Source organism: Ornithorhynchus anatinus, chromosome X5 (genome assembly GCF_004115215.2).
Source record: "Ornithorhynchus anatinus isolate Pmale09 chromosome X5, mOrnAna1.pri.v4, whole genome shotgun sequence".
Lineage (NCBI taxonomy): Eukaryota > Metazoa > Chordata > Mammalia > Monotremata > Ornithorhynchidae > Ornithorhynchus > Ornithorhynchus anatinus.
In genome coordinates, this window is record NC_041753.1 from 14,107,497 (window position 1) to 14,179,585 (window position 72,089).

The 72,089-nt window shown below is 44.9% G+C and overlaps 1 non-coding gene across 1 annotated transcript; it reads right to left on the reverse strand.

Moving 5' to 3' along the window:
- Positions 1 to 37,674: 37,674 nt before the first annotated feature.
- On the reverse strand, positions 37,675 to 37,812 carry LOC114808502. The gene has a single exon (XR_003756350.1). It is a non-coding gene; the product is annotated as a small nucleolar RNA SNORA7 (small nucleolar RNA).
- Between the last annotated feature and the right edge of the window lie 34,277 nt (positions 37,813 to 72,089).

Genomic DNA, 72,089 nt, shown 5'->3' on the forward strand with positions numbered 1-72,089 from the left:
TGCATTATACTCTCCCAAGGGCTCAGTACAGTGCTCTGCACACAATAAGTGCTCAGTAAATTTCACTGATTGATTGAATCTCTCTGGGCCATCTCCTTAAATCCATTTAAATAATAATAATAATGATCACAGTACTTGTTAAGCACTTACTATGTGTCAAGCACTGTTTTAAGCGCTGGGGTAGATACGAGTTAATTTGGTTGGACACAGTCCCTTTTCCCACGTGGAGCTCACACCCTTATCCCCATTTTACCGATGACGTAGCTGAGGCAAAGAGAAATGAAGTGACTTGCGCTGGGTTGCACAGCAGACGAGTGGCAGAGCTGGGATTAGAGCACAGGTCCATCTGACTCCCAGGCCCGTGTTCTATCCACTAAGCGACGTTTAGGACGTTGGAGAAGAGTTTACGAGTGTTGGTGCAAGAGGGTTCTGGCGATGGATTGGTTCTTCTTATGAAGCAGGCATATGTTTGCGTGGAAAGAGAATGAGAGAGGTTGCTTTCCTCTCCACTGCTCCTGAGAATGTGCTTTTGCAAGTTCAGTAGCTCTGGAGAGAGGGATTGAGCAGAGTATCTGCTTCTGTGAAATTCAAAGTACTTCCTGGGCATTCTCTAAATAACCCCCTAAGTGAGCATTTAAAGGTGATAATTTAATCGGCAAGCAGCATGGCCTAGTGGACAGAACACGGGCCTGGGAGTCGAAAGGACCTGGGCTCTGATCCCACTTTTCAGCTGTGTGACCTCGGGCAAGTCACTTCACTTCTCTGTGCCTAAATTACTTCATCTGTAAAATGGGGATCAAGACTGTGAGCCCCATATCGGACAGGGACTGCGACCAACCTGATTAATTTGTATCTACCCCGGCGCTTAGAACGGTGCTTGACACAAAGTAAGCGCTGAGCAAATGCCATCATTATTATTACTATTATTATTATTTATGCACTCAGTCGTATTTATGGAGCACTTACTGTGTGCAGAGTACTGTACTACGCACTTGGGAGAGTACAATGCCACAGTAAACAGTTACATTCCCTCCCCACCACAGATTTACAGTCCTAATCCACATATGGGGAAACTGGAACCAGGATTACCGTTTCAGCTTGGTGACCATGGGGCTCTTCCCGTCAGATTCCTTGTTTTCCCGCAAATCCATCAGCTCACATAGTCACTAGGCTACAGTCCCTCCAGCATTTGATGGATAAAGTAAATTCGTCACATCTTGAACTGAGCAAAAAGTACTGGGCCCGAGTAGGTTTTTCCTGGATGAATTTTCCAATTTCAAGTCCCGCCTTAGCAACGATGCCAAATAGGGAGAGCCTGGCGTGCAGCACCGAATGAGCACTTGAAGCGGGTGCCTCTAGCCCATGTAATGAGCACGAGTAGGCACGTAACAGTAGTCCTACCTCGAAACCCATTCCAGGAACTCTGACATTAACATGGGGAAGCAGCGTGGCTCAGTGGAAAGAGCATGGGCTTTGGAGTCAGAGGTCATGAGTTCGAATCCCAGCTCTGCCACTTGACAGCTGTGTGACTGTGGGCAAGTCACTTCACTTCTCGGTGCCTCAGTTCCCTCATCTGTAAAATGGGGATGAAGACTGTGAGCCCCACGTGGGACAACCTGATTCCCCTGTGTCTACCCCAGCGCTTAGAACAGCGCTCTGCACATAGTAAGCGCTTAACAAATAGTTAGTATTATTATTATGGCGGCCTGATTAACAGGGAGCGTTTTAGACTTTACTACTTCTGCCCGCTTACTCCGCTGGTAAGTTCCCAGAATCCAGAAAGGTTAGCGGGGGTACAGAGGGACGACAGCGTCTGTAGCGTTAGCTGCCAATTATGCTTTCGCCAATCTGGAAAGTTATACAAGAAAGCGATTCGACTGATTGGCTGCCTTTTTTCAATAAACTCAACGTACGACTGCTGTTGGCCCAGTGGAACGACCGCTGCTTTGGGAATCTCTGAGCCCGTGGTCGGGCAGGGACTGTCTCTATCTGTTGCCGAATTGTACATTCCAAGCGCTTAGTACAGTGCACTGCACACAGTAAGCGCTCAATAAATACGACTGAATGAATGATTGAATGAATCAGGAGCCATGAATTCTAATTCCCGTTCTGCATATAGCCGGCTAATGAGGGTGGAGGTGGTAAATTAAAGAGAAGCAGCGTGGCCTAGTAGATAGAGCACGGGCCTGGGAGACAGAAGGGCCTGGGATCTAATCCCGGCTCCACCACTTGTTTGCTGCGTGACCTTGGACAAATGACTTCACTTCTCTGAGACTGAAGTCTCAGAAGCAAGGGCACATCTGTTCTTCCTGATAGGGGATCCCATCTACAAGGATCGCATTCTCATGGTACGCGGGTTTAAATTGTTACAATTAATACCAATTCATTATCAATTTGTAATTATTACAAATTACCAGTCAATCAAAGGTATCTATTGAGCGCTTACTGTGCGTACTAAGTATTTGGGAGAGTGCAGGAGAGGGGGTAGGCGCCATCCCTGCCCGCAAGGATATTATAGTTTTACCAATCGCCCTTCTCCTTAGATTAAATATGAAGCTGAAAATACTGAGGCCATAAAACAGCAGGCAGAATCCACTTGGGTTATTTTTATGTTTGTCAAAAGGCCGGGCAATTTGCCTGTCATGAATATGCTAAAAGAATGAATTAACTTTAGAAGATAAGTATTATTGCCTTTGAATAATACCAACAGGAAAACATGGTGACCTGTCCATCTTTGGAACTGAATTTATACCCCATGCAGTCTGTCACTTAAACTCTTACGAGGAAACTTTTCTGTACAAAGATGCCATTCCTAATTTGCTCTATCTCATAGTCCCGGGAGGCGGCTATGGCCCTGTTGCATCACAAATACTGTGAGAACATACGTTTCTAGATTAAATACTTATTTACTCTGGAATCAGGACTGTGATATATCTACCCCAGCACTTGATTCTTTCAATCCTATTTATTGAGCGCTTACTGAGTGCAGAGCAATGTACTAAGCGCTTGGAATGTACAAATCAGCAATAAGCAGCGTGGCGTAGTGGAAAGAGCACGGGCTTGGGAGGCAGAGGTCGTGGGTTCTAATCCCGGCTCCGCCACTGATCAGCTGTGTGACTTTGGGCCAGTCGCTCGACTTCTTTGTGCCTCAGTTACCTCATCTGTAAAATGGGGATTAAGACTGTGAGCCCCATGGGGGACAATCTGATTACCTTGTATCTATCCCAGCGCTTAGAACAGTGCTCAGCACATAGTAAGCGTTTAACAAATGCCATCATCATCATCATCATCATCAATAAAGAGAGACAATCCCTGCCCACACTGGGCTTACAATTTAGAAGGGGGGAGACGGACATCAAAGCAAGTAAATAGGCATCAATATAAAGATATAGAATTATAGATATATATATACACATCAAAACAAGTAAACAGGCACTAATATAAATAAATAGAATTATGGCTATGTACATACACAAGTGCTGTGGGGCGGGTAGAGGGGAGTAGAGCAAAGGGACCGAGTCGGGGCAATGTGGACCGACTGAAGGGGAGGAGAGGGGATCTGAGGAAGAGGGGGGCTTAGTCTGGGAAGGCCTCTTGGAGGAGATGAGCCTTCAGTAGGGCTTTGAAGGGGGGAAGTGTGATTGTTTGGAGGATTTGAGGAGGGAGGGCGTTGCAGGCCGGAGGTAGGATGTGGGTCAGGGGTCGACAGCGGGGTGGGCAAGAACGAGGCCCAGTGAGAAAGTTAGCGCAGGACGAGCGGAGTGTGCGGGCTGGGATGTAGAAGGAGAGAAGGGAGGTAAGAAGGGGCAAGGTGATGGAGAGCTTTGAAGCCAATAGTGAGGAGTTTTTGTTTGATGCCAAAGTTGATAGGCAACAACTGGAGATTTTTGAGGATCGAGGTGGCATGCCCAGAACGTTTCTGTAGAAAGATAATCCGGACATCAGAGTGAAGTATGGACTGGAGAAGGGAGATGCAGGGGGCTGGGAGGTCAAAAAGGAGGCTGATGCAGTAATCCAGTCAGGATGGGACAAGTGATTGTACTAACGTGGTGGCGATTTGGATGGAGGGGAGAGGGCGGATCTTGGCGATGTCGTGAAGGCGAGACCGGCAGGCTTTCGTGACGGATTGGATATGTGGGGTGAATAAGAGAGCTGAGTCAAGGATGACACCGAGGTTACGGACTTGTGAGACGGGAAGAATGGTCATGCCGTCCACAGTGACGGGAGAGTCAGGGAGAGGACAGGGTTTGGGAGGGAAGATAAGGAGCTCTGACCTGGACATATTAAGTGGCAGGAAGACATCCAAGTAGAGATGTCCTGAAGGCAGGAGGAGATGCGAACCCGGAGAGAGGGAGAGAGAACAGGGGAGGAGATATAGATTTGGGTATGGCCGGGAGACGGGACACACAGGTGCTGCTAGTGGCGGCGACGGGACCGAAGGAGCTGGGGGCAGGTCCGGGGAAGCCGGGGAGAGTTAGGGTGAGAACTCTGCTGGGGATGGGACGCCCAGGTCCCCAGAGGTGAGCAGGTCAAGGATGGGAAGCTGGAGCGGGGTGTGGGTTTGAGAGGATCAGGATCCCCGGTTGGGAACCTGCCTTGTGCCGGGGGAAAAAATGCTATCATTCTTATTCTTCTTATCATTAGTAGTATTATCGTGTCTTCTCTATGTTCTGTACGGTATCTCAAGCATTGGGAATCCAGGAAATGGTAATCAGAGGAGAGGGTAATTTTTATCCGTTGTTGTTTCTTCAAACTTAATACTGCCCTTCATGTTTTCCGAACTTGCATTTGTCTCGTATACATTGAGAAATGTATAGAAAAACCTTCAGAGGGATCAAAGGAGAAAGCTAGGGGTGGGGGTGGGGCTAAGAAAAGAGAAAAGTGTAAGTAGGAAAGAAAGGACCGTTTTCCTTATAGCAACTGAATTTGGCAAACATTCAATTCGTCGTTCCCTGCAGGCTCCAGTGCAGTCAGAGTGTCAGTCACTGGTGCGTGTACTCCCCATGTTTACACTCTCACGCTTCACAAGAATTTACTGCTACTAGACCAGGAACCCTTGTTTGAAAGAAGCTGAGTTCTCTCCTGTTGCGTTTGCACTGGAGGTATGGTAATATTTCCTTTTACGCCCCAAAACACTGCCAGTTCATTCAGTCGTATTTATTGAGCACTTACTGTGTGCAGAGCACTGTACTAAGCCCTTGGAAAGTACAGTTTGGCAACAGATAGACACAATCCCCGCCCACAACGGGCTCACAGTCCTAGAAGGGGGGAGACAGACATCAGAACAAGTAAACGGGTATCGGTAGCATCGATATAAAGAAATAGAATTATAGATATATACATGGCACTAATATAAATAAGTAGAATTATAAATATGTACAGATATACTCAAATGCTGTGGGGGCGGGGAGAGGATAGAGCGAAGGGAGCGAGTCGGGGTGATGGGGAGGGGAGGAGGAGCGGAAGAAAAGGGGGGCTTAGTTTAGGAGGAAAAGGGGGGCTTGATTCATTAGGGCCTCAGATTCCTCTTTTGTAGAATAGTGAACGCATAAACAAGGTGGGATGAGGAATTGTTAGGGAGCAGATAGTTGTTCATCTCCTCGGGGAAGGGCAAGAGAGACATAAGCAGAGAAGGACCATGGCTTAGTGTAAAGAGCACGGGCTTGGGAGTCAGAGGTCATGGGTACTAATCCCGGCTCCACCACTTGTCAGCTGTGTGACTTTGGGCAGGTCACTTGACTTCTCTGTGCCTCAGTTACCTTATCTGTAAAATGTGGATTAAGACTGTGAGCCTCACGGGGGACAACCTGATTACCCCATCTCTATCCCAGTGCTTAGAACAGTGTTTGGCATATAGTAAGTGCTTAACAAATACCGTTATTATTATTTTTTCATAAGAAAGGAAAGTCCTGAAACTTGCAAATATCCAGCAGTGGTTGTGGTGTTTATTGGGATGGATTAGGAAAAGCAAAACAGAAACCAGTCTGGGAACCAAAATGTTTGTTTTTCTACAATCAGGAAAGCTGTGGAGAAAATTAGAGCATTTTACAAAGGGCTTTACAATCATAACAAGTTCTTCCAGCCTTTAATTTTGTCATACCCAAGAAGAATGAGGGGAAAAAGTGGAAGAGATCGGTGATACAGAATATCAGCTGACTCTGGAGCTCTCTCTGACTGTACTTTCAGACCACTGCGTCTCCCATCTCCCCACTAAATCAAAAGTATAACATCCTGAAGGAGAAAAAAAATATTTGTAGTACGATTTTCTTAAACAACAGTGTAACCCTTGTCCAATTTATTTAGATGCCTTGAAACCATTTTGTTGATACAAGGAGACAGCCTTTATTTCTGCTTTAAAGTGACAGGAGTTCCAGTTTCATTTTCAGAATCACTGGGAAGAAGGGGAGCCAAAGGGAACAGGAAGAGGAGTGAAGAAAAGAATCTCATTACAGAGTTACTCTTAAACTAAAAATTTAAAGAGAGTAAGAAAAAACACCCAGTTTGAAAGTGACTGAACTCCTACCCAAGGCCAAGTTTGGGAGCAGATTCAGGGTTCAGGGTTCAGATCAGTAGCTGGTGAGGCCAGTTTTTCTTCCTTGTGTAGAAGTCATTTTCAATTAGTTGAAAGGTTGGCTCATTCTGGTTATCACAACAATTTTTTCTTTTTTTTCTTCTTTTTTTTTTCTTTTCTGCCAAGAGTTTGACCCTGACTAGGGTGCGCCTAGACCGTTCAGCCTTATATGAAGTATAGGGCAAGGAGGGTAAACTCAAGGCTTGGATGACATTATCACAAGGACAGGGTAGGCCTGGGGGGAAAAATTCCTGGTAAAAATGTGACAGCAAAGGGCTTCCAGATTGGAGGAAAGTCAACCCAGAAAAGGTGGCTTATGGGTCATTTTTACACTACAGGAGGGGGTCTCTGCCCCATGACTGGAGCTCCAGCTTTGAACTCATAAAATCCTTTAGTCAGCCCCTAGCATTCCCAGGTGGCCTCCCATTCAAGTGCTAGCAAGGCATGGGCTTAGTTTCCGAGATCCCGCAAGCTGAGCTCGCTCAGGTAGTGAAGCTCTCCTCTCTCTGATTACACCTCCTCCTCCTCTGCTCTCTCCTCTAAATCCTTCCTCCTGCCTGTCTGCCATCATTTCCTTCTCCTAGGTGTGTGTGTCTCGGGGGGGGGGGGCATTTCTCAGGACTCTGGAGACCAGTCAGTAAAGGAGGTTAGGTCCGTCTCTAGAGTAGGGCCAATCAGGGTAACGGACCCTGGTCCTGCGCCCTGGGGAATTTTGCCGTTCCCAGCCGGTGTGAACATGGAGAGCTGCTGCCCAGCAAGGGGAGACAAATATTCTCCTTTTCCCACTTCTCTGTTTGGTGGCTGCTCTCCAGAGTCTCGCTGCTTTGGAGGGGTGGAGGCTCACAGAGTCAGCAGCTAAAGGCTTCGTACATCAGGTCAGTTGCCCTTCACCTCCCAGACATGGCTTTGGAAAGAGAATCAATCAATCCACTCCCTCACCCCTTATAAAAATGGTATTTGTTAAGCACTTACTTTGTGCTGGGGTTGATAGAAGATAATCAGGTTGGACACAGTCCCTGTCCCAATCAATCCATCCGTCATATTTATTGAATATTTACTGTGTGTACTAAGCACCTGGTAGAGTAAAATGTGGCAGAGTCGGTGTACACGTTCCTTGCCCTCAGTGAGCTTACAGTCCAGAGAAGGGACGACAGGGCAAGGAAAGGAGTGGTAATGGGAACAGTCCAGGTGGCGAAGGGAGCTACTGAAAGAAGGGTTGGGTGAGGAATCCCCCAAAGAGAATGGAGACCCAGGAGTGGATTGGAACAACTAGATGTGGGGGAACAGGAAGTGGGGGTGAAGGACTCAATTTATGACAGGCTGATTTTCATTTTTGAAACGTTAATGATGGGGCTTCAAGCATTCATTTTTTTATGTAATTTGTCTCAGTGCTTGTGCTTTAAGATACCAATATGTCAAAGAACCAGAGTTTGAATCAGTCAGACAATCAATCGATCAGTAGTGTTTATTGAGTGCTTACCGTGAGCAGAGACTATACTAAGCACTTAGGAGAGTCCAATGCAACAGAGGTGGTAGATACATTATATGCCCTCCAGGAGCTTACTGTCCAGTGGGGGAGACAGACGTTAAACTACGGATATGTATACAAGGGCTGTGGGGCTGAGGGTGTGATGAATATACAAAAAATAAAATAAATGATGGTATTTGTTAAGCGCTTACTCTGTGCAGAGCACTGTTCTAAGCGCTGGGGGAGATAGAGGGTAATCAGGTTGTCCCACGTGAGGCTCACAGTCTTAATCCCCATTTTACAGATGAGGCAACTGAGGCCCAGAGAGGTGAAGTGACTTGCCCACAGTCACACAGCTGACAAGTGGCAGATGCGGGATTCGAACCCATGACCATAACAAATACCAACATCATTATTATTATCACTTCTCCGATTTAATTGGTTTTAATCCAGAGTCCCTCAGGGCTCTGTTTTGGGTCTCCTTCTATCCTAAATCTATAGCCAGTGTTTTGGAGAACTCATTCTCTCCCATGGCTTCAACTACTATCTCTCTACAGATGATTTCCAAATCTACATCTCCAGCCCCTATCTTTCTCCTTCTCTGTACTCTCCTATTCACTCTTGCCTTCAGGACATCTCTACTTTCATGGACCACTGACACCTCAAGCTTAACATGGCCAGAATAAGAACTCCTCATCTTCTCACCAACCCTGTCCTCCCTGTGACTTTCCCATCACTGTGGACAGCAGCACCATCCTCCCTGTCTCACAATTCCATAACCTTGGCATTATCCTTGGCTCATCTCTCTCATTTAACACGCGTACTCAGCGTCATCACTTCCTCTCAGTTCAACCTTCAGATCATCGCTAAAATCCTCCCTTTCCTCTCTCTCCAAACTGCGATGAGGTTAATCCAAGCACTTATCCTCTCCCGCCTTTATTACTGCAACGGCCTCCTTGCTGACCTCCCTAACTCCTGTCTCTCTCCACTCGAGTTCATACTTCACTCTGCTGCCCGGATCATTTTTCTACAAAACCGTTCAGTCCACGTCTCCCCACTCCTCAAGCACTTCCATCGGTTGCCCATCCACCTCTGCGTCAAGCAGAAACTCCTTACCGTTGGCTTTAAAACACTCGATCACCGTGTCCTTTCCTCCCTTACCTCTCTGATTTCCCACTACAACTCAGCACGCTCGATCGGTTCCTTGATCTTGTCTATCTCACCACCGGCCCCTCGCCCACATCCTGCCCTTCGCCCACATCCTGCCCCTGGCCTGGAACTCTCTCCACCCCTCTTCGTATCCGACAGATGATCACTCTCCCCGCCTTCAAAGTCTCATTAAAATCACATCTCCTCCACGAGGCCTTTCCCAGCTAAGCCCTCATTTCTTCTTCTCCCACTCCCTCCTATGGCGCTCTTGCACTTAGATGTGCTCCCTTTATTCACCCCACCCTCAGACCCACAGCACTTACATTCTGTCGTATTTATTGAGCGCTTACTGTGGGCAAAGCACTGTACCGAACACTTGGGAGAGTACAGTGCAACACATGTCCATATCTGTAATTTATTTATATTAATGTCCGTTTCCCCTTCTAGACTGTGAGCTCGGTGTGGGCAGGGAACGTGTCTACCAACTCTGTTATATCGTACTCTCCCAAGTGCTTAGTACAGTCCTCTGCCCAGAGTAACAAATAAAATGTATGGATTGTCCTGTGAGCTAAACTCACGCTTACATTTCTATCATTTGGACAGGGACAAAAATGGATGTCTTCACTGCTTAAAACTAGAATTGCACTCAAAAATATTAACATTTGTCTGGCTGTTTTAAGTGATGCTTTACTTCTCTGAAGGAACGAAAACCCTGTTGTGATTATCCATAACGGGATTTTAATGGTGGATGTTAACTTTTAGTCTCCCCCCCGGCCCAGTGATTATCGGTGTATCTGTCTGATTTCCACCCTAAACCCTCAATCACTTTTTTCAACCCGAATTAATGATAAAAGAGAAGGAAATCATGTCATGTAGGGATTGTTAGATATCTACATTTATAAGAGAGAGGTGTGAATATCTTTAAATGCGCATAGATGTATTTGTGCTGTTCAGTCTTTGTCGCTCATTGATGTTAAAAACATTATTTTTATTAGGACTGGAAACATGCTTTCTATTTATTTCTCTAATTTTACGTGAAATATAATGATGATAAATACATATGGGCAGGTATACACATTGAACCGAATGCAGTTACGTATCTGATCAGAAGAGCACTGAGCTACAGGCTACGGGAATTACAGGGAGACCTTGCTCTGTCACCATTATGGAATGTCAATAGAACAGTACAAAAGAATAATTCAAGACCTTCTGTGTTACCTACTGTGCTGAGGAGAGCTGAAGGCATAATTAAAAGTGCAGTTCTGTTTGCGTTAACAAATGTCAGGTTTTTTTTCCATAGAGCAAAGATTTTTCTTATCAAAAAATCTATTCACTAAAATGCTAATGATAGTCAGTGATTAGAAACTGCTGCTCAAGTTTTGAAAGTTCCCAGTGGGCCTCTCAGACATGGCTTGTAACTTGTCAGTTCAAGAAATGCTCTCAACAAATCAAACTTTGCAGTATGTATTTAAAAAAAATATATTTCATTTCCTTAACGCTTCACTGTGTTAAAGTCAGTAGGGATTTTTGAGTTAAGTGACAGAGACCACATTATTAGTTGCAAAGTCAGTTTTAATAGAAATCTCTCAAGGCAAGATGTTCTCATATAGGCATAGAAAACTGCTAACAAGAGCATGCAATGCTTATCTTAATTAAAATGAATAATTATTTCACCAAAATGAGTGAGGGCAAGCTTCGTGTCCTTCATCATTTTCGTCTTCTTCGGGAGAAGTGCCCTCCTGGGTGGAAGGGTGGGAAGGGAAGCGCACTTGATTTCGTGATCTGGGTGAGCCACAAGTGGCCAGAGATCCCAAGTGGCTTTAGCCTTCGACTTCAGGTGTGTTCCCTGGCAAAAACAAAACAAAAACACCGGGGTGTTCCACGTGATGACAGTCACTGTTGGTTCCCTTGGCTGGTGCACGAAACGAGCCCGCCCTCTTTCATTTGACACCCAAGCAGTTAACTCCCGTTAGACGGAATGGGGAAGCGACATCAAGAGAGCAAGCAAGGAAGTCTCTCTCTGGGGAAGCCACTCTGAGCTTTCCACAGCTTGCAGTTGTTTTCACACAGACCGCAGGGATGGTTAACAGACGCTTAGAACCACAGAGCCTCCTTCCTCCTATAACTGTGGAGGAAAGGGGCCACCCTCTGTCCATTTGGAAATGTGTCCTTTATCCATTCAGGGTCTTACTGCTGAAACCTTGATCCAAGTGGGCGGATGTTTCCCTGACTATTCTGATTTCCATCCAGCTCCCAGCTCAGTGTTTTACAAGCACGTCCTGCTGTTTGGCCGGGACCAGAAACTGGAAATGAAAAAAGAAAACAATAACAACAACAAAAAAACTAATGGCCTATGTGCTTTGCCAAGATACAGGACCTTTCCTATTCTGAAATTTGGAATCTCTGAAATAAAAGGCAAATAGTTACACTCCTATTTAAGGCGGGGATAATGACATATTTTGTACTTCGGAGATTATATTGCTCATTAAACAACTTAAGGAGCGGACCGTAGTCGAAGTACGACAGCTAGTGGAAATACAGAAAAAGAAATGTGAAACACTAATGAGAGGCAAAAGAGAAACAACATAATGGGTACAGTGTGCGTCTGCGTCCTTAACCTTTGTATTCTAAGATGCCGCCGCTGGGACATTATGATAAATATAAGGCCAACCTTCCTAAGTTGCCCACGGGCAACCTCTGGCTCGTACCCTCCCTCCCTGTTCACATTTGGTTTCCCACTGCTCTCCCCAGCTTCAAGGCCCTACGGAAAGCACATCTCCTCCAGGAGGCCTTCCTGATCAATCTCTCATCTCCCCACCCTATTTTCCCTTAACTGCTACTTTAGTACTTTTGCATCATCTAAGCACCTGGGTATTCCCTCCACGTTGGGCATACGTACATCGATATTGCCTCCTCCTACTTGTAATTCATTGTAGTGTCTGTCGCCCCTACTAGACTGTAAGATCCTGAGGGGCGGAGATCATGTCTACTAACTCTCGTATTCTTTCAAACGCTCAGAGAAGCAGCGTGGCTTAGTGGAAGGAGCACGGGCTTGGGAGTCAGAGGTCGTGAGTTCTAATCTCCGCTCCGCCACTTATTCATTCAATAGTGTTTATTGAGTGCTTACTATGTGCAGAGCACTGTACTAAGCGCTTGGAATGTACAATTCGGCAACAGATAGAGACAATCCCTGCCCAGTGACGGGCTTACGGTCTAATCAACTTATCAGCCGTGTGACTTTGGGCAAGTCACTTAACTTCTCTGTGCCTCAGTTACCTCCTCTGTAAAATGGGGATTATGACTGTGAGCCCCACGAGGGACACCCTGTTTACCTTGTATCTACCCCAGCGCTTAGAACAGTGCTTGGCACATCGTAAACGCTTAACAGATTCCCACCGTTAGTGCAGTACTCTGCGCAGCGAAGTGGCGTGGGCCTAGTGGATAGAGCCTGGGTCTGGGAGTCAGAAGAACCTGCATTTTCATCCTGCTCTGCCACTTGTCTGCTGTGTGACCTTGGGCAAGTCATGTAACTTCTCTGTGACTCGGTTACCAGATTGGCAAAATGGGGATTAAGACTGTGAGCCCCATGTGGGACATGGACTGTGTCCAGCCTGACTAGCTTATACCTACTCCAGCGCTTAGTACAGTGCCTGGCACCTAGTAAACGCTGAGCAAATACCATAAAAAGGTAAGAGCTCAATTAATGTGATTGATTATTTTGTCAACACTGCAGTTAATACAATGCCCTCCAAATCTGATGCTTTATGAGAAGAGAGGCAGTGTGACCTTGTGGAAAGAGCATGAGCCTGGGAGTCAGGGGACCAGAGTTCTAATCATGGCTCTGCCACTTGCCTGCTGTGTGACCTTGGGCAAGTCACTTTAAATGTTCTGTGACTCAGTTTCCTCATCCATAAATGGGGGTGAAATACCTGTTCTTCCTCCTGCTTCTGTCCTGATTAACAGATGCTTAATACAGTGCTTGGCACATAGTAAGTGCTTAACATATAACACAGTTATTATTATTACTAAAAATAATAAATCATCTTTCCATTTATCATTGGATTGCATAGGCTTAAAGGGCAGGGACCACATATTTTATTTTATTTATAAGTTCCCAAGCACCTCTTGCAGTTCTCTCTATAAAAAGCGCCAAGTGCAGTAAGACCTAGTTGGAAACAATGTGACATAACAATAAACTGGTGGGAGGCCACAGCAGCAATAAATGCTGTTGTTGACGGTCATAATGATCAACACGTCCCTGTAGGTCTTTCACTTATCTTCTGCCTTAAATCAATCAGTCATTCAAGGATGTTCACTGAGCACTTGCTGTGGGCAGAGCACTGTACTAAACACTTAGGAAAGAGCAATTCAGTTGGTAGGCATGATCCTTGCCATCCAGACTCTCTTAATCAATCGTATTTATTTATAGAGTGTTTACCATGTGCAGAGCACTGTACGAAGGGCTTGGGAGAGTACATTTTAACAGACATTCCCCGCCACCGATGAGCTTAGGGTCTAGAAGGGGAGACTGTCATTATAAATAAACTACGGATATGTACATGAATGCTCTGGGGCTGAGCGGAGGATGTAAATAAAAGGAGCCGGTCAGGATGATGCAGAAGAGAGTGAGAGGTGAGGAAGTGAGGACTTAGTCGGGGAAGGCCTCTTGGAGGAAATATGCCTTCAGTAAGGCTTTAAAGGTGGGGAGAGTGATTGTCAGTTGGCTATGAAGAGGGAGAGCGTTCCAGAACAGAAGCAGAATGTAGGCGAGAGGTGAGAGACAAGATAGATGAGATGGAGGTACAATCGGTAGTTTGGAATTAGAGGAGTAAAGTGTGTGTGCTGGGTTGTAGTAGGAGAACAGCGAGGTAGCTAGGAAGGGGCAAAGTGATTGAGTGATTTAAAGCGGATGGCAAGGAGTTTCTGTTTGATGAGGAAGTGATTGGGCAACCACTGGAGGTTCTTGAGAAGGTAGAAGATGTAACTGAACTTTTTTTGTAGAAAAATGATCCGGGTGGCCGAATGAAATATGGACTGGAGTGCGGAGAGACGGGATGCAGAGGTCAGCAGGGAGGCTGATAGAGTAATCAAGGCGGGATCGGATAAGTGCTTGGATTAGCTTGGATTAGGATGGAGAGGAAAGAGCAGATTTTAGCAATGTAATGAAGGTGGTACCGACGGGATTTGATGACAGTTTGAGTATGTGGGTTAAATGAGAAAGGTGAGTTGAGGATGATGCCAAGGTTATGGGCTTTTGAGACAGGGAGGGTGGTGGCGTTGTCCACACTGATGGGAAAGACAGGGGAGGACAGGGTTTGGGTGAGAAGATGAGTCGCTCTGTTTTGGACATGTGAAGTGTGAAGTGTTGGTGGGACATCCAGATAGCGATGTCCCGAAGACAGGAAGAAGTGCGAGACTGCAGAAAAGGAGAGCCGTCAAAGCCGGAAAAGTAGATTTGGGAATCATCCCCAGAGAGGTGGTAGTTGAAGCCAGGGGAGTGAATGAGTTCTCCAAGGGAGTGGGTGTAGACGGAGAAGAGAAGGGGACCCAGAATGGAGCCCCGGGGGCCTTCCACAGTTAAAGGGTGGGAGGCGGACAAGGAGCCAGTGAAAGGCATTGAGAAGGAGTGGCCAGAGAGAGAACCAGGAAAGGACACTGTCAGTGAAGCCAAAGTTAGATGTTTCCAGAAGAAGAGGGTGCTCCACAGTGTTGAAGGCGGCTGAGAGATAGAAGAGGATTAGGATGGAGTCGAAGTTGTTGGCTTTGGTAAGCAAAAGGACATTGGTGACCTCAGAGAAGGCAGTTTCCGTGGAGCGAAGAGGGTGGGAGTCAGATTGGCGGGACTCGAGGAGAGAGGAAGGAAGAGAGGAAGTGGAGGCTGCAGGTGTAGACAACTCAGTGAGTTCAGAGAGGAATGGTAGGAAGGAGATGAGGTGATAACTGGAAGGAGTCGTGGGATCAAGGAAGGGTGTTTTTAAGATAAGGGATACAAGAGCATGTTTGTAAGCAGTGGGGAAGAAGCCACTGGAAAGTGAACGGTTGAAGATGGCGATCGGGGAGGGAAGAAGGGAGGGGGCCAGTGCAAAGAGATAGGGTCAGAGGCACAGATGGAGGGGGCAGATTTTGAGAGGAGGTGGGAGATCATTAGAGATACTGCTGGGAAAGATAGAAAAGTCAAAAAAGGAACAGGGCTGAAAAGATAGGAGGCTTCTAAGAGGCTGGGTTTGCATAACTATTCTTTGAATTTACCAACTTCCTTTCTAGGTGGAAGGCAGAAGAGAGAATCTGTACAAGAAGTTGGGGAAAACAGCAAGGCGTAGTGGATAGAGCACGGTCTATCCGCAGGTCATGGATTCTAATCCCGACTCCGCCCCTTGTCCGCTGTGTGATCTTGGCCAAGTCACTTCACTCCTCTGTGCCCCAGTTACCTTATCTGTAAAAGGGGGATTGAGACTGTGAGCCCCACGTGGGACAGGGACTGTGACCAGCCCGATTGGCTTGAGTCCACCCCAGCACTTAGTACAGTTCCTGACACGTAGTAAGCACTTAAATTCCATAACGATGATGATGATGATTACTATTAGAAGAATCAAGAAGGCGATCCCATGGGCCTTCAGTCTCATCGGACCTACTTTGAACGCCATTTTCCTCTATATCCTCCCCTCTTTTCAATTTCAGGCAGCAGAAACCTGCTCGAACCAAAGTTTCTCGTTCTAGGCAGTTTCTGCCTGTGTTGCCTCTTGCTTTGATCTTAATCATTGTCCTTCTCTGGGGTTTGCTGAACTGATATCAAAAGGGGATGCTGAGAAGTGGTGATAAAAGTGATCCAGAACCCCCCCCCTCAAAGTAGGGCCTTCCTCCCTGCTCCTGGCCACACCTCTGAAAAACGCTGTGGCCAGCCTTACACTTTGGCGTCTTTGTAAAGATCTCACAACAGGTATTTGCACTGTGCTCCAGGGATGAGGCTGCATTCTCTTCCCGCGAAGTCTGCATAAGCATTCCCATTCGACTCACAACAATTCATTCTTCCCCTAACCAGGGAACAGAATTGGCCTCAATGTACTTAACTTTTGAGTGGCTCTTGAATCCCTCATTAGATATGGACGTAATTCAAATTTTTTTTAAATAAAGATTAGGTATGTGCAAAGAGAACTGCTTTAATTACCAAGGTATTCCAGAAGCATTTCCACTTGAGGTAATCGACAGTGTCTCAGGCAAAACGTCCTCCCTAGGCGTGGAGCTTAACAATGTTGAATGTAAACTGGTACAGGAATGAAAGTCATATTTTCATAGAAAACACAATGATGTATTTAAAAAATGAATATTTTCTTCTTTCATCATGCCCTGGCAGGAACAATGCATTTTTCTTCCTCGGAATGAAATGGAAGAAAGAGCAGAAGATCGCAAAGATACGAAATCGAATTGCCAGGGAAAAGCAGAGATGAAGGAAGGATTTTACCAAGACCTGCATGCCCAGAAGGAACACCGCTGCTTAAACATTTACCCAAGTTATTCCTCTGCGTGTGAAACACTGAGGAGGTGCCGTGGGATCTCAAAGCATCCACCATGGTTACCATCCTCAAGAATAAAGGTGATATATCAGATTGTGGTAATCACTGTGCTATCTCACTCCTCTCTATTGCTGGCATGATCCAAAGCCAGAATCTTTTCCGACCGGCTACTGAAGAATCAACTGCGGACTCCCAGGAACTTAATGTAGCATCAGACTAGGCATGACCTTGCAGGATATTGGCTATAGGAAAAGTGGAACAGCATCAGGCTCTCTATTCACTTCTTCATAGACCGCCCTTAAATGCAAAATAATTGCATCTGCTTTATATCGGCCTTACAAAAAATCAGCATATTTGGGTTCAGTAAATTGTACCAGTTTGACCCAGATTCAATGAGGTCCTGAAATTGTTCCAAGAATGCAAGATTGGATGTGTCAGAGATGGAAATGCCCTGTATGATTCATTCTTTATCTTTATTTGGTTCCTCTTCCAATAACCCTGATAGACCAGTGATTGCAGTCCTCTGGCTTGGAATTATGATCTGAGCTACTTTAAAAAAACTCTGAGTCCAATAACCCCCTCACCATTTTTAAGGCATGGTGGGGCCACACAGAGTAGGAACACTTCCTGCCACCAAAGAGTTGGTGCCCTGGGGGACCCCTCAATGATTAGCGGGACCCCCTGAAGCCCCTCCCCCCTCCCAAGAGGGCCCCACAAGCAGGGTTCTAATAGAAGAGGATTTTCCATGCAACCTCGAAGTAGGTCAAGGGAGAGAGGAAAGAAGAGCAGAATTGGAAGGCTGGGTGAGTGAAAAAAAACACCCAGTGTTCAGAACTTTAATTTTGAAATTCCAAAGTTCTGGGAGTGTTCTGCCTGTAGTAAGTGATCAATTCAAACCATTGATTGATTACGGAGGTAGAAGAGCCTGCTACGGCCCAGAGTCAGTGTGGTCTAGAAGAGAGAAACAAGAATTGAAGTGAGGAGATGAAAGACAAGAGGTGTGCGATTGCTATTTCGATTTTGTATTGTGGAAGGGACCAAATTGAAGTTCTGTCCTTCTGAGAAACTCCAGCCAGTGGCTTGGCATTCTGAAGAATGTAGTGAAAAAGAATGTAAAAAAGTCATCTTTTGTTCGGTTCAACAAGAGCGAAGTGAAACAAACAAAAGCAAAGCCAACGTGTAATTCTTCTGAACCCACAGACATGTTCTCCCTTGGCACAGTGGTTTAGAACATAGCCTAATAAAATATCATCTGCTTTCTCACTCATGGACAATCCATCATTTTCAGTGTTCCTTGTCCCCAGTGGGGGCTGGAGCACCAGTACACAGTCAGTTAAACACTGAGGAGAATATGGAGCTATTGAGAAAGGACTCGCTTAGCCTGTCATCTTCAACTAAGCATACATGCTGAGAGTATTTTTCTTTTAAAGCAGATTCAGCTTAATTCCGTCCTCTGCCCTCTTACCATATGGAGAGACCGGGTGCTGGAGCGACACCTCAGTTATCATTCTGTGACTTGACGTAGGGTGGACAGGGCCACCTGAATGATTGGGACGATTGGGTAATTTCCCTGGACCCGCCATGTCGGGAAGGAGGGCCACCAGGACTCTCTTGCTCTCCCCCTTCCTTTTTCCATGATAGTACTAGGAAGGGTAGCTCATGATGACGGGGATGATGATGACGGGGGGGACTGTGGGGCCCACCTATTCTTGGACACTGCTGTGACTGCATAATTCAAAATGTGTCCGTCTTGGAAGTCCCACGGAAGAAGTCGGAAATCACTTCTGAATGAGTGGCAATTCTGCACTTAGGGAGTGAATAATCAGTGTTACGCTGTTTGACAATGGTGAAGGACATGGTGCCCTGGTCATTCGAGAGAGTTAACACACCACCATAGCTACTTCACTTATTTCTAGGAAAAAAGCCCATTCTCTATTATGAGAGCCTTACATAATGAAGGAGCAGTTTATTCCACCCAGGACCGTATAAGTCTAACCCAGGACATTAGGGAAAAGGGCTTGTACATTTTCTCTACTGTTCTCTCATCTATTTATTGCTTTCCTCCTACCCCAATCGTTAAGATATGGGTCTGTACCCTTTGAGTGCTTAGAAATTCACCCCACCCTTAGTCCCGCAGCATTTATGTACATTTCTTTATATTCTGCCACCTCTTCTATCTGTAATTTTAGTGTCTGTCACCCCCATTCGATTGTAAACTTGAAGGCAGGGATCATGTCTATCAACCTTATTGTATTGAACTCTCCCAAGTACTTAGTACAGTGCTCTGCACACAGTAAGCGCTCAATAAATACGACTGAATGCATGAATAAATACCACCAATTGATTGATTGGATGTCACATCTCTTAAATCCAACCCTTTCTTATTTCTCCCCACAGCTTTCTCGGGCGTATTTAAACTAAAAGCCCACAGGACAAGGACTGTGGGTTCCTCTGTATTGCATGCGTGGTATACATTGCATCGAGAAGCAGTGTGGCTTAGTGGCACGATCCTGGACCTGGGTTCTAATCCCAGATCGCCACTTTCTCTGCTGTGTGACTTTGGGCAAGTCACTTAACTTCTCTGGCCCTCAGTTTCCTCATCTGCAAAATGGGGCTCCCCTACCTGTTCTCCCTCCTACTTAGCCTTTGAGCCCCATGAGGGACCTGATGATCTCGTGTCTACCCCAGTGCTTGGCACATAGTAAGTGCTTAATAAATACCATTATTATTATTATTACACTAAATAGTATTCTAATTGACAGTGATCTATGCAAGCTTATTGCTATCATTAGTTTTAACTTACAGAATATAGCTTCAAAAGTCCTTCACAGATCTGTAGCAAAGAGCATTTCCCAATATTGTTTTTTAGTGTACACACTGGTCAGGAATCTTCTGTAAACTAACTATTTCAATGCAGAAATTTACACACAGGTGGGCTATAGATATATATATATATATATATATATATATATATACCAACGTATGTTGGGCTGTGGTTTCGATAGCTGTCAACATGTGGCCGAGCACATCCACCGAACAGAATTTGTCTGCTAGTTTGCCAGCCCAGTTTCTCTTTCTACCCTCTGAAATTGGAAAATTTAAGCAAATGCCAATAATTCCATTTCATCCTTAAATCTTTTTTGTCACTGAACTCGATTCGCTAACGATTTCTTAGTGTTTCAGCCTGAATGGGCATCCATAGATTTTCTTTCCTTTTGGGTTAAAGTTTGAGTTATCGCTGGGTAAGTTTCTGTCAACTCTCGGGTACTCTTTTCACCTGCTTGTGGCCCAGCAATTGAATAAATCTGAGGCTACATAAGGCATTCATTACCAAGGAGAGAGAGCGAGGGTCCTATATCAAGGCCGTTTCTTCGTATGCACTGTGCTATAACAACCTGGCCCTTCATCAAGTTCTAATTATATCTGGTTGATAAATGTCTTTACCTTCCAACAGATGATAGAGAATCTCTGACTGAGCCATTAAGGCATGCAGCTCTTGATAGTGGGCATTGTGAAGTGACTACTACCCTATCTGAATTCTTCTTCCTCTAACTAACAGTGTGATTGTAATTCTGGCTTCATTTCCTTTACATTCATGGGTCCCCGCAGAAGGAAAATTGGGAGAGAGAGGAAAGGGAATAAAATTATTCTGGGCTTTTTAGTTTGGAACGGACACTAAATGATCTTTTTGCCCATCAGAATAATATTTAAATGGAGGTGGGATTCGGGTGGCGGGAAGGAGCATTGTTAACAAATTGACTCGGTGTGACAGCAGGAGTGGTGAATAATAGGCTTTTTGACTGTTTTCCAGATTGTGTTGAGGTGATGAAAAACAGTTCCACATAAAATTGAGGTAATGGCAAACAAAACCTCGCCACGGGCCCTTTGGGTGGGAGAGAATATTTAGCCTCCGTTCCTTTTCTAACATGGTGGAATTAATTCAGGGACCATATCAAGACTTCTACTCCCGTCTCTATTACAGCCAGACCTAGTTATTCCGTAACTCATTAAATGATATGTCTGCAGGGGATCCAAATGATTTTAATGCTGGCCAAATTGTCCTCGTGCATCTTGTTCTGAGTAATACAGAGGTGTTGAGTTTGGGGCAGAATTGCCCTGAAGGTTTGGCACCTCACGTGAAATGAGTAAATTTGCTTCTTTTGAAAAAGATTGGGGGGTTAATGTTGGGGGGCGAGGATGGGAAATGAGAGGTGAGGGGTGATTTTCACTGCTCAGAAAATCAAATGGCTCAGTACCTATAGGATAATAAAACTTGCATGACTGGAGAGTCAAGCTGCAAATGAAAAAGGAAATGTCATTTGAGGCCAACAAGTTTCCTCAGCTCAAGGTCGGGAGAGGTTTGGTGTCACAGAGTGAGGAAATCAGCGACCAAACACTGGATGTGAAAAGCCCCGCCGGCAGGTTTAGCAGTGAAGCCCTTGTAGAGCAGGGGGAGTATCAAGCAATCAATCAATGGTATCTACTGAGCGCTTGCTACGTGCAGAGCACTGTACTAAGTGCTAGGGAGAGTACAGTTCAACACCGACGGCAGACACGTTCCCAACCCCACCCCTTACAGACTAGAAAGGGATGGGAGATATGAATATAAATAGATCATTTATAATACGGAGTTTAAGGATACGTACGGAAGTGCTGTGGGGTTGAGGGTGGGAGCAGATACCAAATGTCCCCAGTAGTAATAGTTATACTAGTGGCAACAGTAAGGGTTCTTATTGAGCACCTACTGAACGCCACGCAGAAGCAGAAGGTGCATTTTCTGCCCACAAGGAGCTTATTGATTGAGCACTTACTGTATGCAGGACGAGGTACTAAGCGCTTTGGGAAAATACGATTAGACTGTGAGCCCGTCACTGGGCAGGGATCGTCTCTATCTGTTGCCGAACTGTACATTCCAAGCGCTTGGTACGTGCTCTGCACATAGTAAGCGCTCAATAAATACTATTGAATGAATGAATACAATACAATATAATGGGTAGCTAAAATCCTTTCCCACGAGAAACTTACAGTCTAGAAGGGGAGACAGGTATTTAAATCATTTACAGATAGGAGAATTAGGAGAGTATAAATACTATGGTATTTGTGAAGAGCTCACTATATGCCGGACACCTTACTAAGCGCTGGGGTGGATACGAGCAAATGGGGTTGGACTCAGTCCCTGTCCCACGTGGGGCTCACAGTCTCAATCCCCATTATGCAGATGAGGTAACTGAGGCGCGGAGAAGTCCAGTGACTTGCCCAAGGTCACACTGCAGACAAGTGGCGGAGCCGGGATTAGAGCCCAAGGCCTTCTGACTCCCAGGCACGTGCTCTATCCACTACACCGTGCTGCTTCGTATGCGGATAAGCACGGTGGGGTGAATATCAAGTGCTTAAGGAGAATAGATCCAAGTGCCGAGTTGTACTTTCCAAGAGTTTAGGACAGTGCTCTGCACACAGTAAGCGCTCAGTAAATCCGATTGAATGAATGACCGCAGGAGAGTGAAGTGGGGAAATGAGAGCTTAGTCAGGGAAGGCCTCTTGGAGGAGATGGGATTTCAAGAGGGCTTTGAAGGTGGGGAGATCAGTGATCTGTTGTATATGAAGGAGGAAGGAGTTTCCAGCCAGAGGGAGGACATGGGTTTACATAGAATATAAGCTCGTTGTGGCCAGGGAATGTGTCCGTTTATTGTTGCGTTGTACTGTCTCAAGCACTACTAAGTACTGACAGTGCTTTGCACACAGTAAGTGCTCGATAAATATGATTGAATCCAACTGAATTGGGTCAGCAGAGAGACAGATGAGGTTGAGGTACAGTGAGTAGATTGGTGTTAGATGAATGATGATGATGGTATTTGGTAAGCGTTTGCTACGTACCAGGCACTGTTCTAAACACTGGGGTAGATACAAGCCAATCGGGTTGGACACAGTCCCCGTCCCAACATAGGGTTCACAGTCTTACAGATGAGGGAACTGAGGCACAGAGAAGTGAAGTGACTTGGCCAAGGCCACACAACAGACAGGTGGTGGAGTCAAATGAGTGGGTCGATTAGTAGTGGGAGACCAGCAAGGTAAAGTAGGAGGGGGAGAGGTGACTGACTACCTTAAAGCCGATAAAACATTCACAAGCAGTTGAATGAGAATAAATAAAATGGAAATAAAGAAAATTAAATCACATTTATCTGTATAAATCAATCAATCATATTTGTCAAGTGCTTACTGTGTGCGGTGTTTTTCTTTAAAGGCACATTCAGATTATTTCCCTCCTCTACCCTCTTACCATCTGGAAAGACAGAAGGGTTAAAAGTGATCGGGGGAGGGTTGCTTAATGGAATGGGTACGGTTTGGAGAAGGGGAAGGGATAAGCAGCGTGGCTCAGTGGAAAGAGCCCGGGCTTGGGAGTCAGAGGTCATGGGTTCGAATCCCGGCTCTGCCACTTGTCAGCTGTGTGACTGTGGGCAAGTCACTTCACTGCTCTGTGCCTCAGTTACCTCATCTGTAAAATGGGGATTAACTGTGAGCCTCACGTGGGACAACCTGATTACCCTGTATCTAGAACAGTGCTCTGCCCGTAGTAAGCGCTTAATAAATACCAACATTATTATTATAAGGAAAGAGGATGGATATTGGGAAGATGCACACAATCACAGATGAATACAGAGGTGCGATTCATTCATATTTACCAAGCACTTACTTGTGCAGAGCACTCTAGTAAGTGCTTGGAAAGTACAATACAGCAATAAAGAGAGACAATCCCTGCCCACAACAGGCTTACAGTCTAGAGGTGAGGAGACAGGCATCAAAACAAGTAAACAGGCATCAGTATAAATAGAATTATAGGTATATACATATATACATAAGTGTTCTGGGGTGGGGTGAGGTGGGGGGCGCTTGACACGGTCACTTTGTTTTCCTCGCTTCCCTAGAGACAGGTGCTCCAAGCAGGGGAAGGAAGGAGGACACCTTTTCCGAAATAGCTTGATCACCCTTTCTGGGACCCAGTATCACGTAAGTATCAATTACATGTATTTATACCTTTCGTGGGAAGCAGGATAAATAATTCAGTCAGTCAGTGGTATTTACTGAGCCGCTGCTTTTTGAGCAGATCACTGTACGAAGGGCTTGGGAGAGTACGAGAAAAAAATTAGAAGCCGCATTCCCTGCTTATAACGAGCTTACGGTCCAGGGGATCTTGGAAGATTTTTGACAAGCTTGGACTGTAAGGGAGGTTGAAGGGAAAGGGGAAGAAGAGGGGAGAAAAACAAGGAACTGGAGTACTATGTCACAGGTTTAAGGAGATGGTTGAGAACCAAAAGTTGCTCACTTGCCCCTTGGTTGTGGCTTCTCAGATCAGAGAACAGGGAAGAGTGACAATTACAAGAGAAGGGCATCGGCGCCTAGTACAGTGTCTGGCACATAGTAAGCACTTAACAAATACCGTCACTCTTATGGAGTCTCAAATTAGAAAACTAATGGTTAAAATTACATTTTAGGGTGTGCTGAGTTAGGGAAGAGGGTGGAAGAGGGTGAATTTATTTATTTATAGCAATGTCTGTCTCCCCCACTGGACTGCAAGCTTATTGTGGGCAGGGAACATGTCTACCAACTCTCTTGTATCATACTCTGCCAAGTGCTTAGTACAGTGCTCTGCGCACAGTAAGTGCTCGGTCAATACTCACCCCCTCTAGACAGTAAGCTCCTTGTGGGCAGGGAACATGTCTCCCAAGTGCTTAGTACCGTGCTCTCCACACAGTAAGCACTCAATAAATGCCTGAAAAAGTACAGATCTCCTAATCCCAGAACTGGCTGCATCTCTCCTGATTGGGGAAGGGTGGGGGAGAAATAGAAGTAGATTCCTCTTCCTTACTCCTTCCTTGGGACAGATTCAGCAACCCTCTGGCTTAAGAAGATGTATGGTTCGAAACAAAACTGATCCAGAGCCTTGAAGTTTCAAAATTGAGGTGGTGATTTTTGGAGAATTTGGTGAGTTATTGCTCTCTAACGGCCTGTCATTTAATGAATATTGGCACCTTTATCGCATGCCGTCAAGGATGGAGGGCCTTGAGTTATTTTATTCTTGATTTCTCCCATAAACACCAAAAGATCTTAAGGAGGGGGTAAGTACCCTTCGACAATCTGCCATGCTATCATTAAGATGAGAAAATAATTCTTTCCTCCTACTCCCCCGATACCTGCTTCCTCTCTCCCAACTGTCTGCATCGTTTAGCTCTCCAGTGGGCATAATCTAGGATTCAGGCAACCAGAAGCCCTCGGGGATTCAAGGAGCTAAATTATAGCTCTACCGGTAGGGAGAGGTGGGGTGCCAGAGCTACTGGGAGATAGGGAATTTGACCCGCCACCACTCTTCAAGGGTGCTTGTGTAGAATTACTGCCTTTTCACCTCACGTAGACAAGCTGATCACGTTGAAACAGTTCCTGTCCCACATGGGGGGGTCGCAATCTTAATCCCCATTTTACAGATGAGGTTAACTGAGGCCCAGAGAAAAGAAGTGACTTGCCCAAGGTCACACAACAGACACCTGGCAGAGCCGGGATTAGACCCGAGGTCCTTCTGACTCCCAAGCGTGTGCTCTATCCACTAGGCCACGCTGTGCAGAACTCTGCAGGTCACCCCTCCCATCAAATCGCACCAGGGGTTTGTAGGGCGCTAATCCCCTCTCCAAAGGGGTGCATATTGGAATCCCCATTTTGAAGTAATTTTACGAAAGGACAATTCCCTGCAAGATAGTATCTGTCAACTCTTCACTACCTCCACCCCTTCCAATACAGTACTGTATTACTTGTCAACAGGCAAGTTCCCTGCCCACATGATGTTTAACAGGGGCTCGAAGCCCCCTGTCCCTGCTTGGCCCCTTCCTGAGGTATGAATATTTCAGCGTCAACACTGTCATTTTCATCTCTACTTCTTGGCATCATCATGCTGAGAGGTGAGTCTTTGGAAGGGTTTGAGCCGCTGGTCTTGGGGACCTGGAAGCACTTTCCTAGGGTTGACTATAAGACCCACTGGAGCTGGAGGTCCTGTATATGTTGCCCTAGCTGTCAATCCAGCCTCTTGAGGTCATTTCGGAGAGGACATATCCTCCAGGAAGAGTTGCGATCACCTGATGTCCTTGATCGCTAATGTGTTACCTCTGCCCTTAAGGGTGCTGTTAGCCGCGATCACCAAGAGGAGGTGATTTGAGAGCCGGTCTTGAATTTGTGACCCCGCAGTATCCACAGTCATTAGCAGATCTAGCTGTGTCCTGTCACATGACCTCCTAGCCAACTACTCATTAGAAATCTTCCCCCCATAGAGTTCAACCATCACATTTTAAGACTTTATGGACGATGTGGCGGTCTGTTAGAATCATTCATTCATTCGATCGCATTTATCGAAGACTTACTGTGCGCAGAGCACAGTTCTGAGCGCTAGGGAAGTACAATATAGCAATAAAGAGAGACAATCCCTGCACCTTCCTGAGTCCAAACACATCCCCTTGCAGGTGAGGATAAGCCATATTTCCACATTTCAACCCATCAGCCACCAGGCATCTTCGGCTCAGTTCTGAATCCTGTCCGGGTTCTCCCCGTCCTTTTGAGTTGTGGAAGCCAGAACTGGACAGAGTGTTCTAGGCCTGGCGTGACTCGCGCTGAGCCTAACGGAAGGTGTTCTTACAGTTCCTGCAGATTATGGCCTTCTTTATGCATCCCGGGATTACGCTGACCATTTTCATTTCAATGCTACGCAGCTGGCTCACTGCCATCTTGTAAGCGGCTTTAGGCATTATCGTGCGCCAGCAGGATGCCCACTGATGGCACTCAGGAATCCCAACTCTCCCCTCCCCACTTCCACATAGCACCTGACAGGAGGCAGACCTGCTGACACCAGACTGGTATTTAACCGGTTCTCCGCCCCTCCGAACCGTGTTTTTGTTTCCTTTTGTTTTGTTTTCCCCTGGAAGAATACACAAGTAATACCACTGCTTGATGGTATTTACTGGGCGTTTACGCAGGGCACCGTACTAAGCATCTGGGAAGGTACAGTACACTAGGTAATCGCAATGTAAGACCGTCCTTCCTTTGCTAAATCTCTCCAATAAACTATCTCCACCTCAGTGGTCTCCACTGCTTCCTCCTCCTATCATCCTCCCTTCTCTTCCTCCTATGGAAGGAGGTGTGAGCCAAAAGGGAGGGCAGAGCCCGGAACTGGAATCAGAGGGAAGGGAATCCCCCTTCCCATATCCTGGGGAAGGGAGAAGCGGCAAGCTTTGGGGATTGAGGCGGGGGAAGAGGGCTGGAATCTAGCTTGTCTCCTCCTGAACTCACTCACGGTCACTGCGGTTGTGGCGGGCGGGGGGACTGACTCCATTCCCTGTCTTCATCTCCATGTTCTGGGATGGGACGGCCAGGGCTTGGAGGGGCAGGAGTCCAGTTTGCCCCTCCCTGCGTCTCCCGTAAATCGCTGGGGCAGTGTGGCAGGGGCTAGTAGAGAAGTGACAAGGTTGGGGAGGAATGTACTTGTTATACCGTTGTGTTGTACTCTCCCAAGCGCTTAGCACAGTGTCCTGCACGCAGTAAGTGCTCAATAAATACGACGGATTGAGGTGAGGAAGGGAGGAGACGCCGTCTGGAATCTCGTCAACTCCAAACCCTGTGACGGCCTGCTGAGAGTAGTCACCAAGCCAACGGTGGGGATCAACACGATAGGGTTCTAGGGGGTCTAAACCTCCCCCCTCCCCCCGCCCCACCATGTTCCTGAACCAGAGATGAAAGCTAACCAGAACTCCTAAGAGCATAGTTCCGGTTAAAATATAAACGCCGGAATGGGTGTTAGTACAGCGGTCGGTACAGTGCCTAGCACATAGTAAGCGCTCAACAGAAAGACGCTGTTCTGGTATGAATTATTTGTCAGTGCTGAGCTTTGCTTCCGTGCCGCCGAACCAGTCTTCAACTGACCACCAAATTAAGTTGACAACCAAATTAATCTGCCCGACCTTCCTTTTCATCCCGGCTAAAACCTAGGTAGCGAGAAATAGGTTCTCATGCGACGATCTGTTCTGGCTGGATCTGCGGGAGAGAAGGCAGCAGCAGGCAGCAAAACTAAAAGTCACGTTCGCCCTTCTCGCTCCTTCCGCTCGGCTTCCAGGAGAGCTAGACTCTGTCCCCAGAAAAGGTGGAATTATCTCCCTATTGGCAGAGAAGTCAACCCACTCCTGAAATGTTCTAAGTGACTCTGGGGGCTTACAGAATATTCCAAACCATTCTGGGGGAGGTTGTGTGGCTTACTGGAAAGAGCGCGGGCTTGGGAGTCAGAGGACACGGGTTCTAATCCCGGCTCTGCCACTTGTCTGCTGTGTGACCTTGGGCAAGCCGCTTGACTTCTCTGTGCCCCAGTTACCTCATCTGTAAAATGGGGATTAAAACTGTGAGCCCCGCGTGGGACAACCTCATTGCCTCGTATCCACCCCAGCTGCTTAGAACAGTGCTCGGCACATAGTAAGCGCTTAACAAATACCATAATTATGATTATTATTATTATAGTCCTTCTGCCAGGCCTGTGACATTGCTACCCAGCATCAGCGTCCCCCAGCATGGGCCTAGGAGTCAGAAGGTCATGGGTTCTAATCACCCCTCTGCCACATGTCTGCTGTGTGACCTTGGGCAAGTCACTTAACTTCTCTGGGCCTCAGTGACCTCATCTGTAAAACGGGGGTGGAGACTGTGAGCCCCACCTGGGACGGGGACTGCGTCCAACCTGATCTGCTTGTATCCACCCCAGCGCTTAGTGCCTGGCACAGAGTAAGCGCTTAACAAATACCATAACTTATTCATTTATTTTAGTGGAAAGACGACAGGCCTGGGAGGCAGAGGCCCCTGGTTTAACTCCCGGATCCTCCACTGACCTGCAGTGTGACCGTGGGCAAGTCACTTAGCTTCTCAGTGCCTCAGTTCCCTTGTCTGCAAAATAGGAATTCAATACCTGTTCTCCCTCCTGCTGAGACTGTGAGCCCCATGGGAATCCTGATTAGCTTGTACCTACCCAGAACTTAATACGGTGCTTGGCATAGAGTAGGTGCTTAACAAATACCACAATTATCGTTAAGAACCTGTGCAGAGGAACTGATAATAGTACTAGTGGCTTGCCCAGCACCACTGTCACTCTCATCATCTTATCGGCTACAGGAAAAAAACAAATCTAGAGCCCAGTTTCCCTGATTCCTAGGTCGGTGCCCCTTCCATGATACAGTTTCACCCTTCAGTGATTCCTCTCTGAATCAAGGAGAGACTCCCGACCTTTGACATTAAAGCTATCCACCAGCTCTCTCCCTCCTACGAATCCACTCTCTCTCCCATTATTATAATAATGATTATTAAGCACTTCATTCATTCAATCGTTGAGTGCTTACTGTGTGCAGAACACTGTACTAAGTGCTTGGGAAGATAGCAATAATGTTGGTATTTGTTAAGCGCTTACTATGTGCCGAGCACTGTTCTAAGCGCTGGGGTAGACACAGGGTAAATACAGTGTGAAAGAACTGGCAAACCTGTTCCGTACCCACAAGGAGCTTACAGTCTATAGGGGAAGACAGAGCAGCATAGCTCAGTGGAAAGAGTCCGGGCTTGGGAGTCAGAGGTCATGGGTTCGAATCCCGGCTCTGCCACTTGTCAGCTGGGTGATTGCGGGCAAGTCACTTAACTTCTCTGTGCCTCAGTTACCGCATCTGTAAAATGGGGATGAAGACTGTGAGCCTCACGTGGGACAAGCTGATTACCCTGTATCTACCCCAGCGCTTAGAACAGTGCTCTGCCCATAGTAAGCGCTTAACAAATACCTACATTCTTATTATTATTAAAGTAAATTACAGATACGTACACGAGTGCTGTGGGCAGAGGGAGAGGGAGTGATTTTAATAAGGCTTTGCCGGGGTGGGGGGGGGAGAGTGGTGGTTTGACGGATATGAAAGGGGAGTAAGTGCTCAATAAATATGATTGATTGATTGACTGATTGAGGGAGTTCCAGACCAGAGGCAGGACATGGGTGAGGGTTCGCCAGTGTGATAGATGAAATCAAAGCACAGTGAGTAGGTTGGTGCTAGAGGAACGAAGTAGGAACTTTGGGTTGTAATAGGAAATCACTGAGGTGAAGTAGGAGAGGGTAAGGTGATCTCACACCCTCACTCACACTCTTCATTCCTCTTAAGCTAACCATTTAAATCCGCATATCACAGCTCTCCCTATCTTCAAAACCCTTCTGAAATCCCACCTCCTTCAGGAAGCTTTCCGTGATTCATTTCTCTCCTCCCTAGGTCCCATCCTGGAAGCTGCATGGTGTAGTGGATAGAGCCCGGGCCTGGGAGTCAGAAGGTCTGGGTTCTAATCCCAGCTCTGCCACTTGTCTGCTGTGTGGCCTTGGGCAAGTCACTTCACTTCTCTGAGCCTCAGTTACCCCATCTGGAAAACGGGGATGAAGACTGTGAGCTCTATGCGGGGCAGGGACTCTGTCCACCCCGATTCGCTTGTATCCCACCCAGCACTTACTACGGTGGCCGGCACATAGTGAGCACTTAATAAATACCATGGTTATTATTTTTATTATGATTGTTCTCTTAACTGTCTTCTTAGCACAGATGCACTCACAACCACCCGTACCATCTCTATACACATCCACTTACACCTTTGCTGGCAGCAGCAGCGTGAGAGAAAGTCGAGGCCGGAGACTCAGGTTTACTGCGTGGGCGAAAACAACGGTAAACCACCTCTGGGTCTTTACCAAGAAAACTCTACGGAGACAGTACCAGAACGATTGCAGATGGAGGTGAGGCGTTCTGAGAGAGACGTGTCCATGGAGTCGCTATGGTCGAAGACGACGACAGCGTAAGACAAGCCAAGACAAGATGCCACTATTTAAGAACTTTTTCCTCCACATACCCATCTTTCCATTTTCTTCTTCCTCCTATCCGTAATTTATTCAGTGTCTATCTTGGCTGCTAGATTATAAACTCCTCGGGGGCAAGAATTGTGTCTTCTAAATTCTTTTGTATTCTACCAAGTGCTCAGGACAGTGCTCCGCACATAGTAGGTGCTAAATAAATATCATTGATTGATTGACCTTGCAGCATCTTCTCTCCCATCCCTAAAACTATAGAGTCCACTGAATCCTAGAAGATGAACACATCATAGAAGGGCATCATTCCCTATGTACCAATCTTCTGAATACTTGTTACTGCTCTTATCATCAGAAGCAGCGTGGCTCAGTGGAAAGAGCACGGGCTTTGGAGTCAGGGCTCATGAGTTCGAATCCCAGCTCTGCCACTTGTCGGCTGTGTGACTGTGGGCAAGTCACTTAACTTCTCCGTGCCTCAGTTCCCTCATCTGTAAAATGGGGATTAAGACTGTGAGCCCCACGTGGGACAACCTGATCCCCCTATGTCTACCCCAGCGCTTAGAACAGTGCTCGGCACATAGTAAGCGCTTAACAAATACCAACATTATTATTATTATTATCAGAAAATGCTAGTAGAAATCCCTGTTCTTCATCCAGGTTATTTAGTGGATGCCTGAGATATGATTATCTGTGTCTTTGGGTGGTATGTGTGCAAAAACGTTGCAATAATGTGCAGTAATGCAAAACTAGTGTAAACCACTTAAAAGTGAACAATGAGAATACTGAGAGAAATAAATATGTGAACTTTAGAAGGGACAAAACGTTGACGGTGACAGTCACCCTCACCCTACCCTTATTGTGACAGTTTCTCCCCCAGCCTCCCCCCCTCCCATGCATTAATTGTAATAGTCTCTTACATACTCAAGGAGATGATCATAGCCTCAGTAATTCAGGAAATGAAAATCAATCTTTTAGCAGGTAAGTACGATGGGGAGCTGAAAAGATAGGGATGAAACCAGATATTTTTGAGGGAACATAAGTAAAAACAAATCTTTGCCTGTTCGACCATGACATCGCATACATTAGTTTGGGCATGTAGCATGATGTGATAATATTATAGGCTGGGCTGGATTAATGCAGGGGCAACAACTGGGAGAGGAGATGCTGCAAAGAGAGACTTGAATCCCCATCCTCTTTCTGGACTCTCAACAGTTAGGCAGGGAACAGAAACTCCCAGGAAGGGGTTCCAATCCTCCACTTTTCCTCCTTACACCAGGAGTGGCTCCCTCCCCACAGCCAGATGTGAACACGACCTCACTCTCCTACCCAAAGTCTGCCTCTCGTTGACTAGGATGGGGTGGTGCCAACTGCCGACAAGATGGGTCTTGGGGTCACCTGTTCCCCTTTCCACGTGTCCCCTCCTCCACCAGATCATTCCTCTTTGGAATCCCCCTACCCCTGCCCCCTGCCCGGAGCACCCCAACAGGGAGGGAAGAGAGGAGGGAATGGGGGGGATGGAAGGAAGAGGGAGCGAGTGGCCTGTTGTCACTTCCTTATCCCCAGCAACGACTGCTAGGCTTGGGTTGGAGGTCAGGGAGAGGCAAGGGCTTGGTAATTGAGTGGCTGAGCTAAACCAGAGCCGGGCAGTATAACAAACTACATTACCTCCGGTCAGTGGCCCCAGGCAATTCTCCCTCCCCACAGATCCCCCTGCCAGTGCGCTTTGAGCCTGCGTTTTACCTCCCCTCCCTGGTGGGTGTGAGTCTGGAACAGATTTGGTGAAGCGTGGCTCGACCTTCCAAGTAATTCATTCCAAGACATACGTCCCAGCACCTATTCTTGGTTCCCGGGAGTTCCACTTTACTGTCACTATGGTAGTTTTGGCACATCTCCAAGAATCATTCCCTTAGAAGGTCTGATCCTGTTTCTCAGCTTCCAGGCGAGGAACAAGGATCACAGGCCACTTGGGGAAGCAGATGGGAGTTCTGGGACTTGCCCTGTTTCTGCCAGGCATCTCCGCTTGTCATCCTGCTGCCTCTCCAATTGTTCTATCTTAAAATGGGAAGTGGAGGAGAGAAGTTTACAGTGAGAGAAAAGGGAGAAGCAGCAAATCTCCAGGGCTCCAGGAGCCGCAGGATGTCATCATCTGTCCGGACCAGCTTCCCACCTCCTGAGGACCACCGGGGTAGGTAGAGAAGCAGCATGGTTTAGTGGATCGAATATGGGCCTGAGAGTCAGAAGGACCTGGGTTCTAGTTCCGGCTCTGCCACTTTTCTGCTGTGTGACCTTGGGCAAATCACTTGACTTCATTGTGCCTCAGTTCCCTCATCTGGAAAATGGGGATGAAGACTGGGAGCCCCATGTGGGACATGGACTGTGTCCAACCTGATTAGCTCGTAGCTACCTCAGCACTTAGAAGAGCGCCTGGCACATGGTAAGCATTTAACGAGCGTTAAAAAAAAAGTTGTCCTCCCCACCAGGTAGGAGCGGAGAGTGGACGGGAGCCTGTCTTCTTAGTTGTTTTAATCTGGAGAAGGTTGAGTCAGTTTGCTGCCAATAAGTGTTTGCTTCGAATGATGAGGTCCCTGAGGATTGTCCCTTCTAAAGTTCACGTATTTATTTCTCTCAGTATTCTCATTGTTCAGTCTTAAGTGGTTTACACTAGTTTTGCATTATATTCTTCTACAGTATGTGTTCAATCAAATAATCAGTCCATGGTATTTACTGAACACTTACTGTGTGCAAAGCAGTGTCCTAAGCGCTTATGGGCTGTCCTCCCCCACTAAAATGATGAGCCTCTTTTGGGGCAGAGACCGTGTCTTAATCTGATCTTTGTGTATTTACCCTAAAGCTTAGCATATAGCACATGCTGATGATGATGATGATGATGATATTATATAATTACAAATGAGACAATAGCAGAACACAGGATAATGCATCAACGGAGAAGCAGCGTGACCTAGTCTGAGGACCTGGGTTCTAATCCCGGCTCCACCACTTGTCTGCTGTGTGACCTTGGGCGAGTCAGTTAACTTCTCTGTACCTCAATTCCCTCATCTGCAAAATGAGGATTCATTACTTGTCCTCCCACCTGTCTAGACTGTGAGCCCCGTGTGGGGCCTGATTTGTCTTGTAACTACTCCGGCACTTAGTATAGCGCTTAGCATGTAGTAAGTGCTTAACAATAATCACTGTCACTGTTATTATTATTATTTTAAGACAGTCCAAAATGGTGAAACTCCTTGTCCCTCAGGTTAATTCAGGGAGCTACGGAGAGGTATTCTGCAGGCTGCATTGTCTAACTATGTCCGGTGTGCTTAATATTAAGGAAGTCCTCCCCTACCCGGCTCCTGGATTGTCCACTGAGAAGGAGATTAGGATTGGGTGTGGACCCTGGATTAGATCAGCGTTCTCAAGAACTGAGGCAGCGTCCCTGGGTAGCCTACGGCACCATTATATCTCCAGGCTTCTCAAGGCCTAGTTAGGCCTTCCTCAGCTGGCTAACACTGCCCTGCTGTGGAGGGCCCTAATCCCTGCTCTAGCTATTCCAGTTTTCACTTACTAATTGTGGTATTTGTTAAGCGCTTACTACGTGCCAGGCGCTGGACTAAGCACTGGGGTGAATACAAGCGAATCAGGTCTGGGACACAGTCTGTGTCTCACATGGGGTACGCAGTCTTAATCCCCCACTTTACAGACGAAGGAACTGAGGCCCAGAGAAGCGAAGTGACGTATCCAAGGTCACATAGCAGGCAAGTGGCGGTGTTGGGATTAGAACGCATGATCTTCTGACTCCCCTCCCCGTGCTCTAGCCACTAGGCCATGGAGCTTCTCACTTGTCATAAGAGTAGGCACCGTGGTAGGCTAAGAGAAAGACCGACTTCAGGCATCTCGATGTGCGGTGTCCCTGGTGGCAGGAAACTTGGGTTTATTCAGAGTTTCAGTTCATCACTGTCAATGGGCTTCCAAGGGTTGGTCCACCCATTGACAATGATTAACAGTTTAAACACTCACGATCTAATCTAGGTTTAAGTTTGAGACCATTTTTTAAAAGAATGTGAGTACTGCTTTGGAGCTGAAGTTTCTTTTTCCATACCATCTTCCCTTGCATTTTCTTTCCCAAAGAACACTTAGTGGTTTTCTACTTCTTTTAACTCCTAATAGAAAAGCAAGTATTGGTGAAAATTTGTCCTGATTAGGTCAATATTGTGTAGATCCCAATCCTAGGGCAGAAATGTGAAAACTGATCAGTCAGACTCAGATGATATCTGTGGAAACTAGAGAACCCGAGCAAATTGTTTTGACAGATGTTGTCTTTATAAAACTGTGACACCAGTGTTCAAAACAGCGATCCCTAAACCAACGCTTTTTTTGCTATCATCCTGGCAGGCCGTGTAAATCAGAATTGAGACATGTCACTCAACCTCTAGGATCGCCACTGTCTGATTCTGATTTGTAAATCAAAAGAAAAGTTGCATTTTCCCCATTAAACTGTTGGGTTTTTTTTTAACATATACAGCAGCCAGTAGCTTCCTAGGGCTTTACTCCAGCAATAAAGAAGAGTAACTTGAGATGCTAAACCCACTGATGGAGAGTTCTTCTTTTCTTGCCTGAATTCTTCCTGTACAAAGCCTGATTAAAATCCCATCTCCTCCAAGAGGCCTTCCGTGACTGAGCCCTCAATTCCCCTACTCCCTCTCCGTTCTGCATTGCCTATGAAGTTGGAGCTGTACCTTTCAAGCACTTGATATCCACCTCACCCTCAGCCCCCAGCACGTATATACATATCCGTAATTCATTTTTTAATGCCTGCCTCCCCCTGTAGACTGTAAGCTTCTTGTGAGCAGGAAAGGTGTCTACCACCTCTGTTGTATTGCAGTCTCCCAAGTGCTTACCACACAGTAAGCACTCCATTAATACCTTTGATTGAGTGATTGAGTGCTCTCTTAAGGCCCCAAATTGTTGGGCAAGAAATAACACTATGGAAGAGTGAGACTGAAGCTTCACAAGGTAAGAGCTCACCTACAAGGTCACTTAAATTCTTTCACTCTGTTTTTTTTTTTTTTTTTTTACTCCAGGGAGGGAAAATAGCTACTTCAGTAGAAATAATTTCTTGTCTGGCACATCAATAAATTTACTGCTCATTAGGGTTGCTATTCCCATCCTGACTAATGATGTCAATGTGTCAATCCCTCAAAAGCAGCATTAGCCTGTCTGAAACATTATGCTAGGCCCAAAATAGCAATTTTAAGAATACAAGTCATATGCCTTCATTTCATATTAAGTACATGTTTCAACTTTGTGGAATAAAGAGAAGACTTTTTCTCTGAGCGGTCAGTCTCTACTCCTCAGCTTTCCATTGTTTCTTGTACCGGGGTTCCCACCTGTGCATATATCAATACACAATCCCTACTCTGGGGTTTGAATGAAATAAAAACTGACAGTGTGGAATCATTTTCAGTGCTTAGCTCCGAAGGGTTTGTGCAATTATCTTTTGTCAGAATTCATTTTGTCAGCTCCTCTTTGCTCTTCAGGTTGCATACTGCTAATATCCTTAGAAACTCTGAAGAAAATCAAAAGAAAATGAGCGAAACACTGAGGAACATCTTCATAACAGTGTAATCCCAGATTAATACTGACTGTGGATAATGCTACTTTTCAGGGGGGTAGTAAGTTAAATAAAGGACAAGCTTCACATGTTCATATCTTACGACTGAATGGTGTCTGAAACTTATCGGCACTTTGCTTAGAGAACAGGCTCCTTGAAGGCAGGGCTATGTTTAGTCTTCATAATCATAGACCTGCTGCACCACTCCATACGTGTGAGTTATCTGTTGCATTTATTGAGGGCTTATTATGTGCCGAACACTGACCTAATCCTTGGGGTAGGAACACACAGTACAGATGAGGAAAAGTCTCTGTCTCAACTGGACCTTACAATCTGGTTGGGAGTAGACAGATAGTGACGGCGATAACAGTGGATTGCAGTAACAACAAGCAACAGAATCAACAGCCTAGGAAGACAGTGTCAAGACAAATAAAATAATAACTCTTGAAGGTGAGAGTCCTCAAGCTTACCTATTGCTCTGAGTAAATGGGCCTTAGTTACAACATTCATTCATTCATTCAATGGTATTCATTGAGCGCTTACTATGTGCAGAGCACTGTACTAAGCACTTGGCATGTACAATGCGGCAACAGATAGAGACAATCCCTGCCCAGTAACGGGCTCACAGTTTAAACGGGGGAGACGGACAGCAAAGCAAAACAGAACAAAACAAAACAAGCAGTCTGGCGCAGATATCCTCAAGATAAATAGAATCATAGAGATATACACATCATTAACAAAATAGAGTAATAAATGATATAAACAAATATGCACGGTGCTGAGGGGAGGGGGAGGGGGAAGATCAGAGGGAAGGGGGGGAATGGGGAGGGGAGGAGGAGCAGAGGGAAAGGGGGGCTCAGTCTGGGAAGGCCTCCGGGAGGAGGTGAGCTCTCAGTGGGGGTTTGACGAGGCGAAGAGAGTTAGTTTGGCGCATACTGGTTGACAGTGCTGGCGTTGTAGCTGCTGAAAAGATGATCTCACTGAGTTTTATAATCCACAATATTTTATTATCCCTACCATACAGCTAAAGAAACGTGGGTATTGAGAAAATAAATTCAATACCAAGCTCAAGTGGTAACTGGGGATATTATCTGTTATCACCAATTTCGTTCCCCCTTTTAACCACAAAACCCCAATTCGAATCCTGCATGGGTGGGAAATTTGGAGTTCAAATCAAGCCGTCGTATCCTGTCCCAGTTCCGTGGCCAACCCAGCTTTAAGTAGAGCCCTGCGAACAAAACCCAAGATGTGTAGAAATGTCTTGTCTTATGCCTCCGAGTCGTCTCCGGCCCATAGCGATTCCGTGGACACGTCTCTCCCAGAATGCCCCACCTCCGTCTGCAATGGTTCTGGTAGTGGATCCATAGAATTTTCTTGGTTAAAAATACGGAAGTGGTTTACCGTTGCCGTCTTCCATGTGGTAGACCTGAATCCCTGCCCTCGACTCTCTCCCGTGCTACTGCTGCCCAGCACAGGTAAGTTTTGACTTATAGCAGGTGGCCTTCCATTCTCTAGCCACTGCCCAAACTAGGAATGGAATGGGTAGGCCTCTGCTTGACTCTCCCTCCCGTAGCCTAGACTGGTAGAGTACTGGAAACTCTCCAGGTGCCATCCTGAGAAGGGGTGGGGAACTTAGGCTGGCTCAAGCTCCATTCCAGGGGTCCCGCTTCGTGGTTGGGAGTTCTAGTTCCAGTAGCCCTGGTGAACTGCACATGTGCGACAGCATGCTAAGAACTGAGGACTGGAACACTTCCGATTCTGCCTGTACAGGTATCGAATCCCCATTTTACGGATGAAGAAACTGAGGCACAGAGAAGTTAAGTGCCTTGCCCCAAATCATCCAGCAGGCGAGGGACAGAGTTAAAATTAGAACCCCGGACCTCTGACGCTCTAGCTTATCCTCTTTCCACTAGGCCACACTATCAGATGAGCAGGATCAAAGCCCTAGGCCCCTCTCAAATATTACCGTCCCACAGAGCCTAGACTATAGCTTGACCCCAGAGAAGTTTTAACCAGGATCCGGACCCTGGCACTCCACCTCAGTCCTGGATCCTATCCTAACTCCCGAGTCCCAGTTCTCCCAATACAGCCCTGTCCACTGCTCAGAGCCTCTGACTCTGACCTAAATACCCTTCAAACCTCAAATGCTGACTCTAAAAAGCATTCAGTGGCTTTAGGACTCCTCATACATTCTTCCCACCTCCATATAGACCAAGCTTCAGCAATGTGTTTTAGTTCCACAGTCGATTTAGAAAGGGGGGCACATGAGAAGTACGTGAGAATGCATTTCGAGTCCATTAGTGGTAGCCATGACCGGGTTTAGATCGTGGCTGGCCCAAGCGCTCGCCAGTCCAGATTCCTAAGCACTTTCTTTCACTGTCTGTATCCCTCTTGCCACCCACGCCGTGGCCTCAGGACGCCACCCAGCCAGACTGCCATCCCATCTGGCCAGAGAGAAGGGCAGAGGGAACGGAGCAGTTAGGGATCTAGAATTGTAGTCGGAATCCTGGAGTGGTGACAGTGAGAGAAAGGTCACGGTGGTGCCCGAAGCAGTGCAGAGCCCCCAAGAGATGGGCACTAAATCACAGCCGGGGGGCTGCGCCAGGCAGGATGACTAGGCATGCCACCTTCGGCTTGTGCGGCCTGGGCTCCTGACGCTCGCTTTAGACAAAGAGCGGCCTTGATTCCTGCCCTAGGGATTTATAATGGGAGGAAATGACCGGGATCGGTTAATAACTTTAATAAATGAAAAGATCTGTTAATAACCTTCATTAAAAACAGCTCCACGGAATGATTTCATTTGAATTTCAAACACTCGATAGGTTTCCAGCCCAGAAGGACTTTTTTAATGCAAAGAATCAATAAACATTTTCTTGAACCGGTTCCTGGAGGATCTGGCACATTTTCAACAAGGCCGTAGCTAACTAAGCTTAGCCAGGTGCCAAATAAACACTGAATTATCTCTTTTTAAATAACTTTTTATAAGGCAAAGGTTGGTATTGTAAGAAAAGGCAGAGTGAGAATTCATCTTACTTACTATGACCTCCTCAGGTTAGGTTTGAATTACATTTCCAGATGGCTTATGAAAATCTTTCATGTCTCTCGCTCCATTAGTTGATATACTTAGCAAAGGTTGGGTAATGAACAGACATACTTTTCTAGTCAGGAACAAGACATTGCCACGCACTCTCTTTTATCTAGTTTTCTGTGTTTTCCTTTTGGAGGTCACCGCTTTAGTTAGGAGCCGTCTCTGCAGATTCCTCATCCTAGAGGTTTTTAGAAATGATAGACATTAACTACCATGGCCACTGCAGCCCTGGGGACAGCAGCAAGCCTAAAATGTTGTTCAGCTGCCACTTCACCTGCTGTGGCTGTAGGCGCCATGGGGAATTCTTTACAAGCTCTGAAGTTTCTTCTACCCCTAAGGGGAAATTCAATGGCATTTCTTCCAGGGAGGGCTTTACTTTGAGTTCACCTGGCAGCTAGGAGAATTTTTGTCGGCTTGGGAACTAGCTAATATGATTACAGTTCTCAAGTTGGAACATTTATAGCCTCTGCTTATAACCTATTTGCTTATTCCGGAGAAATGAGTTGGTTTTCCTTTCGGAAAGTAGTTTTTGATCTCCGTTTCCGCCCCCCCCTCCCCCGACTCCAACTTCAATTTGGTGGTTTCAGCTAATTACCTATCAAAGTATCCCACTAGCAGCCAAAGAAGCTGGTATCATAATTGGAGCAAAGGTTTTTGAATTTTGAAAGGTAAAAGAATGCAACGATTCCTTCATTCTTTATTCTGTGAATTAAAAATCTGTTCTCACACCCTAGCTTTTTTCAAAAATTTCTCCTTTTAATAACAGTAAAATGTATTTTTGAAATATGAAAAAGATAGTCTTCAGAAGGAAGAAGCATTTCGATGGTTTTTTTTTTTAAATTGGTAAAAACAATCTCAGTAGAGAAAAATAAAAATGGAAAAACCAAATGGATGACATCTATTTTTGATCTATTCCTCCAGACTATAAGCTTGCTGTGGGCAGGGAATCTGTCCTTTTAATGTAATATTGTACTCTCCCAAGTGCTTAGTACAGTGCTCTGCACACAGTTAAGAGCGCAACAAATACGACTGAATGAACAATGCTAATGTAATATATAATAAGAATTACTATCCAACCAGCAGGCACATTTTTATTCCAAAATTTTTTACTTTCTTTTTAACAAAAAATAGCAGTGGGTTGTGACTTTAGAAGTAAGCATAAATGCAAATAATTTAAAATGGGCAAAGATGAATTTCATTAGAACTGTGAAGCATTGAATGTGTCCAACAGCTTTAAAAATTGGAAAATAATACGACGGTAGCTTCTTACATAGTAACAAAATGCAATTTAATATGGCTGAAAAAAAGTATCCATTTTACCCTGTACAAAAGTCATTATTATCTCCCAGTGTTTAATACAGTGCTTTGTGAACCATAGGCCCTCAATTACTACTATTGCTACCAGTCCAAGCATCATTTTTGCAGATACATTTTCTGGGAAAAATAGGGGCTATTTTCTTCTTTGCCTGAACCTGAATATTAGTAAGTAGATGAATGAGCACTAGTCCAACCACCCTGTCGTATTAGTGAACCCTATCATCCTTATAATTGTTCGATTGATACCCTGCATCTAAGACTTTCTCACCCCCTATCCTCTCTCCCTGTTCATTTATTCATTCATTCAGTTATATTTATTGATCCTAAGTCATGCAGAGCACTGTATTAAGCACTTGGGAGAGTAAAATATAACAATAAAGCAGACACATTCATTCATTCATTCATTCAATCGTATTTACTAAATCCTTATTGTGTACAGAGCACAGTACTAAGCGCTTGGGAAAGTACAATACAGCAATAAAGAGAGACAATCCTTGCCCACAATGAGCTCCCAGTCTAGAGCAAAGTATGGACTGGAGTGGGGAGAGGCAGGAGGTTGGGAGGTCAGCAAGAAGGCTGATGCAGTAATCTAGGCAGGATGGGATGAGTGATTGTATTAACGTCACAGCGGTACCTCAAGACTAGATCTCCTGCCTTCTCTCAAAATACACCCGCTCCACCTGCGCATCCGACCCCATCCCTTCACACCTTCTCAAAGCACTGGTCCCCTCACTTCTTCCCTCCCTGACTGTTCGCTCTCCAATGGCTTCTTCCCCACTGCTTTCTAACATACCCATGTCTCCCCATCCTAAAAAAAAAATCCACCCTTGGCCCCCTGGCTCCCTCTAGTTATTGCCCCATCTCCCTCCTACCGGTCTTATCCAAACTCCTTGAGTGAGTTGTCTACACCTGCTGTCTCAAGTTCCTCTCCTCTAATTCTCTCCTTGACCCTCTCCAGTCTGGCTTCTGTCCCTTTCTCTCCACAGAAACCACCCTCTCATAGGTCACTAATGGCCTCTACTCCATCCTAATCCTCCTCAACTTCTCAGCTGCCCTCAACACTGTGGACCACCACATTATCCAAATTTGGCTCCACTGACACTGTCCTCTCCTTGTTATCCTATCTCTCTGGCTGCTCATTCTCATTCTCTTCTACGGGCTCCTCCTCTGCCTCCCATCCACTAACTGTGGAAGTCCCTCAAGGTTCAGTTCTGGGCCCCCTTCTATTCTCCATCTACGCCCACTCCCTTGGAAAACTCATTCACTCCCATGGCTTCAACTACCAACTCTACATATGAGAATCTACATCTCCAGACCTTCTTTCTCTTCTTCTCTGCAGTCTCACATGTCTTTCTGCCTTCAAGACATCTCTAGGTGGATGTCCTGCCAACACCTCAAACTTAACATATCCAAAACAGTACTTCATAACTTCCTACCCAAACGTTGTCCTCCCCCTGATTTTCCCATCACCAGCATCACCATCCTTCCTGTTTCTCAAGCCCTTAACTCTGGCATTATCCTTGACTCTTCTCTCTCATTCTTGACTCTAAGATCTGCCCTCTACTCTCCATCCCAACTGCTATCACGTAAAATCAGGTACTTATCCTGTCACACCATGATTACTGTATCAGCCTCCTTGCTGACCTCCCTGCCTCCTCTCTCTCCCCACTCCAGTCCATACTTCACTCTGCTGCCCAGATCATTTTTCTACAAAAACGTTGACTCCATATTTCCCCACTCCTCAGGAACCTCCCGTGGTAGCCCATCCACCTCTGTATCAAATAGAAACTCCTTACCATTAGTTTTAAAGCATTTAATCACCTTGCCTCCTCCTATCTCACTTCACCATTCTACTATATAACCCAGCCCACACACTTCACTCCTCTAACGCCAACCAATTCTCTGTTCCTCAATCTCATCTATCTCGCTACCAAGCCCTTGCCCACGACCTGCCTCTGGCCTAGAACACCTTCCCTCTTCATATCCAGCAGACAATTACTCTCCCCTTTCAAAGACTTATTAAAGGTACATCTTCCCTAAGAGGCCTTCCCTGATTAACTCATTTCCTCTTTTCCCACTTCCTTCTGCAACTGCTCTGATTTGCTCCTCCCTCATTCACCCTTTATTCATCCTTATTCGCCCCTCCCTCAGCCCCAAGGCATTTATATACGTATCTGTGATTTATTTATTTATATTAATGTCTGTCTCCCCCTCTAGACTGTGAGTTCGTTGTGGGCAGGGTTGTCTACCAACTCTGTTTTATTGTACTCCTGCATACCCTTAGTACAGTCCTCTGTACAGAGTAATCGCTCAATAAATATGATTGCTTGAACCATTCTCAACATCAAATGACACGACATGATTACCAGTATGTCTTTGAATGCAGTCAGCCAGATAGCCACTGAGGTAATGTCCAGTGCAGCCCAGCTTCAGTGGGTGGGAACTTTGAAGAGAATGGGTGATAGCAGGATTCCCAAGCAGCAGCTGTGTGGCCAAGTTATGGGAGGACACAGATGCAGGGAGGCAGCTAGTAAAACAGTTTAAAGATATAGAGAAGACAACAGCGACCAGTAAGGCGATCCCGTAGAAGACGACGGGACTGGCTTCAGACAATAAGTAAGCAAGGCAGCCACCTGAAAGTTCACTTTCAAGAAGAGGTGGCCTTGGGGTGGTGGTGGGTGGTAGGGCTGGAAATTTTGAAAGCTGCCCAGCCTACTTCCACCTAACTCGAAAGCGGCCCCTGCTTTAACAGGCACTTGGGAAGGAAAAGCAATATCTCTGGAGCGAATGCAAGTGGGTGTTGCCGAGGGGAAGGTTTACACGGGGATCCCCCTGAAGAAATGCACTAGGTTTCGTTAGACCTGGATGAACTTCTGTGAAATGAAACATATGACAACATAGAGAAGGGGGTGGCAAAATTTTCCTTGCCTCGAAGCAGCCAAGTGTCTGAAGTCGGTCCTGCCGGGGAGACCGATCTGGTGGGCAGGAAATGGGAGAGGGGTGACTCTTCTTAAGCAAAGCTTTGCAAAAATCAGCCTACCAAGAGGCAGACTCAAAATCAGAGAATGACCCTGTGTGGGAGAAATGCAGCAAGGACCTATCTTTATTTGCCAGTGATACGGAAGAGAGTGTCAGTTGTCCAATTGTATTTTCACCCACATTAGCACACATGCCTAGGACCTGACCATCAGCAGTATCATCTTTGAAGGCAAAGGACAGATATAGAGATACATTACTTGTGAGGAGAATAAAGGAATAAAGTCACTCAGCTAAATTTTCTGACTTTAGCTGGGTTTGTTGTCAATCAAGCAAATGGCTATTGATGTTTGAAAAAAGCTTTATATATATGGTGTCTGCTAAAATATGAATACATTTACAATAGTAATTGTTTTTAAAAGCTCATTCCAGAGGCTATGGTTCATTTAGCTAATCTGTAGTTAGAAAGCTATTGATTCAAGATATAAGGTATGATCATATTAACCGAAGCCAGGGAGGGGTAATTATTTTGGTTGCGGAACCTCTGCAGAAGTTTGCTGAGCTATGGGGCCGCTCTGAGGGCTCGACCTCTTTCCCTTTTCCTTTCTGTTTTGTTTCCCATCTGGAGCTATGCTGGTCCCAGGGAAAGCGGCAGGGCTTTCAGAAGGCCTCTGTTGCTTCTTGAAAACTGGTTGAAGACCATTTTGGCCTTTCTTCACTCAATTCTCTTGCTCCTCAATTGTCCTGTGGACTACCCTGAGGAAGGGATGGAGATCTACTATTGTACTTGCTGCATCTCCTGCACACCATGTGCAGTTCGTGATGAACCAATCCAAGGAGTTGGATTGACTAAGGACTTGGAAAGACCGATCTTACCTTAATTAATTAATTAATTAATCTCACCTTAATGCCAACGTAAGCACCCCTGCAGGAATCCTGGGGTAAATTTTCTTCATCCTGAAGGACTTCTAGGTCCACTCAAGGTGAGTTTGGGGTGGGGGTTCTCCAGGCCAACTGTAACTCTGTTAAGACACTAAGAACCCTTTGCTTGTCTCATAATGGACCTTCAATATCTGGCTCCAAACACTGCCTTCTTTTCTGGGTGGCAAAAGAAACAGAGTGAGAAATCTTTCTGTGACCAAGTAAAACAGTTGGCTTAGCTATGTTGCCAGAGGAAGACACAACCTTGGACTTTACTCCAACACTTGGGACAGTGCTTGGCCTATAGTAAGGGCTTAACAAACACCACAATTATTTTTACTTAGGTAAGATGGAAATGACCTCAGTGAGTGTGGGCTGGGAGTGGATGCCACTCCACAGTCCCTTTCAAGACGATGCATTTACTCTCAGAAATATTTGTATTCTCCGTGCCCTCAGTTCTCCTACCGAGAAGCAGCGTGGCTCAGTGGAAAGAGCACGGGCTTGGGAGTCAGAGGTCATGAGTTCGAGTCCCAGCTCTGCCACTTGTCAGCTGTGTGACTGTGGCCCAGTCACTTAACTTCTTTGTGCCTCAGTTCCCTCATCTGTAAAATGGGGATTAACTGTGAGCCTCACGTGGGACAACCTGACGACCCTGTATCTACCCCAGCGCTTAGAACAGTGCTCTGCACATAGCAAGCGCTTAACAAATACCAACATTATTAACATTATTATTAATTCACTAACAGCATTCTGTCCAAGATGCATAGTGAAACCAGTGTTTCCAAAGAACTGGGAGTATCTGTGGAGCTGGTTAGATGTTTTTGATTCAAATGAGGACTGGGCAATTTGTAATACCCACCAATCTAGTCTTTGCTCTCATATGCCTCTCTGAAAAAAAAAATCTCTGCCACTTACCCTTGAGAAACTGAACCACAGAGCATATGCCGGGGTGGATTCTCTCTCCGAGAGGTCACAGCACTTGGGCGGCAAGGGCAATCTACCCAAGGACACTCAACTGTGTTCGTCTGGGGGCTACCCAGTCCCTGAAGGGACATGGTCTGTTGCAAGGGTGGAGAGGGCAAGAGCCGGAAAGTCAGTTATTTCAGCAATTTTTTCCCTGTGGGCACTCTGTGCACATTTAGGTCTATGCACCTTTAAGTACGCTCAGCAGGGAGTCTTTCCCCCAGTGCCCAGCAGCTAGGAACACAGCTACTGCAGGAGCTGGGCCATTCTCTAGGGCAGCATAGAGTCATTCCAGAAAATATAGCAGGGGAATGGAGGGTGCCCAAGAGCTACCCAGCTAATACCCTCATGGATATGAGGGATGAATTATTCTCATTATCTGTAAGCCTGAGTTACTGTGTTTTCTGGTATATAAGATGCACTTTCCGAGCTCACTTTAAGAATTTCAAACCCAAGTATATTTCCTAGAGGGGAAAAGGCATACATAGGAGAAAAAACGTTTCTTGGAGGTTAGTATGTCCATTTCCTGGCAAATTCAGAAATACAGTAGTTTTAAAATATCTGTTAACTCATGTCCATCCACAGGGGGAATCTTTAATGGTACAAAAGTGGGCACTCAAAGGAAGTAGCTGATCTGGACACATCATTAGGGATGAGAAAATAAATTCCACAGACAGCGACATATCCTAGAATCCATGAGACACACTGGGTAGGCCTTAGTACTAACTGGGTCACAGCCCTTTAAAAAGTTAAAGAATTTGGAGGAGGCTGACTCACTTGGGATAAAATCATGAAAAAAGGAATGAAAGGAATTACTCTGGCCTCAGGATTTATATTTCTTCAATTATATTTTTAGATTACATAAAAATGATAAACTTGTTCATTATGCATGGGTGAAAATGAAAATAAACCGCAGCCCATGAGATGTACAATGAATCCATCCATGATGCCCTTATTGCTTAAATACAATTTAAGCAACAACATAGAAAGAAATTCAAGCCAGGAAAATGAAGATAAATAAAAGCTCATATTTCAGAGAGAGTGATTTAATCTCATATATTGGCAATAATGATATGCACTGCTCCATTTAAACTGATTTTCAGCTATTTCCAAATTATACCGAGATAATCAAAAGGGAGAGAATAGGAGCATTGTACATTTAAATTTAGATCAGGATTTTGTAATTAGCACCCTGCTGTTCCGGCACTATCACCAGGCAGGTCAATATTGGAATCTATCGTCAGCCTGAGTTGCTTTCTGTAGTCTTCAAAAAGGCATGGCATCCTGTGTCATGGAAACTCTACTTTATTCCTTTATACATCACCCTTAAGTTTGCAAGCTATTGAATTGACACATCCACTATTATACTTCTGAAATCGTCTCTCAGAGAGACAGATTGCTTCTTCCGTTCTGAGTTGCTCGACTTAGGGCTGGGAAAAGATAAATCCATTTACTCCAAAGATAGATCTACGTTTTCCTCACAGCCACATCCATAACCCTATCATTTTCAATAGTTGAAGCACTTGATGTGATTAATGTGCCACTGGTCATAAGGCAAAAGGTGAAATTCTCCACTGGGAAGATCCACTGAACAGATCACAGAGAAACAACAGAAATGAGATCGACTTTTCCCTCTCTCTCTTTTTTTGGGGGAGAGGGTAAAATAACCACACAGATAGATCCCCTGAAGAGAGTGTGGTCTGTGGAAATGGAAATATGACTAACTGAAAACACTCCTCCTTCTCTGTATTCTTCTGGCTTGTCTCCGGATAAAGTGAAGGCCAGTTCAGAAGCAAAAGCTAGAGCACCTCATCTATTTATCTCTCCCACTCCTCTCTCCCTTTCTATTTATTTGTCTAGCGAGTGAATGTGCATCAACCTCCCCTGCCATGGAAGATGGATAGCTGGATGCCCTACATGTCAAAGATTCATAGAAATTAGAGAGGAAAAAGACCGATTAGATTACTTTGTTCATTTCTCTGCTGGTGTAAGACTGTCCTCTATAAAGCATCTCCCTGTGTTTAGAATGATTTCATTTTAAATGCCCTGTATAACACTGCTCGCCATCTAATCATTCCTTTGCCAGAAAATTTTCCCTTTCAACTGAAAGTCCTCCTGTTGGCATATTATCCCAACCTACTGTGGTATTTTCATTTTGGGAATGGCGGTTCTCATGCCTGGGAATTCCTATTCTTTGCTTCTTTGTGAATTTTTTCTCACCAGATACACTCGGTTCACCTGGCCTTGGTCAGTCCTTACTTTCTCTTAATGTTACATGCTTCTGTGCTCCGATCGTCTCTCTAATGGCTACCTCTTTCTTGTACTAGATAATGAACGAAGGAATCCAGCTATGAGATTTCGATCAGTCACCAACTTTCCCCTTCCTTTCTTGCACATCAGTGTCCATGCATGGGAAGCTCAAAATGTCGTGGGTATATTTTTGCTCCTAACTTTATGACATTAGCTGCCATTAACAGGTTGGATCTTCTTCTACACCACGGTACCGCGGATCTCTCTTTCCCACTGATGATCTGTGTTTCCCACTTGCCATTTCTTACACACCGGACTTTAACACTGTTATGAAAAATCTTCTTACATATGTTACGTGTTACTTGCTTTGGCTCACCGCAGGCTTTCCCCTTCTCCCCCTGCCCCGACCCTGCTTCCCCCTGGACCCTCCCCAGCATAGATGAGCTGAGAACTACATTCAAAGGAGAAAACCCACAGATGCATGATCTCAAGCCTGCTTGCCTGGTTAAGATGTTTGCAAGAGGCAAACTTCTTAGCGTCTTAAAAGAGAGAAAAATCATCAGGGTGGATATCGCTTGCTGCTTAACAGCCGTTGTTTGCCCAGCTTCACTTTCGATGGAGAAAAATGGTGATTGGTAACTAGGGGAAGAAGAGGAATAAGGAAAATGATAGGCAAGAGAAAGAACAGTACAGAAGAAGGAAGGAGGAGCAAAGGGAGGGAGAAGACCCGGGCAGGAATCCCCCAACCGAGGATGGAACTACTGAAGAGCAAGAAATCCTGGGAGGGAAGAGGGGAGCAAAAAGAGGGAAATCCCCTGAAGAGACAGGGGAATGAGCAATCAGGAGAGTTGTAAGGCTTCTCTAGAGAAGGGACCATGTTTTCCTCTTTTATTGTACACCCTCCCAAGTGCTTAGTACAATTATTATGTTCTCCACAGTAGGCTCTCAATAAATACTAATGAATGAATAAATGAATGAGGGGAGAGGAGAGCGGTTGGGCGTGGGGGCGAGGGAAGAGGGGAAGCCCCCCAGGGGCATTTTGAGTAGTGATGCACAGAATCCTCTGGATAGGATGGGAGGAGTGAGAGAACAGGTAATTCCCTGGGGAATAATTGGATGATTGAGGTCGGTAACAAGTGGATTTTTTTAAATTTATAAATGTTTATGTATCCCTCTTCCTCTCAAGAATATGCATGGCTGTTGCTGATTCCCTGACCTCTGCCAACCTCACTGCTGGCCTGTCTGAACTCTAGAACTCCTCTGAGGTCACTGAAGTCGAGAGGCCAGCATGGTGATGGCAGGTTCCTGGAGGGGACGAGGCAGGATGGATCATTCTACACGCAGGTGTGTTTAGGTAGGCTCTGCGTAGCCCCAGTGGAGACATGGCTGAAATTCAATTGGAAGAAATATTCATTCCTACGGTAGATATGCTCTATGAGCTGCTTCCCCACTCTGGAGCCTGGAGGGTTGGTCACTGTGTCTTTAGAACAGTGATATCCTCTAGGACTTTTCTGGGGCCCCCATTAAGGTGTATAAAGTCATTATTTGCAGATGGTGTCCATACACTTTGGGCTGACACGGGCTGCACTGCCTAGTCTTAACAAATTTTAAAATGTCAAAATATCACCATTCCTTGGAGCATTGCCATTTCTTGATTTTGCTCTTCTTTATTGCCTCTAATTCAGCCATTATCATTGAACTAGACCCCCTACGTGAGAAGTGTTCACAGGGAAGGGAAAAGACAAAGCCATGCTACTGACTGTAATGAAACAGAAGGTTGACGATTACTCCAGGAATCGATGTAGAGTCAGCCATATGGAATAGTTTAGGCCTAAGATTCCAACGTGGGGACTTGAATGTTGCACATAAACAATATTCACTGTTCAGTCGTCTTGCCTTCCGCTTTATCTCATCATGAAAAGACAGAGGAAGGTTAAGGGAGACAGTGAGGGCTCTGACATGCTGAGGACCTGGGTTCTAATCCCGGCTCTGTGACTTGCCAGCTGTGTGACTTTGGGCAAGTCACTTAACTTCTCTGTGCCTCATTGACCTCATCTGTAAAATGGGGGTCAAGATTGTGAGCCCCACGTGGGACAACCTGATAACCTTGCATCTATCCCAGAGCTTAGAACAGTGCTTGGCACATAGTAAGCGCTTAACAAATAGCAACATGATTATTATTATAAAAAGCACTTTCATTAAATACCACATTATCATTATTATTGTTGTTGTTACATATGGATGCTTCACCCCCACTGAGATCTTAGACAAATCACTTCCTCCAGCTTTGGAGGAAAATTTGAATAATTACAGGCTTACACAATTCTATATACTACCTTCAGTCCCCAAATCCCTTGTCATCAGGGTAAGGGATCAGGAGTTCATAGTTGGAGTCAAACTCTGTGTTAACAACTATTAAGTGAGGTGGAGAGTTGAGGCAATCGTGATGGTAATTTAGCTCCAGAAAGTTATCACTGAAGCATACTCTGGGTTTGGGGCCTGGCTTGCCTCCATTGACCAAATTATCTAGACAACTACTCCAAATTTCATTTCACTTAAGCCTTGTTACCCCGAGCTTAAGAATCTACTCACAGGCACCCATTCCCATGAACACCAGAGCAGACCTTTTGAAATATCTTTTGGTCTTGTTATTAATTTCTTTTAGATCTGAACTTTATCAATCAATCCATAAATAACATTTTTTATTATTACAACTAATAATAATAATAATAATTGTGGTAGCTGTTAAGCACTTACCTTATGCCAGGCACCGTACTAAGCGCTGAGGTGGATATTAGCAAATTGGGTTGGACACAGTCCCTGTCCTGCATGGGGCTCACAGTCTTAATCCCCATTTTACAAATGATAGAACTGAGGTCCAGAGAAGTGAAGTGACTTGCCCAAGGCCACACAGCAGACAAGTTGGAGAGCCGGGTTTAGAACCCATGACCTTCTGACTCCTTGAGCCCATGCTCTATCCACTATGCCATCAATAGAGTTAGTGGACGTGATCCCTGTCCTCAAGGAGCTGAAATCTAGTTGGGGAGACAGATGTTAAAATAAATTAATGACAGAAATATTTTTAAAAATTAAATTAGGACTCCTCATCTTCCAGCGCAAACCCTGTCCTCCCCCTGACTTTCTACTCACTATCGTCAGCACCCTGTCTCACAAGCCCATAACCTCGGCATTACCCCTGACTCATCTCTCTCATTCAACCCACATATTCAATCCGTTACCAAATCCTGTCGGTTCAACCTTCACAGCATTGCTAAAATTCACCCCTCCTCTCCATCCAAACGGCTACCGTGTTAATCCAAGCACTGGTCCTATCCCGCCTTGATTATTGCATCAGACACCTTGCTGACCTGTCTGCCTCCTGTCTCTCTCTACTCCTGCCCATACTTCATTCGGCTGCCTAGATCATTTTCCTAAAAAAAAAAAAAAATTAAGTCCGTATCTTCCCAAGCCGCGAGAACCTTCACTGGTTTCCCATCCACCTCTGCATCAAACAGAAATGCCTTACTATTGGCTTTAAAGCACCCAATCACCTTGCCCCCTCCTACCATACCTCTCAGATTTCCTATTACAGCTCAGCCCACATACTTTGCCTCTCTAATGCCAATCTACTGCGTACCTCAATTCATTCATTCATTCAATCGTATTTATTGAGAGCTTACTGTGTGCAGAGCACTGTACTAAGATCTTGGAAAGTACAATACAGCATTAAAGAGAGAAAATCCCTGCCCACAACGGGCTTACAGTCTAGGGGAGGGGAGGCAGAGGTCAGAAGGAATAACCAATAAATTAATATGGGCCAAATACAAATAGGGAAAGAAATGGTGGAAAATGAAATCTTGTGAATTATAAGAGGGAAGCAGCATGGCCAAGTGGAAAGAACCCAGGCCTGGGAGTCAGAGGACTCCCCAGCCCTCCCACCTGTCTGCCATGGGACCTGGATAAGTCACTTACTTAGCTTCCTGGTGCCTCAGTTTACTTATCTGTAAAATGGGGATTCACTAGCCATTCTTCCTCAGCTTTAGACTGTGTGCCCCATATAGGACAAGGAAGGATGGTGTTTGAACTGATTAACTTCTATCTACCCCCGGGCTTGGCACATAGTAAGCACGTAACAAACACTACAATTATTATTTGGGAAGCAATAAGTCCATGGAGGTGTTGTCTCTCCTTTTCCATCAGAGAGCACAGCTTCTTCCATAATGAAAAATGACAGATTGACCAGGCCTACACAGAACAAGGCATATTTTGAAAAAGTATCTTGTATCTTTGAATCCTTCCCTGTTCTCATCCACACACTTATACAGAGCTGCAAAACTCACTGAAAAGACTGATGTGTGATCAGTACTCCCTTCTGCATTGGGCATATAAAAAGGAAAATCCTTGCTCTGCTAATGAATTTGTATCATACAGTGCTCCTCTTTTGTATCATGAGAAGCAGTGTTGCCTCGTGGATAGAGCACGGGTCTGGGACTTAGAAGGACCTGGGTTCTAATCCTGACTCCGCCACCTGTCTGCTCTGTGACCTTGGGCAAGTCACTTCACTTCTCTGAGCCTCAGTTACCTCATCTATAAAATGGGGATTGAGACTGTGAGCCCTGTGAGGGACAGGGACCGTGTCCAACCTGATTAACTTGTATCTACCCCAAAACTTAGCACAGTGCTTGGCGCATATAAATGCTTAACAAATCCCACAATTATTATTATTATCTTCTCCAAGCCCTTGCCCAAGAGAGCAATCCCTCCCTTGAACCAGGCATTGTGTGGTGTTCTTGACTTTTCCCCGGTCCTTAGTATTGAACTTTGCACATTGGAAGTGCGTAATAAATGTTAGAAGTAATAGTGTGGCAACCGTAGAATCTGGGCAATTTACTTTTTGCCACTCTCCCTTAGGTTGGATTGAAAATCAAGGTGAAAGTGATTGTACCCTTAATATGTGGTCTTGGAATTTTTTCTCAGTTAAGGAATAGTTTTGTCCCGGGCAGACTCGGTCACGGCCAGCTGTGTCCAGCCTGATATTAATCACTAAGTAACATAAGTATGAACTTGTTTATTAATAAACAAAATGCAGTGGACGCCCACACCAACAGCAATCCCCAGCCTGAGTTCAGCAGGCACCTGTCACACACAAGGATCAATAAGATTTATTCGCTATTTAAATGGAGCCCAAGTTTCAGGGAGCTGTTGGCTTCACAGTGAGGCCCCCAAACAACACGAAACTCCAACTTTCACCCACCCACCAGGGACTTATCCTCCATCTACCCTTTGTCCTCCAGGCTCCCTGCTGGCTGTATTGTCTCTGAACTTCACCCAAGCCCCATAGCATTCAGCTCCTATCCTCTTCCCCTGGTGCCGCCTGTCTGACCCTTTCTCCAGAGGGCTGGATCCTGACTGGAGGCACTCTTGGCTTTCTTGCGGCATCATCGTTGCCAGAGAAGGCTGGGCTAGCAGCTTCCTTGATCAGGTGTTCTTCCTCTGAACTTCACCAGGTGTCAACAAGGCCTTCTGTGAGACCGTTGTACTGAGTTTCGGGACCTTCAGCTTAGAAAGAATAAACCTCCTTAACATGCATCTTATTGTTATCTGAGATAAAAGGTCAATCTGCTTCCCCAAGACACCATCTCCACCCTAAGGCAGCCTTCCTTTCCCCAAATACCTGGAGAGTAAATTGCTACTTCCCTTATTAAAAATGAAAACATTGGTAGAATCAAGCAATGAGAAAGCTGATTGGCTCAACCTGTGAATTACTTTGACCCGCCCCTGAGAAGTGACTGGATGAAGTGTACTTGGAGGTAATGTCAGGGTATTTACAAAAGATGTTCTAAGCACCAGTAGAAGAGAGCTTTCTACTGAAGCCTACAGATGGGGAACTGGCTGGTATGGGAAGGTAATAACCATCTCCTTAGGCCTGTAAGCTCATTGTGGGCAGGGAAGATGTCTGTGTATTGTTATATTGTACTCTCCCAAGTGTTGAGTATAGTGCTCTGCACAGTAAACACTCAGTAAATACAACTGAATGAATGACTAAATGAATGTAAGATACTTGCTCTTCCAATTATGCTCATGTTAACAGTCAGTGTCTGAAACCATCGCCTCTGTGCTGTTGATGAGTTCCATCACCTGAACTCCTTTCTCACTACTTTCCTTATCTCCATCACTTTGGCAGTGCATGTTAAAATCTATCTGTCTGGTTTGAGGGTGCATCCTGATGATAGTATGGTCCATGCTCCCTATCTACCCAGAAGAGTCTTTTGAGATGCCCCCAAATTCATTTTAGTAAAATGAGTTTAATTGTCTTTCTACTGAGTTGCTAGAATGTCCGGCTAAGATCAGGTATCATCTCTAAAAGCTGTCTCAGGCCTTCCTCTGGACTAGGACCTGGGTGACAATATACCTGGGTTGAAATTAGCTAAAAAATACCTTAAGCCAAATGACTAAGCTTAGAGTTATAAAATGCAGTTTTCTTCAAGAAGAGAAAGACTTTCCCGGCTATCTCCTGGACAGGACTGGCACTGCTTCTTTTTGCATCTCCCATGCAAACGTGAGTTAAGTCCACCCTATTCTCAGGCTTGGTCGGACAGATCGAGATAGCTCATAGTCTCCAAAGGCAATGTGATCATTTCACAAGAGGCCTGCTTTAATAAAAGGAAAAGAAAAGAGAGAAACACTGTTAGCAATTTGAAGGGGGAAAAGAGAAATCATGAAATCCATCAAACCTGTATTTGTCTCATTAAAACTATTTTTAATTTATAATGTCCTGGAATGTAGATGTCATCCAGCTGTGCAGCCATGACAATGTTGCCTCTCACATTTTTTTTTTTTGACTCAGGCGCTCCTCGCTCCCACCTCACTGGGACTGCCATCAATTTCTTCTCATCAGCAGCAGTTACAGTAAATGGATTAATTTGTGGGCAATGGGAGCTGAGAGACAAAGGTGACAATATAATTAAGGTTTTTAATTCTATGCCTGAACAGTTAAGTCCAGAACTCATGATAATTAGCTGGCTGTAATGAAAGATCTTTAGTCGTTATTTTCCCTTTGTTTCCTGTAATTGTTCATTTTGGCCAACTACATTTGTCCTTTAATCTGAATCCGGCTTCATAGTTTTTTATCACTTCAATTATTTCTAGGAAGCATAAAAATATTTGTGCTACCGGTACTTCAAAAATGCTAGCATATAAAATAGTGAGTTTATATATATACCTATATGTGTATACATATATAGGTATATATATATATATTACTCTATTGAAGTGGTGTAAATCCATAATGGAAATCATCTTTAAATGTAAAATTAGTACTTTATGTAATAGTTCCAAATTATGGACACACGAAGTTTTAGTCCTTTCCAAACAGGAACAAAAAAATTTGAGGGGGGGATTTTTGTTTTCAAGTCAAAAACAGTACTTGAAAAACTTCATGGGTTCTTTAATTCTAACTTGCCGGTTCCCCAAAACAAAAATGTTCTCAATCCACTAAATTGTAAAATCCTTGAGAACAGGGGTCATGCCCACTAATTCTACTGTACTCTCCCAAGTACTCAGCGCAGTGCTCTGTACATAGCCGGTGCTCAATCACTGTTATTGAGCGGTCGATTGAGCTATAGGAAAATTGGGGTGAGTGTTTCAAAATGAAGGTTAAAATGTTTTCTTTGCCCAAGCACGAATTCAAAGATATGACATTTTCCAAGGCACTGGGTAAACCGGACAAGTCAGATTACCCTAGGCTTTAGAGAGTAGCATCTTGTACTGGGATATATCCCAAATGAAAACGTTATTAGCAGTTTTCACTACACACTGGTATACAGTAACATTGAAATATTGTTGTTTCCTCTATGGCAATATCATTTGGTCTGTCATTTGATCTGTGCTCTTCGATGGGAACTACTTGGATCCCCGGCCACCCGAGGGGCATTTGGGACTGAAGCCTTTGTACAAAGATGGATGCACCTGCTCAGAAGATTACGTACTTTAGCCTGGTAGCAGAGATGACTAGAGTTTTTTGCATCCTGGGGTCCTGCAACAAATACTGATGGCATTTATGATGATGCTCATGAAGAGGAGGCGATTGGGTCTCTGAACAGTAAGTTTCTCAATGGGTCAAGTTCCCCAGACATAGAATTGACAGCCCTAAAACTGGAATAACTTCAAGCTAGTGTTACATGATTACGGTCTCCAGACCCTTGGGGCACCTATATATTATCTTGGAATCCCTGCTGGAGATCCAGGAGCTGTTTTAGAGGGGAGGAGTTGTTCCAAATAGGGCCACTTCTTATTTTGAGGGTTCCCAGGGAAGGTGAGGCTTTCCAATTAATCAGTGGAATTTACTGAGCACCCACTGAACACAAAGCACCATACTAAGTACTTGGTAAAGTATAGTAGAAGCAAGACACATGTTTCTTGCCCATGAGGTACTTACAATTTAATGGGGGAGATAGACATAAAATATTATTTCAAACTAGTGTGAGCAGGAGGGTGAACATGGATCAGATAGGTAGGAGAGCAAATGTGCCAGGATAGCATATCGGAATAAATAAGTGAATGTACAATTGAAAAGGCATAAATGTTGAAGATGGATATACAGATACATCATTCAGTGACATTTATTGTCCCCTTATTCTGAGCAGAGAACTGTACTTAAATGCTTAAATTATGGAAGTGGTTTTGGGGTTGATAGTACCTGAGGTGTGGGGTGTTAATTTAAGAGAGCTTCCTGGAGGAGGTGGGATTTTTAGAAGGGTTTTGAAGATGGGGAGAGCTGAAGTCTGGCAGATTTGGGAAAAGGAACTTCCAAACTGGGAGAAGAACATGAATAAAGTGTTGGAGGCGGGCTGGAGAAGATGCGTTTGGGAGGATTAAAGAGGGCAGGCTGGAGAAGTAAAAATGTTTTTTGATGTGGATGCATGTGACCTGACAGGTTTTTGAGGAGTGAGACGATAGATTCTGAGTGATATTTCAGGAAGATGATCTGTGTAGAGTGTGGACTGACAGAAGGAGAGACTGGAGACCGGGAGAGCCGTGAGGAAGCCAATAGATAACCACGTTATGACGAGAGCTTCGACCAGACTGGTGGCTGTTTGGGTTGAAATCAAGGGGTGGATCCAGGAAGAAATGGCAGGATTCATCGTTCGATCGACTAAGAGAACTGAAAGACCGTGAGGAGTCGAAGATGAAATCATGGCGTGGGCTTCTGGGACAGGGAGGAAGGTGCTGTTCTGGATAGAGATGGGAAAATTAGGAGGGCCAAGTTCAGGTTTGGATCCTTGGAGTTTGAGATGCAGCTAAGCTATCCAAATGGAGATGTCCTGGAGGCAGGAGGGAACGTGAGATCGAATAGCGAAAGAGATCAGGGCCGGAGAGGTAGATGTGAGAGTCATCCGTATAGCGGTGGTAGCTGAAACCATGTGAGCGTAGGTGACCAAGAACGGAGCCTCGTGGGGCACTCACGGTTAGGCCATGAGCAGCGGAGGGGCCAGTGGCTGAAACCGAGACGTGATCACGTGTCAGTGAAGCCAAGATCTCATAGCATTCTGCAGAGACGTAACTGGTCAACGGTGTCGAAGGTGGTTGAGAGGTCAAGGAGGATAAGGACAGAGAAGAAATTGTTGGAAGGTTCCTGGTTTGGCTGGAGCTGGCCTTGAATCATCACTCCAGCCTTAGGTTCTAAAGTCACATGTATAGCATCCATGTCGTACGTACACCCCCATCTATCATTTGTATTTAAAGACAATGCTACCGATGCTGAGATCTTAGCCATATGTGCAGTAGTGATTAAAAAACCCCTTTCTCTCTCAACGTTCCATTCCACACTGTAAACACGTAAAAGTGCTTCTTAGCAACATTCACATGTTTGGCATTTGAAGCACCTGTTACTGTTTTCAAATCTGCCACTCTGTCAATCAATCTTGGTATTTATGGAGCGCTTAACTCTGTGCAAAGTACAATATAATGGAATTGGTAGACACAATCCCTGCCCATAAGGAGAGACAAACATTAACATAAATTGCAGATAGGAGAAATAGTAGAGTAAAAAGGAATTTACATACGTGCTCTGGGACTGGGGTTAGTGCTTAAGGATTATACAATCAAGTGCGTAGTCGACACAGAGGGGAGGGCTGATAGAGGAATTGAGGGTTTATTCTTTGGTTACCAATTTTCTCAAGGGAAAGTAGTGCTTCACAAAGCTGGTCTGTCTGCTGCAGTTGTGTCCTAGTAGTTTGTTGCCACACCTCATTGCTTGAGACTTCGCTTCACCCCTTTTCATCAATCAGTGGTATTTATTGAGCGTTTACTGTATGAAGAGAACCGCACTAAGTGCTTGGCTTCACTAGCTAAGAACTTCCATAAGGGCAAATAATTTCCTTTCAAATGCTTTCGATATGTCCCTCAAGATCCTAGTTTAGTGTTCTCCACAGGGTGAGGTTTCAATTCCGTTGATATGTCTTTAAAATGTTCATTTTGTCTTCACCGTTTGCGTATTCCCCATTTCACTTCACCACACAGCAGCGACTTGGGTTAGTTGTTATAGTCATTCATCTCACAGGTCTCACTCATAGAAGCTGTGCCCCTATGGACATTGCTTCAGTGCTTGGTGAGCTGACTGGATTCCAGGATTTTATTTTGGGGGCTCCTGTGTGGCCATTTGAGGTTGAGTTTAGCCTTCAGGAACAGCCTTTGAAGGCAACTAAGTTGATTCTCATTTGCTGTTAGATCTGACCTCATCAGATCTGGGAGCTTTGCTGTTTTTCACGGCTCTAACTACAGTGATGACTCCCTTAAGCACTTGGAGAAAAGGACACATCTTCACCAGTTGCCAGGCAAATTATTCTTCATATAGGGTGTCGTCCTTAATGAAGGTAGTGTCTTAAAGAGATAACTGAATATAGTTGCCATTACTTCAGATTCCTTCTTTGTCTATGAAGAGGGTGGGGTCATCTCTGCCCTTAAGTGGTGTCAGGGGCTCATGAACACTTTTCAGGGATGTGTAGAAGTCCTTGGTTTGGCTTTTAACTCGTTGGCCTTGACATACCCAACTTGTCTTGTGTGCTTATTAACACGTTCTCTATTCCAACGCGTAGGTTTCCATAAGCATCTGTTTGTCAGGGTTGGGAAGATTTGAAAGGTATTGTTGTTATATTACCTTTTTGCATCAAACCAGGCCTGAGGTTTTCCTACGGATTCACCTGCGGTCTAAAAGACTCCTTTAAAGACACCCGGATCATTGGTAGAGATGGAGAACGTTTCTTGTTTTAGAAGGACTGCTTCAGTGTTTCTGTGGAGTTTCTTACATGTTTCTCTGCCCTCCAAGAGTTTGAAGTTCAGCCACTCAGGTAGTTTGGATGCCACTCTGTAACACATTGGCTTTATCTCGGCGAAAGTTCAGAGCATAACAGATGATGATCATGCCAGTATTTAGCACATGCATATCAGTACTAATGTGTTATCCTTCAGGTCTCTCTATCAATTGAAGATAGATTCAATAAGGTGCCACTGTTTAAACCTTGGGTGCATCCAAGTTGTCTTATTTGGTGAAAGACAAACTGTATTTGTGATTTCAAGCTGATGCTTGGCACATTCACTGAGCAGGAGTAGGCCACTGCTGTTCAATTTGCAAATCCCCTGTTGACCAATGAATTTTCTGCATGTTTCTGCACCACTGCTCACGTGTGCATTGAAATCTCCCATGAGACTCAGCTTATCAGACATTGGTACTGCTGTGATGAGTCTGTCGAGATGCTTAGAGAATCATTCTTTCTCCTCATTGGTGTCGGTCATGGTTGGGGCATATGTGTTGATGGTTGTGGCACAGAACTGCTATTTTTGAGCTGGGTCTAGAGTCATTGAGCCTTCGCTAATGCTTAGAGGCAGAGTAGGAAAGCTCGAGACTAGTGATTGTCTGCAAAGCTCACAACTGTGGGCCTTCATGGTATTCATGCTCCTTTTTCCGGAGAGGTCTTCTCGTTCAAAGGCGGGAAGACCTCTCCAGAAAAAGGAACCTCTACTACCTATTTCTGTGAGCTTTCTTGGACATTTTGTTTTCCTCGGTGCCATAATGTTTACTTCTAAGTGCGGTTCTCCTTATCGCCCGAATGCTGTTTTCATCCTCATGGAACACAGCATGTTTCTTCCATGAAAAATGGAGAAAATGCCACTGGATTCCAAGGACAACATAGATAGGTTACTAAAAAAGCCCTTGGCAGAGTACACCAGAAGCAAAATTCTTGAGTCTCGCCGAGAGGCTTGCAATCTGCTAGTTGTCACCGAACGGTCAATCCCTCAAAAGCCATGTTGGCTTTTTTCATTCAGTTTTCAACCATCTGTATCCAGAGATCTGGGTGGGCGCCTTCTGTTATACAATAGAGCCAAATAAAATGAAAACTCCAAGCAATTGGCGTGTAAAGAGCCTATCGCACAATTCAAAAGCACATTAGCATAATTCACTTCATTATGAAATTAATGGTTTTAAGTGCCCTGTTCCCCACCCCAACCCTGCACCATGCCTGCTTGCAACGTATTGCTTACCTTATTCAGCAAGCTTTCTCATCCCAGCAGGGATGGGACCACACAGCTGCAGATCTTAGCTAGTCAAGGCTTCAGACAGAAATGCATAAATAAGAGCAAAGTTGAATCTAAGGCTAAATGACCAGACCGTAACCATGTTTGAGACATGCCATCAGGTAAAGAAATAATCCAAACCCTCATTGATGCAAACACGGCTTATCACAAAAGTACTTACACCAGGAAGCTTTAAGGGAATTTTATGCAACAGTAACTTTGACTTATTACATTCCGACAATAAGACCCCGTAGAGAGGGCATTATAGACTATTTTGGTAAGTTATTTGCCCTCTCTGACCTACTAGTAATCCTTGCTAATGCATTTTCTCACTCGCCTACCCTCACCTCCATCACTTCAATACCGAATACCACATGAAATAAAAACCAGTAAAGAAAAAAAGCTGTAAAGCCCTTGGTGAAAAATCAGTCAAATGATTACCAAACTCAAGAAGTGAATAAGATATATGACATTTTCTATCTCCTAGTGTTTACCCGATTAATTATCTTCAGGCTCATCATAAAGGTTACCAAAAGTCATCTAAACCATCATAATCAATCAATATTTCTGCCCCAAATGCACAATCCCGATTTCCTTTTATGGGAAATGACTTTCCTTTTTCTCTGGTTTCTTAATAAGCAATTAGAAGACACCCTGAATAGACAGAGCAAAGGGGTTATCATGAGCACCCAAAAGTCAGAATCATGCCCAAGAAGGGATAAAGGCAGCAATCCAAGTTCAAAACCATTACTCACACTCAATAGGGAAGGGAGTACGGAATGAAAGGAGCAAAGAAAACGAAGTGTTCTTTTCATTAGGAACCCTTTTGAATGCAGTCTATCTTCATGAAGACGGGAGAAACAGGAAAATCTGATCATACTTCTAACTTAGTGAGGTGACCTGAGTGATCCCTAGAGGCCTTTATGATGAGCCAATGAAAGCACAGTTGAAATAGGCAGCACACAGATATCAAAGGAATTAACTCTAATATTAGGCCTTAAATCAGTGAAGGATGCGAGCTTAGCTCCATCTCACCCTCTCTCTCTCTCTCTCTCTCTCTCTGTCGCTCCCTCTCTCTCTTGCTCTATCTCTTCTCTTTATCCAGCTCTGCTGCTGGACAAAACTAGAACAGTCATTTACCATGTGTGTGCTGAGCTTATTTCTATGGTAAAAGATTAAATATCTTTAGACTCACAAAGTCATAGAAAAGCCAGCTGGACTATATTTAGGACCAGGCTTCATTTTGATTCTTTGTGTTGCCTATCAACACTATCATCCAAGAAAATTTGGAGATCATGTTCTTTTGTCTATGTTACAGACATTTTGAGATCATCCCCAGGCATTAAGGATGTTCCTGTGTCCTTGAAAACATTAACCAGTGCAAGGTGATTAATTATTTTATCCTCTTTATGGCATCAACTTTAACTTGCTCTATGTCCAGATTTCCAATTATATGTCACAGTCTTAAAATAAGGAGGACATGTATTATTGAAATATTTATAATCGGAATTTTTCAGAGTAGAGGTGGTTCACAGGGGAATAGCAAAGCAACAAAAATTAATGATTCAAAGATAAGATACTGTCTTTTAATAATCTAAAGGGTGGGTGATACATCTAAGGAAATTAACAGTTAGAGAAAAAGTGTTGTTATACATATAAACTGTCCATTTAAAAATAGCACGTGCTGTTGCAACGTAGATATTAAGTCATCTTTGAAAATGGACAGCTTAATTTCTTAGAATTAAGAAAACGTAGAGGCACAGAAAATTCACCCTAAAAATCCTGTTTTTCAGGAAAACATAGAGAGCCTTGGACCTGAAGTATTCAGACTGTTGGTTTCCATTGCTAGCATTCAGTGGAGAACCATCCCCCATTATAACACTCGTCTTGGAGTGTTTTTCTGCTATAGCGCTGTTTAATTTTCAGGCCAGTAATTCTTCCCGTGCTCTCTCATTTGCTCTGGCTTTGCTACACATGTGTTCTGAGCTGCATGCATGTGTTGTGATTGGACATACACAATAGGCAATCGCTATGTACCAACACACAGCCGCTCTGTTTCGTACTGAAGTTGTCCCTTGAATAGGTATAGTACAGTTCATCTGGGCCTCAAGGCATGTTACCAAAACACTGAAAATACTTAGGGTTGGTAGTTAAATTTAATGTGCTGACATAACTAGACTCAGGTGAGGATAATTAGCTTTTTAATGTGCATGTACTATTATTGGAATATATTTATATTAATATTTGGTCATGTAAGTGAATAAAAGGTGTCATGCTCATTCTGTGAAATTCTCTTGATGAAAATCTAGGCATCAGGCTGATCTTGTCCACATCAGTTTCATCCTCACTTGCCCTTTTCTCAGCTCAGCAACACTACTTTTCCTCCCTTATTGACTCCTATGCCCATCGTTCCCATCGATTATTTCGGACCTTTAACTACTTCTTTAAAACCCTAGTGCCCCAGCTCCCCCCATCTTCCACTTCTAATGATTTTGTTAACAAAATCAAAGCCATCAGGCTTTAACTACCCAAAAACTTCCCCCCAGCTCCCCGTTACCTCTCCCACATCCCATCCAATCTCTTATTCTTCCTAGATATCTCTTAAGAGAAAATTTTCCTCCTGTTTACAAAATCTTCTCCCTCCACTTGTACCTGCACCTGAAGCAGCATGGCTTAGTGGATAGAATAGGGGCTTGGGAGTCAGAAAGTCCTTAGTTCTAATCCCAGCTCCGTCGCACGTCTGCTGTGTGACCTTGGGCAAGTTACTTCACTTGTCTGGGCCTCAGTTAACTCGTCTGTAAAATAGAGGTCAAGAATGTGAGCCCTATGTGGGACAGGAACTGTGTCCAACCTGATAACTTGTACCTACTCCAGTGCTTAGAACAGTGCTTGGCACATAGTAAGTGCTTAACAAGTACCATAATTATTGTTACTATTATTATTATAATTATTAAGTCCAACCACATCCCTTCACCTTATAAAAACACTTGCTTTCACTCTTCTTCCTTCCCTGATTTCTATCTTCCAACACTCACTCTCTGCCTTCAAACACACCCTCTTGTCCCTTATCCTAAAAAAACCCTCTCTTGACCTCCCTTGACTTCTTGACTGACTCTGATACTGTGGAACATTCCTTTCCCCTGGAAAAACTAATTTTAATTTCCCTGACACTAATCTCTCCTGGTTCTCCTTCTACCTCTCTGACTCCTCTTCCTTGGTCTCTTTCACCAGTTGACGGTTGTTCCTCAAGGCTCATTGCTGGGTCCCTTTCTATTTCAATCGATCAATCAATCAATGGTATTTATTCAGCCCGTATGATGGGCAAAGCACTTAACCAAGCACTCGGGAGAGAACAATACAACAGAGATGGTAGACGTGTTCGCTGTCCATAAGTAGTTTACAGTCTAGAGGGGGAGACAGATAATGAAATAAGTTATGGAGAGGGGGGATAGCAGAGTATAAGGATAGGTTCATAATAATAATAACTGTGGTATTTGTTAAGCACTTACTATATGCCAAGCACTGTTGTAAGCGCTAGGGTAAATATAAGGTAATCAGGTTGGAAACAGTCCCTGTCCCACTTGGGGCTCATGGTCTTAATCCCCATTTTGCAGATGAGGTGACTGAGGCCCAGAGAAATGAAGTGACTTGCCCAAGGTCACAGAGCAGAAATGTGGCAGAGCCAGCATTAGAGCCCACATCCTCTGACTCCCAGGTCCGTACTCTATCCACTAGGCCACACTGCTTCTCTACAGTCAAAGGTTCCTAAGTTCTATGGGGCTGGGGATGGGGTGAATACCAACTGCCTAAGGGGTACAGATCCAAATGTACAGATGGAGGAGTAAATAGGGAAATGAGGGTTTAAAGGAGGGCAGCCTCTCGAAGGAGATGTGACTTAAGCAGGGCTTTGTAGGTGGGGAAAGAGGCTGTCTGTCGGCTTTGAAAGGGGAGGACCATGGAGCGGTCTTGGACGAGGGGTCGGGGGTGAGACGGACAAGATTTAAATAGAGTGAGAAGGATGGTGTTAGAAGCGTGAAGTGTGCAGGTCTGGTTGTAGTAGATCAATGAGATAAGCTAGAAGAGGCAGAGCCGATTGAGTGCCATAAAGCCGATGGTAAGGATTTTCTGTTCTCATTGTACACTCACTCCCTTGGGAGTTCGCCCACTCTCACCGCTTCAATTACCACATATACATAGATGATCCCCAAATCTACCTCATTAGTCCTGACCTGTCTCTTGATCAATCTTTATCAATCAATGGAGAAGCGGCATGGCCTAGTGGCAAGAACACGGGCTTGGGAGCCAGAGGTTGTGGGTACTAATCCCGGCTCTGTCATTTGTCTGCTGTGTGACCTTGGGCATGTCACTTCACTTCTCTGTGCTTCAGTTACCTCATCTGTAAACTGGGGATTGAGACTGTGAGCCCCACGTGAGACAACCTGATTACCTTGTATCTACCCCAGAACAGTGCTTGGCACATAGTAAGCACTTGACAAATACCGTTAATATTATTATTATTAATCTTGCATCTCCTCCTGCCTCCAGGATATTTGATATGAATGATCCACCAGTACCTCAAGCTCCGCTTGTCCAAAACTGAACTCCTCATCTTCCCTCCTAAATTTTCTGCTCCACCTAACTTTATGATCACAGTTAACACCACCATCCCCCCGGCCATCTCTCAAGCTCACAACCTTGGCATTATCCTGGACACTTCTCTCTCTTTCAATTCCCATCTTCAGTCAGTCATCAAATCCTGTCAGTTCTTCACAACAGCTCCAGAAAATACTCTTTCCCCTCCTCCCAAAATGCCACGAGTGTTCCAAGCACCTTTCACCTCCCAACTCAACTACTGCATCAGTTTCCTCACGGGCTTCCCTTGCTTCCAGTCTCTCGATTCTCCAGACCAAATGCCTCTCCGCCGTAAGGATGATTTTACTAAAACATCATTTTTCACACCACCCCTCCCTCCTCCACAACCTGCAACGGCTGATCATTCCTCCCATGGAGAGGGGAATCTCCTGACCATTGGCTCCCTCTTCACATCTGACCAACCTGATCTCCTCATCTTCAAGGTCTTTTTGAAATCACAGTTCCTCCGGGAAGTTTTCCCTGATTAATCGCTCATTTCCCCATCTTATTTTCCCCCTCCTATCACTTTAGTGCTTCTGCATCCCTCACACCCCTCTCTGTTGCACTTATGCATATCTTTATATCTCACTGCAGCCCCGTACCAGAAATTCAATTTTGTACCTGCCTCCTCCACTAGACTGTAGGCTCCTTGAGGGCAGGGGTTGTCTTCTAACTCTACTGTACTTTACCAAGCCCTTATTTCAGTGTTCTGCACAGAGTAAATGTTCAATAAGTTCTATTGATGATTGCTAACTATATTTTGTTTTTTATCATTTCTAAGATGTTTGTATTGCACTGACCAATTTTTCAGATGTTGGAAATGCAGGAATTCAATTTACATTATGGGAAACTACATTTTTTTAATGCTCTTTTTTGCTCAACACTCTATTCCCCTGCACAGGTTCTCAGACCTGGAGTCATCTATCAATCCTAATAGGGAATTCCAGCATCGGCATTTTTATGAACTTAATTAAGAACACTAAGCAGGAATTTTCATCATCTGGATAGTACAGCCAAAAAACCCACTTCCCTCACTTAGGCAACTCAAACCATATTCTGTCTAGAGTACTTTTGTTGTTGTTGTTTGAATTGTACACGGGAAATTCTGACTATGTAGACTTTGCCTGTGACAGTGTTAGGATTCTGGACAAAAGTTGGCCCAAATGGGATAAAGACACTCAAAACAGTCATTGTTCATATTTACGAATTCCAAAAGCAATAGATTTTTGAATTTCTCTTCACGACTAAGTCTTCCTAAGTCAAACGAGAGACAGAGATCTCAGGTGGAAACATACTTTTGACCTGGACTATCTGGTTAAGTGGAACCAAGATGTTCATATCTTTGTATCACTTTAAACGTTTATAACTTTTAATATGCATATGATAAAAGGATACCCTAAATGGTACTTAGAAACATAATTCCTCAAATTTTTATAGCATTATTGAAATAATTTTCAAGCCATATATTTTAAATGCCATATTTTTTATTTCAGATCCTTTACTTACAAATCTGGTGGTGGTAGAAAAGGTCAATTGTGTGCTATGGTTAGCTGAACTGAAATCAATAACAGCAGTGAGAAGAAATACATTCATATTGAAGTAAAACTTTATGAATCATGCTTTATGTATCATTTAAAATTTATTTTTCTCAAATGTATAACAAGGATTATTAAAGTATTAGTTGGCAGAAGACTTGCCCGTATGTATGTGGAGGCCCAAATTATCTGGATAATTTGACCTATGAATTGTGTTTCCGGGACAATTTTACAAAGAGATTTTCATACATTATTAAGGACTTCATGCAAGGCAAGGAGCTTGACAATCATTGTCATTATTCCGCACCAGAATCCTGGGAGGTATCATTAACTGAATGGGGAAAATGAAGCAGAGAAGAGTTAAATAAATTACCCACAGCCACCCAGTATTTCTAGCCAACTGCCACAGTCCGTCTCTTGGGTAAATTAGCATTACAAAGAACTGGACCATTTAATTCTTTAAATCACGTTTGGTACAGATGAACATTAAAGTCAGAAGTCATGGGCCTCGGAAAGAACTGGGTTCTAATTCCGGCTCCACCACTTACCTGCTGTGTGACCTTGGGCAAGACACTTCACTTCCCTGTGCTTGTGTTACCTCATCTCCCTCCTATTTAGACTGTGAACCCCATGTGGGACATGAACTGTGTCCAGAGTGATTAGTGGGTATCTACCCCAGTGCTTAGAACACCTGGTACACAGTAACCTCTTAACAAATACCATAAAAAAAAATCAACCAGTATTTAACAGATCTCCACGGATCTTAAATCCATTCTATATTCTTTATGAATGTGGAATTGTTGGCTGTAATCTCCCTCTAGACTGTAAGCTCCTTGTGGGCAGGGAATATGTCTACCATATCTGTTCTATTGTTCACTCCCAAGTGGTCGGTGTTGTTCTCTGCACACAGTGAGTGTTCAATAAATGCAATTGGTTGATTGACTTGTGGTTAGAGTTGAAGTATCTCTCTTCGCCCTCTGTCCTCTGACCAGTTGCTCATGTTTAAGTGTTCAGTAGATTTTCTTTTTTGATTCACGTGGCAGTAACCAGTCCCCTAGAAATCTCTGGGCCAAACAAATTGAAAGTGGGTTTCCTGGGAGTGAAGTTGGAGCCAGGGAGAGTGGGAAGCAGTTCAAGCTCATAAGTTCCAGCCCCTCTCCCAGCAGTCTTCCCACCCTCCTCCCAAGGTGCCAGGAGGGAGGATAAAGGAAACAAAGAGAGGAATGGGTCCATAGCCATCTGTGAGGTTTCCGAACAGCCATCCAAACCTCTAGCACCTAGGAGCACAGAGCCATGTCAATCAATTAATTAATCAATGGTATGGACCACTCGCTGTGTGCAGAGCACTGTAATCAATGAATCGGGTTTACTGCGGAGCACTGTACTAACACACAATACGACAGACACAGCTCCTGTCCACAATGAGCTTACGGTCTAGAGGGGGAGACAGACATTAATATAAATAAATAAATTAGGGATCTATACATAAGTGCTGCAGGGATGGAGGTGGGAATGAATAAAGGGAGCAGGTCAAGGTGACATAGAAGGAGTGGGAAAAGAGGAAATGAGGGCTTAATCGGGGAAAGCCTCTTGGAGGAGATGCACCTTCAGCAAGGCTTTGAAGGTGGGCAGAGTAATTGTCTGTTGGATATGAAAAGGGAGGGCGTTCCAGGCCAGAGGGAGGACATGGGTGAGAGGTTGGTGATAAGATAGATGAGATAGAGGTACATTGAGATCTGTAGTTTTATTTATTTTTATTGATGTATGTGTCCCTGCCTCTAGACTGTAAGCTCATTATGGACAGGGAATGTCACTGTTTATTATTGTATTGTACTTTCCAAGCACTTAGTACAGTGCTCTGTACATAGTAAGTGCTCAATAAATATGACTGATTGACTGAATGAATAAAAGAATCAAGTATGTATGCTGGGTTATAGTGGGAAAGTAGTGAGGTGAGGTAGGAGGGGGCAAGGCGACTGAGTGCTTTAAAGCTTATGGTAAGGAGTTTCTGTTTGATATGGAGGTGGATGAGCAGAGTACAGTAAAGAAGAGTTGGTAAACACATTCAATGTCCTCAAGGAGCTAAGCCAGTCTCTCTAGAGTCCGGGGCATGGGGTATCCAGGAACTGCTAACCCCTGCTGCTGAATGGGGCTCTGACTCCTCTCAGGGGAGAATCGGAACCCAAGTTGTTCAGGCAGATCTGGACCTTTGGTATCTCAGAATGGGAAAGAGCATCCAATCATCCTCAGGCTAGTTTTGGGCCCCCTGCTGGGATCCATTTCCCATTTTCACTCCTGGGTTAAAAATGAATCCCCTGCTGGTCTCCCTTCTGTCCCCCTCTTTTCTCAGTGGCCATTGAAGTTTAAATAGGTGGACAACTATCTCCATGCCCAAAGGCCCTGCCCAAGCCAATCAATTAATCAGTCATATTGAGCGCTTATTGTGTGCAGTGTTTGGATTAATGCAATATGACAGACTTGGTAGACCTAATAATAATAATAATAATAATATTGGTATTTGTTAAGTGCTTATTATGTGCAGAGCACTGTTCTAAGCACTGGGGTAGATATAGGGTAATCAGGTTATCCCACGTGAGGCTCACAGTCTTCATCCCCATTTTACAGATGAGGTAACAGGTCCAGAGAAGTCAAGTGACTTGCCCACAGTCACACAGCTGACAGGTGGCAGAGCTGGGATTCAAGCCCATGACCTCTGACTCCCGAGCCCGTGCTCTTTCCACTGAGCTACGATGTTCCCTGCCCGGAAGGAGCTTACAGTCTAGAGGGGGGGAGCAGACATTAATATAAACAAATAAATTACAAATATATCCATAAGTGCTGTGGGGCTGATGGAGAGCTGAGTAAAGAGTACAAATCCAAGTGCAAGGGTGACACAGAAGGGAGTGGGAGAAGAGGAAATGAGGGCAGAGTCAGGGAAAACGTCTTAGAGGAGATGGGCCTTTAATATGGCTTTGAAGGTGGGGAGAGTCACTGTCTGTCAGATATGAAGGGCTATGGATTTCCTGGCCAGAGGCAGGACGTGGGTGAGGGATCTGTGTCGAGACAGTCGAGATTGAGGTACAATGAGTAGGTTGGCATTAGAGAAGTGAAGTGTTTGGGCTGGGCTGTAGGTGGAATCAGAGGTAAGGTAGGAGGGGACAAGGTGATTGAGTGCTTTAAAGTCTAAGGTAAGGAGTTTCTGTTTGAGGCGGAGGTGGATGGGAGACCACTGGAGGTTCTTGAGGAGTGGAGAAACACGGACTCATCGGTTTTGTAGAAAACGGATCCAGCTGGCAGAGCGAAATAAGGACTCAACTGGGGAAAGACAGGAGGCAGGGAGTTTAGCAAGGAGGCCAATGCAGTCATCAAGGAATGATGGGATAAGTGTTTGGATAAAAGTGGTAGAAAACTGGATGGAGAGGAAAGGATGATTTTACTGATGTCGTGAAGGTTGAACAGACAGGATTTGGTGACAGATGTAGGTTGAAAGAGAGAGATGAGTCAAGGATAATACCAAGGTTATGAGGTTGAGACAGGGAGGATGGTGGTGCCGTCTTCAGTGATGGGAAAGTCACGAGGAGGACAGGGTTTGGATGAGACGATGAGGAGTTCTGTTTTGGACATTTTAAGGTTGGAGTTTCAACAGGACATCCAGGTAGAGATGTCCTGAAGGCAGAAGGAAGTGCAAGACTGCGGAGAAGGAGAGAGATCAGGGCTGGAGATGTAGATTTGGGAATCATCTACACAGCATTGGTAGTAGAAGCCACGGGAGCAAATGAGTTCTCTAAGAGAGTGGTGTAGATCCGGAGTAGCTGGGTTCCCAGAACTGAGCCTTGAGGGACTCCCACAGTTAGGAGGTGGGAGGCATCGGAGAAGCCCGCGAAGGAGACTGAGACTGAGCGGATAGAGAGCTAGGAGGAGAACCATGAGATGACGGTATCAGGGAAGCCAAGAATGGATAATGTTTCCAGGAAGAAGGGGTGGTCCACAGTGTTAAAGGCAGCTGAGAGGTCAATGAGGATTAGGATGGAGGTCGTTGGATTTAGCAAGAAGGGGATCACTGGTGACTTTGGACAAGGCAGTTTCCCACTTTGGAAAATATGTTCACCTTATTTATACACTGGAGATTTCTGTGACAATCCTCAGGGGCAGGTTCTTGTTTTACTAAATTCTGCTCCTTTGAGGCAGTGTAGGGATAGGAGGTGTAGGTATCATAAGGCGGTGTGTGGAAGACATAGTGGGGAAGGGGGAGTGCAGTTCTAGCTACCATCAGCAGATCCCTCACTCCATAGGTCCATTTCTCGGATGGACTGAGTAGATGCAGAGTAGGCGGTATAGGTTTAGGGGCAGGAATGCCTGTGGAGAGACACGCCTAGAGTTGAAGGAAGCAGCTCTTCTTGTTGGAAGGTTTCAGGTAGCTACCCCTGGAAAAGTTCCAAAGAGGTACAAGTATGCCTTTGAAGGGAGGGGGATGTTGTTACGCAAAAAGTAGGCAAAGGAAAATAGCTTTCCAGAGGGGCGCAGGGAAGCAAGAGAGGCCATCTTGGAAAACCCACTCTGTTGACGCCTTCACACCCACCCCTCCCTTCCCTCATGAAGTCATGGAGAAACTGAGAGGGCTTTGCTTTTAAAACTCCTGCAGGGGACGATTGGACTAGCAATGCGGTAACAATAACAATGGCTGGCAGCCTTGATATTTTTTAAAAAATGGAATACAGGACTTTCTGGGGTTTTTTAAGGCATTTGTTAAGCGCTTACTGTGCGTCAAACACTGTAGAAACAAGTTAATTAGGTGAGACACCGTCCCTCTCCTGCATGGGGCTCACAGTCTAAGTTCCACTCTTAGGCATTCTTAAAGCCAATGAGCTAATTAAAAACGACCAAATCCACGTATTTCTAAACCCAGGAGGAAAATGCACGGCTCAGCTCAGAATTTATTGATCACGTTTCGGGTGAGAAATGCCTGTATCCAAAATATAAACTAGGAAACGGAGCTAGAAAGGTCAATGTTGATGACATGAGGAGAGCGGTAATGATACAGTACTTATTGCTTAAACGAGGCACCCCTAATCAAAGTAAAGGAAAACGTAGTTTTTTTCCAAAGCTTTCCACCCATGCAAACTTTCACAGAATTCAGCTTGAATGATAATAGTTGAATGATAAAAGTTGAATGATAATAGTAATAATATATTTTTCACGTTAGAGGTCGAACCGAATTCGCCCCATTTTAAGACGGCCTGGACCCTGAACATGTTTATTCTTTCGGAAAAGAAATCCTAACGGCTCTGTGATTGCCTCCCAGAAATTGTAGCCATAAATTCCTCAATCAGCCCTGGTCATTTTACCGACCTCTCTGGGTATTCAGAATTACCCCCCAAATATAGTCTCTAGGACAACTGGAAGCCCTTCCTAAAGATTCCCCACTTACAGAATAACCTCAACAATGACAACAGCAGGGCAGTGACCTTCAATAAGATTTTCTACTATGTAACATTTCAACTAAGGCCCGTACGACAGGCTCTGTTGATTTTAGGACATAAATTACTTGTTCATTATAAGCACATTGACACTGGAAAAGATGTCTTCTGCTTGATTGTTTCTGTGTTCTGTGTCAGACATTTGCATTCTTTGCCGCTACTGTTCAC